This window comes from Ceratotherium simum, chromosome 16 (genome assembly GCF_057802395.1).
Source record: "Ceratotherium simum simum isolate JZ-2026a chromosome 16, ASM5780239v1, whole genome shotgun sequence".
Classification (NCBI taxonomy): domain Eukaryota; kingdom Metazoa; phylum Chordata; class Mammalia; order Perissodactyla; family Rhinocerotidae; genus Ceratotherium; species Ceratotherium simum.
In genome coordinates, this window is record NC_141915.1 from 20,996,337 (window position 1) to 21,052,281 (window position 55,945).

A 55,945-nucleotide genomic window follows, 5' to 3' on the forward strand; every position below is an offset into this window, starting at 1 on the left:
ACTTGACAGAAGAGTTGACAGTTCAGCTGTTGTTTCATTTATTAGTAATAGTTTGTTGCCTGTACAAGTTAATTTGAATTGAGGGCCCGTCTATGCTTCCAAAGTTCACTATGTGCATTTCTTTTAAGCACTCACTGCCTCTTCATTAGACTCTAAGGCAATCTGACTGACCTTAGTACTGCCTAATGGTTGTAGTTGGTGCTCAGGTATTTGGTAACATGAACTGAGGGCTTTACAAGCCAGGCTAAGGGTTTGGGTTCCTAAGGCAATAGGAAGTATTTGGAGATTCGTTGCACAGATATGACACAAACCAATTTGTGTTTCAGGTGAGCCAGGGCTTTAAGAATTTGGGAGGGGAGATGTTCTACATAGGGCTAATCACTAGGAGGCTACTGTAATCGTCCAGGTGAAATATCCAACCACTAGAACACTGCCTGTTGTGAAGTAAGTGCCCAAGAAGTAATCACTGACTGGTGTTGCAGTATAAAGGAATGAAAATGAACTAATTAATAAAAGCCGAGAGAGTCGAGTTTCAAAAAGGAAGCAGCAGTCCGATAACACACACACAAAATGAAAAAGCTGGCAATTTCAAGGGAGTTAGGTGATAGAAAACAGGTTTAATGAGTTTAGTAAATGGAAAATGAGTTGAAGTTTATCATGAAGAGCATGTGAAAGATTGGGCACGAGGGAGATAGTCAAAGAATTTTGGGGAGAGTGGATGGGAACGTTGAGCATGATTGTGGACTGAGGAAGAGACAGAAAAGACCAAAGCTACAAGTTACCAGAAAAAGGAAGGGATGAGATCAAGAACACAGATGGATGCAGTTTGTTAATAAAACTCTTGGCAAGAAATAGGGAAACGGGCACTTGACATTTCTGGTGGGAAAATAAATTGGAACCACTGGAGAGAGTAATCTAGTGCTCTCTATTACAATCACAATGCATTTAACCTTTGCCCTAACAATTCCATCTTTAGGAATTTCTCTTACAGATAAACTGAAACGTGTAAAATGACAAATTGTTGCCACTGTTAAATAGCAGATTAGACAAGTCATCAGTAGAGGACTGGTTAAATAAGTTATCATACATCCTTATATCTCTTCAGTAGATTTATGGCTTGTTTCTCCAGAGAAAGTAAGTAGAATACTATGCAGCCATAAAAAGATCAGGAAGGTTTTTTTTGTGAACCAAGGTGGAACAAATGCCAAGATATAACTTAAAAGGTACAGAATAGTTTCTAGTGTGCTTCCATTTTTTTTTAAAGTTGAAAAATTAATATGTGCCCTATTTGCTTGGGTAATAGAATATGTCTAAAAAGGATACAAAGAAACAACTGCTTTCAGGGAAGATAGAGAGAAGGATGGATGAGAAGAAGGCTTTTCACTGCCATTTTTGAAATATCTAAATGTACTGCTTATTATTTTTGTAGTTCTTATATATTTAAAAATCAAATCTAAAAAATAGAAAAGGGAGTTCAAGAAGAGAGATGATTTCTCATTGGGAACCAGGTAGAATGGATAAGTGCCTGGCACAGAACTTGGAACACAGTAAATTTGTATTAAAATAAGTAAAAAAGGAAGTTCATTGTCAAAAATAGTTTCTAAAACACTCAATGTATATTTTCTGTTAATCTAAATAGTATGCTGCTCCTAGAAAAGTGGAAATACATGAGGTTTTGTTAATTATACTAAGAACCATATTAAAGCAGAGACCTTATCATTAATAGTTTCCAGTTGTTGACAGTGAAAATCGTATTCTTCCTCCCTAATCTGACTTCATCTATCTTTCCAGTCTTACCTCTCATGTATGCCTTCTCCCCTCCAACCAAGTGGAGGACTAGGGCACAGCAGAACCTACGTACACACCGTGCACTCTGGTGTTCGCAGGATGTAGTCTACGATCCAACTTCCGCAGCATCTTCTGTTCCTATGTACTACTTCCTACAAGTGTAAAGTTGATTTTTAAGGGATAAAAATTCACTCAACTATGTTCTTAGACAAACATTGTTACTTAAATGTCACATGGGATGAATCACTTTATGAAGCTGGTTTTAGAGAACAGAGTTGATGCCTCCTGGGCTACTCTATTTTACACCTATTGTCTTTCCCATTTCTGGCTACCATCCCATCCACATGGCAAAGCTTTAACCAGGGACCACCTGCAGGCACACCATCTCCTGGAATCATATTTGTGTCCAAGCTACCCCATCCTTTTTCAGAACCCAAATAGCTTCTACCTACTTTTCCAGCATGCTACCACCAGCAGCCATTCTTTCATTCACCTATTGAATATGTGCCAGCACTTGTCCCAAGCACTGGGGATGAGAAGTCAAGTAAGACTCAGATCCTGTTGCAAGGATCCTCCCAGGCTTCATGGGTCAAAACTGCAGTCACTTGACTTCTTCCTTCTCGTGTCCCTAAATAAGCTTCTATCTCTTTGGTAGATTTATTGCTTCTTACTCCAGAGAAAGGACAAAGTTACACAGGTATCAGAATAAAAGCTTTTTTTATTTTGACACTTAAATTTATGACTCACCTAGTACAGTACCTAGAATGGAACAGCAGTCCAATAAATCTTAGCTCCTTTCTTCTTCACTAACCCCACTAAGATTTTCTTCTGAGCAGATTCTAAATTATCCCTATTTCTCTTCTTATTTTGGGAGCTGGTTCTTCTGTGAGGCCTTTTAGAAGGACCGTGGTTGCCCTGTGGGTAATTAGGCTTATGGAGCCTTATTTATTAAATACTTATTGAGTACCCACTATGGCCTTTGCCTTAGCTGGACATCAGGATGCAAAGATGAATGAGCCAGACATTGTTCTTGTCCTTGTGAATCTTAAATTCCAGAGAGGGAGACATTCATGTTTTAATAAACCACGTTGTGGTTAATCCCAAATTAAGTGTCTAATCCCAAATTAGTGTTCCAGGGACATAGGGCAGTGTGGACAGAGCACTGAGGTAGAAGAGCTCAGAGTTCACAGGCGTGGATTTGATGGCAACGTGGCTGCTTTTGCAGCTTCACAACTCAGACAGTTACTTAACCATAATGAGTTTGTTTCCTTTCAACAAGGCACCTAGCAGAGTAACCTGCTCTTGGCTAGCATCCCTCTTTCCTTCCCTACAACCATAGTTTTGTCAGTTTCAATCCTCCGCTCCCATCTCTGAAGACAAATCACATGCTCGATTGTATAAGCTTGCTCCTTCTTCCACAAGCTATTTTAACAACACGGAAGTCTCCTGAGATCATATTAACATAGTCTAACTCTCCTACAAAACTACAAGTTTTCTAACATTGCCTTTATGTAAGATTAACAAAGACAAGGTACATAGGTCAATTTTTTTTTTTAATTTTTTATTTATTTATTTTCCCCCCGAAGCCCCAGTAGACAGTTGTACGTCATAGCTGCACATCCTTCTAGTTGCTGTATGTGGGACGCGGCCTCAGCATGGCCGGAGAAGCGGTGCATCGGTGCACGCCCGGGATCCAAACCCGCGCTGCCAGCAGCGGAGCGCGTGCACTTAACCGCTAAGCCATGGGATTGGCCCAATTTTGTTTTAATTAATATTAAATTTCATGAGATAAAAGCTTTTGTGAAAGAGATTAGTTTTATTTTACTGAATATGGTTTTTGTCTTTTAAAAAGAAAAGTTATTAGTCCTAGTTCAAAAGTATTTATCAGATGTATACCCATATATCAGGAAATGTAGAGTGGTAAGTAGATCTCAGACTTTTGGATTTCCCAGACAAGTAATATACATTTTTAAAATTTTTGACTTTTTATTTTGTCAGATAAGAAGACTTACAAACAAAACAAGCAAACCTGACATCTACTGTCATTTTCATTTTATAAAAGGACAAACAGTACAAAAACAGAAAGAAGGATAATTTTAGGAGTATCTTTTAAATAAATTTAGATTTACAAAACAATCACTATGGAGACTGACTTTTAGTTACTTTGGAGCAGCTACTCCCAAATCTGCCTTTATAACTGAATCATTTAATTAAAAAAAAAAAGCCTCAGCTCCAGGGATACCAATCAAATCAGAATCTTCGCTATTTTTAAAAGCTCTCCAGGAAATTCAAATGTGCAGCCAGGGTTGAGAACAATTGCTATAGAAGATACAAAACTCAGGGAATTGATGATCTAGTGGGTTTAAAGCAGGTGTCACAAACTCGAATACCCACAGGGGCAGCAGTTAAATGAGTTATGCAGCTGAGTATTATACTAACTTAGGAAGACTGAGAATAAAGAGAAGATATCAGTCTTCCCAAGAGAAAAAACACACAACACAGAAATGAACAGGCATTAGAATGGCATCAGACTTTTCAACACGAGAAGCTAGAAGACAACAGAGCAATGCATTCAAATCCTGAGGGGAAATGATCTCCAACCCAGAATTCTTAACCAGTCACAATCAAGTGTAAGGTAGAATAAAGGGATTTTCAGACCTCTATTTTTCAAAAAATTTACCTCTTGGGCACCCTTTCCCAGGAAACGGAGCAGTCCACTAAAATAAAGGAATAATCTAAGAAAGAGGAAGACATGGGATATCGGAAACATGAAATGCAACACTGGATGTGAGCTGAGCAAATTATACCTTCTGGCACTGATTGATTTATATACGTGTGGATAGTTTTGAATCAGTTCAGGAGATAGCTAAATGACTGTGCTGCTGTCAATAACAGTTGTCACAATAGTTTACTGTTATCAATAACTGAATAAATCTCACTTCTTGATCTTCACTAAATCCTTCATATTTAACAGAGGACCTAGATGCTTACTCTGCTTCCCTCTACAGAGAAACTCCTCATAAGAGCTGTATTTACTTTCTGTCTCTACTTACTCTTCTATTTTTATGTTTTGATATTAAAATCTATTACATAGCTTCAGAATTTATGCTTCTGAGAAGATGGAGTAGCATGTTTTCTCTATTCCTCCTGCTAAGTACAACTAAAAACCCTGGAAGATATATATAAAACAAAATATAAGAAGATTCTGAAAGATGGCCAACTGGCTGGCAACCTGGAAATGCCAAGCGGCACAGACAAAAAAAGCCCTAACAAAAGCCTGCTCTCAAAAGCACCAGGAACAGGGCAGCCTAGTAAGACAGAAACTTTTAGCCAACCACCACTCTGCTCCAGCCCAACACCACTGTATGGGGTTGAATGGTGGCCCACAGAGAGATATGTCCACAATCTGGAACCTGTGATAGTGACCTTATTTGGAAAAAGAGTCTTTGCAGACATAAATAAGCTAAGGATCTTGAGATGAAATCATCCTGGATTATCTGGGTGGGTCCTAAATCCAAGACAGTGTCCTTACAAGAGACAGAAGGAGGCGGCCATGTAAAGACAGAGGCAGGGATTGGAGTTAGGCAGCAACAAGTCAAGGAACGCCTGGAGCTACCAGAAGCTGGCACAGGCAAGGAAAGATTATTTCCTAGACCCTTGGGAGGGAGCACAGCCTGGCCAACACCTTGATTTCAGACTTCTGGCCTCCAAAACTGTAAGAGAATAAATTTCTGTTGTTCTAAGCCACGAAGATTATGGCAGCCTTAAGAAACTAACATAACTAACAGAAAAAACTGTGTCCTTACCCCACCCATGTTAGCAAAGACCAAGTGGGGAGCCTAGACTTCCACACTCATGAGACTGTAGTGAGGCATCCCAACACCTCTGCCAGAATGGTCTCAGAGAAGTCCAAGTAGGCAGACAGGACTTTTACCCCACCCAGCAGGGACGAGGCCTCCTACCCCCACGGGGACAAGAGGAGCCTGGACTTCCACTCCCACCAGCAGTAATAAATGTCAGTGGAGATCATATAGGGACCAGACTCCCATACCCATAAGGCAGTAACAAGGAGTCTCCTCTTGGCTGTCAATGGAGGCCAAGGAGAAGCTACACTTCCATCTCCTCCTGGCAGTAATGAGGCAGTGCCCTTCCCCTGAATCTTCTGCTGGAGTGGTGTCAAAAAGCTATCTGACAGGGAAGGTTTCAATAGATCCAGAGTCTCATAACATAACACAATGTCCATGTTTCAATAGAAAATCAATCATCATACCAAGAACCAGGAAGATCTTAAACTGAATGAAGAAAGACAATAGATGCCAACACCAGGCTGACCAAAAGATCAGAATTATCTGACAAAGATTTTTAAACAGCTGTATTAGAGTCCTCCAGAAAAACAGAACCAATACAAGATTATGGAGGCTGAGAAGTCCCACGATCTCCTGTCGGCAAGCTGGGAACCCACGAAAGCTGGTGATGTAGTTCAATGGCCTGAAGGCAAATGGTGTAGATTCCAGTCCAGATCTGAAGGCCCTAGAGCCAGAAGCGCAAAGGACAGGAGAAGATCCATGTCCCAGCTCAGTCAGTCAGGCAGAGAGTGACTTCGACCTATTTCCACCTTTTTGTTCTATTCAGGCCCTCAACAGATTGGATGATGCCCACCCGCATTGGGGAGGGCCACCTGCTCTACTGAGTCCATCAGTTCAATGCACATCTCTTCCATAAACACCCTCACAGACATACTCAGAAATAATGTTTAACCAGCTATCTGGACATCCTTTGGCCCAGTCAAGTTGACACATAAGACTAATCATTATAGCAACCATGCTAAACTTGTTTCAGTGAGCAACTATGAACACACTTGAAACAAATGAGAAAATGAATAGCCTTAGCAAAGAATACAGAAAGTTTTAGCAAAGAAATAGACGATATAAAAAATAGCCAAATGGACATTTTAGAACTGGAAAATACAATAACCAAAATAACAAAATAAAAAGCTCAGCAGATGGTTCCAACAGTAGAAGCGAGGTGACAGAGGAAAGAAGCAGTGAACCAGAAGACAGAACAATAGAAACAACCCAATTGAGCAAGAGAGAGAAAAGAGACTTTAAAAATAAACAGAACCTCAAGAAACACTGGGACCAAACAAAAGACATAGAATTTGTGTCACTGGAGTCCCAGAAGGAGAAGAAAAAAAGGGAGGAATGAAAAAAGGACTTGAAATAATGGCTGAAAACTTCCCAAATTTGGCAAGAGATATAAAGCTACAGATTCAAGAAGCTGAGGAAAGCAAACAGGGTAACCCTAAGGAAATCCATGCAAAGACACGTCATAACTAAACTTCTAAACACTAAAGACAAAAAATATATATATTCCAAGCAACCAAAGAAAAATGACAGTTTACCTACAAGGGAAAACAATTAAAATGATGGCAGATTTCTCATCAGAAGCCATGGGAAGTGGCATAGTATTTTTCAAATACTGAAAGAAAATAATTGTCAACTCTAAATCCTATACTCAGTGAAAATGTCCTTCAGGAATGAAGAGGAAATCAAGATATTCTCAGACAAAAGAAAACTAAGAGAAGAGAATGTTTCACCAGCAGACTTATCCTAAAAAAATGGCTAAAGGAAGTTCTCTAAACAGAAAGGAAATGATAAAAGAAGGAACCTTGGAACATGATGAAGGAAGAAAGAACATGGTAAGCAGAAATAGAGGTAAATACAATAGGCTTTCCTACTTCTGAATCTTCTAAAATATTTTATGGTTGAAGCAAAAGTTGTCTGATGTGGCTCTAAGTCTATGTAGAGAAAATATTTAAGAAAAAAATTATCTTGTAAATGGGGGAAGGATAAAAAGAGGTAAGAATTCTATATTTCACTTGAACTGGTAAAATGATGAGATCAAAAAACTGATAAAATAGATACAAAATGATAAATAGATATATAATGGAGAAGTTATATATATACACACACTATATATGTAATATATAATACACATATAATAATGTATATATAGTATATATGTATATTTTGTATATATTCGTATTATATATATATAATACTTAGAACAAGTACTAAAGAAGCTATACACAGAGACTCTCAAAAACACTATAAATTAAAATGGAATTCTAAAATATGTTCAAGTAGGCCGGCCCCGTGGCTTAGCGGTTAAGTGCGTGCGCTTCGCTGCTGGCGGCCCAGGTTTGAATCCCGGGTGCGCACTGATACACCGCTTCTCCAGCCATGCTGAGGCCGTGTCCCACATACAGCAACTAGAAGGCTGTGCAACTATGACATACAACAATCTACTGGGGCCTTTGGGGGAAAAAAATAAATAAATAAATAAAATTTTTTTTAAAATAAACAAAATAAAATATGTTCAAGTAACCCACAAGAATGCAGAAAACAGCAGAGAAATAAAAACCAGAGAGAACAGACAGAAAAGAAAAATGGCAAACTTAAGCTCTAACATATCAATAACAGTAAATATAAACGGTCTAAATAGGACAAATAAAACACAGAGACTGACAGAATAAATTTAAAAAACAAAACCATGACCCAACTATATGCTGTCTATAAGAAACTCACTCCAGGGCCGGCCCCGTGGCTTAGTGGTTAAGTCCGCGTGCTCCGCTGCTGGCAGCCCAGGTTTGGATCCCGGGCGCGCACTGACGCACCGCTTGTCCGGCCATGCTGAGGCCGCGTCCCACATACAGCAACTAGAAGGATATGCAACTATGACATACAACTATCTACTGGGGCTTTGAGGGAAAAATAAATAAATAAATAAATAAAATTATTAAAAAAAAAAAAAGAAACTCACTCCAAATATAATGACATAGACAAGTTGAAAATAAAAGGATGGAAAAATACATATCATGTAAACATTAATCAGAGGAAAGCAGGAGACACTATGTTAATATCAGATAAAGTAGATTTTGGAGGAAAGAAAATTACCAGACACAGAGAGGGACTTTGTGATAAAATGGTCAATCTACCAAGAAGATATAGCAATCCTAAGTGCATACTCATTAAAAAAAAAAAAGAATTGCAAAAGATGTGAGTCAAAAATTGATAGAACTAAAAGGAGAAACAGAAAAATCCACAATTATTATTGGAGACTTCAACACCCTCCTCTCAAGAACTGATAGAGCAACTAGACAGAAAATCAGCAACGACATAGTAGAACTCTACAACACCAACCAACCAACAGGATCGAGTGTACATTTGTAAAACAATTTACCCATTAACAGCAAAATACACAGTCTTTTCAAGTGCCCATAGAACATATACCAAGACTGACCATATTCTGGGACATAAAACAAAGCTGAATAAATTTAAAAGAACTGAAATAATACAGAGTGTATTCTCCAACCACAATATAATCAAACTAGAAATCAATAACAGAAAGATAACAGGAAAATCTCCAAACACTCAGAAACTAAACAACACATTTCTAGAAAATCCTTGGGTCAAAGAGAAAGAAATCTCAAGGGAGAAAAAACATTGAGCTCAGTAATTTGGCAGGATACAAGACAAACATACAAAGATCAATTCTATATATTAGGAATGAGCATGTGGAAACCAAAATTAAAAATACAATACCATTTATAATCCCTAAAAAAAAAAAGAGAGAAAGAAATACTTAGGTGTCAATGTACCAAAACATGTGCAGAACTTCCATGCTGGAAACTACAAAATGTTGATGAAAGAAATCAAAGATCTAAATAGGAGAGACATAGTGTGTTCACGGATCTGAAGACCAAATATAGTAAAGATGTCAACTCTTCCCAAATTGATGTACAGGTTTAACACAATTCCTATCAAAATCCTGGCAAGATTTTTTGTAGATAGAGACAAGATTATTCTAAAATCTATCTAGAAAAGCAAAGGAACTGGAATAGTGAAAACAGTTTTGAAAAAGACGAATAAAAGAGAAATCAGGGCCCGGCCCGGTGGCATAGCAGTTAAGTGTGCACGCTCCGCTTCAGCGGCCCGGGGTTCACAGGTTCGGATCCCAGGTGCGCACTGACGCAACACTTGTGCACACTGACGCACCGCTTGTCAAGCCATGCTGTGGTGGCGTCCCATATAAAGTAGGGGAAGATGGGCATGGATGTTAGCCCAGGGCCAATCTTCCTCAGCAAAAAAGAGGAGGATTGGCAATGGATGTTAGCTCAGGGCTGATCTTCCTCACAAGAAAAAAAAAAAGAGAGAGAGAAATCAGTCTACCTGATTTTAAAAGATGATATAGCTACAGTAATCATACTGTGCAGTACTAGGAGAAGGACAGACCCATAGGTCAATGGAACAGAGGAGAAAACCCAGAAATGGACTCACACAAATATGTCCAACTGATTTTTGACAAAGATGCAAAAGCAATTCAATGAGAGAAAAATAGCAACAAACAATGCTGGAGCCATTGGACAGCTCTGTGGACAAACACGTTCCCAAACCAACCCCAACCTAAGTCTGCACGCTATACAAAAACTAAATCAAAACGCATCACAGACTTCCATGTAAAATGTTAAACTGTAAAACTTTTAGGGAAAAACACAGGAGAAAATCTTTGGGATTTAGAACAAAGAATTCTTCTTAGACTTGACACTAAAAGCTTGATGCATAAAAGAAAAATTAATAAACTGGATTTCATCAAAATTAGAAACTTTTGCTCTGGGAAAGACCCTGGTAAGAGAATGAATAGACAAGCTCCAGACAAGATATCTGCAAACCACAAACCCAACAAGGTACTAATATCTAGACTATATAAAGAACTATTAAAACTTAACAGTAAACAAACAAACCAATTAGAAAATGGGTAAGAGACATTTCACTGAAGAGGATTTGCTGATGGCAAATAAGCACGTAAAAAGACATTCAGCATTATTAGCCATTAGGGAAATGCAAATTAGAACCACAATGAGATACCACCACACATTGATATTATCAGAAAGGCTACAATAAAAAATAGTGACAACCAATACAGGGGAGGATTCAGTGAACGCACTGCTGGTGGGAATGTAGAAATGGTGCAGCCCCTTTGGAAATCAGTTTGGCAATTTCAAAAACATAAAGCATGCAACTTCTCTGCACCCTCAGACCTTCACTGCAGTCTCACATACCACCACCACCACCACGATATGGGGGATGCCCTAACACACCATTCTTACCTTCATCGTGACTACAGATTCTTGCCCTTCGACTTCAAATTCCAGTTCTGAGTTTATCTAATTTCTACCCATCTTTTCAGATCTACTTTGCTCCCTGAGATCTTTGGGCAGAATCAGTCAGTCCTTCCTCAGTGCTACTCCTGCAGTACCTACCACTTATCCTAAGTGGGACTTTCCCCTTAGTGTCCACTCCCCCCAGGAGCATCATGGTTAAGAGCTGGGGTTCCGGAGGGAAACAGGTCTGAGCCAGAGTCCCAACTAGGTTAGTTACTGGTCAGGACCTTAGACAAATTAGCTCACATCTCTTGAGCTTAAGTTTTCTCATCAGTAAAGTAGAAATAATAGTAACAGTATCATCAGTATATGTGGATTAAATGAGATAATGAATGTACTTTGAAAACTTAGCATTGTGCCTGGCACAGAGTAGGGGCTTGATAAATATCAATTCTTATTATCATTATCACTATTGTCGGGGGAGAGGAAGAATCTCCCTCTGCCCTTTTCCTTAAGGTTCTTATGGCTGGCCAAATAATTAACAACACAGGTTAGCAGGAGAAAATAATACCAAGTTTAATAACATGTATACATGGGAGAAACTCAGAAATCAGCAATTCGCCCCTCTGTCTAAGCTGCTTGCTTAAGTATTGCAGCTAAAGGCGAGGAGCGTGTTGGGGGTGGGTAGTGGCCTGGGACTTCAGAGGGGAGGAAGACAATTCTTTTCAGGGTCATCTATAGATAATGTGGTCAGGGAGAGACAGAGTTTTTGATAAAAGAGGCTTGGTGCCTTTCCTATTGTAACCTCTATCCTACATTATCTTTACAGCCATCATGATAACAACTCTTTCTTGAAACAGATCTTTTGTTTCAAATTCTTTAGGCAGTTTGGGAGGGGAAACTCAAATATTCTTCCTGAGTTCTCTGAGTCCTTATTGTCTTCAGCTTGAAATAATCCGCATACCAGAGTGGTGCCTCCTGGGGTAGCTTGCCCTGAGCACCATCACTATCATCACCCAAACTACCTTGTCCCTCCAAGCACGCAAACAGATTTGGAATACTAGGTTCCTTTATCTATTTAAATAGAATGGGTTGGCTTTTAACAAAATCTTCAGTTCACAGTTCAAGAAAAATAGATATTTAAATTAGTTTCAGAGTTCAAAATATTACGATCCACTTCTGTCTAAAGTTAAGTTAGGTTTAAGCCACTTCTGTGAAAAGCAGATTCTATAGATATAAATTTAAGATGCCATTTCTCCTATGGAGGACAAGAAATAAAGATGTTCAGTAAACATTTGCTGAATGAACGGAATGAGATGATGTTCTGGAGATAATAACTCGTCTACATGTATTCAATCAAACATTTTTTGTGCACATGTCAGGCACTATGCTTGGTATCAGATACACAAAATATAGGAGAGTATAAGTAACTTTTCACAAGTTACAATGATATCTGAATTAAAATGACTAGAGCCACAAGTTACTCTTTTCTCTCCCTACTTAAAAGTAAACACTAAAATTAGATTCATCAAATCTCATGGAAGAAAAAAATACACACATTTAACTTTTAGTTTTTTATTTTGTTTCAGACAGCTGGACGAGGCATCTATATTCTAGCACATCTTCTTAACAATCACTAAACAAGTGAAAGACGACTTACTTATATATAAAAAGGCAAGGGAAAAAGGTGATGATTGTCTAATAGGGAATTTGAATCCCCAAATAAATTATCTTACAAAAATATCAAACTTGCTTGTCCACTTTTCTACTGTTAAAAATGAAAAAAAAAATTCACATTAAAAAAAAATCTGTAGGCTAGTATAGCAAGATAATCATTTTTACATACTAAGTAAGTCCTTCAAATAAATATTTTACACAAATTTAAGTTTTCCAAAAAAATAGGTCAAGTATTTACCCTCTATTTGTTTTGGTCCACTACAAGACCATTTGTAAAACTGACATTAAACTGGACTGCAGCTCACACCCTATGAATAGTAACATGCTTATCACTGAGGCTGGATGTGCACATTTGCATATTACATACAGTGAATGGCTAACACTGCTGTGCACACTACTTCCAGAAGTAGTTTTACCCTGTAAAAACCCTCTAGCCTATTGAGAATCAAATTGCAAGGAAAGAACAAAAGAAAATACTCTGCCTATTGTAGACGTTTGCTCAGTAATTTTTAAAAATGCAAAAATTATCATGCTTTTGAGGCTTAAAGATTACTGAACATGACATAAAATTCAATACTGCTTAGAAACACCTGAACATGGAGAGCACAGTCAACATTCATGTGGAGGGCACACAAGTGAACGCATATTACAGAACTCGGGCTTCCATCTGGTCTATTCCTGGTGTTTTATTCTAAAGTCTTACATGGCCTTGGATCCTTAAAAGATGGAGATTCAACAAAATAATGTTACATTAAGTTTTTCTGATCTAATAACCAACTTTAAAAAGAAGTACAGTGGAAGGGTATAGGGCTTTCTGTATCTCCTCACAGTTTAAAAGCCAATTTGATGTTTATTACGATGCGATTATTTCCATTAACACTATGCTAGAAATAAAATTGACTGCATTACGGTTTTGTCCACTATATTCAAGACTCTTACTGCTGAAATACTCCAAAATAAACCCAGTAAACAATTTCCATTTCCCATGGCTTAACTGAGAAATGAATCTAACAATTTTTTTAATCAATTACAACTAAACCAGGCTGAGGACAGCTCCATTAAAACCCTGCAAATCAAAGCCAATCATCCAGAAATCTAGAAAACCAATACTTTCCACCCAGGATAGAAAAATGAGCATCCAAAGTAAAGAGAACCACAAGACTGATCAAGTAACCAATCAAAAACCACTTCTCTGTTATTTGAGCTAATAGTTACTCGAAGCTTGAAGTTTCCGCCTTCATTATTATTGGTGGATCCTAGAGTCACAGCTTCAATGTCAAATGTGACAGTGGACCCAGAAGTAACTGCGGGCAACTGATTAGTCATTTCTTTTCCATTTACAAAAACTGCACCTAAAATGTTAAGGTAAAGAGTCATTCACATGTAAGCAATAACTAAGAATTGAAACAGATTCTAGATTATTGGTAATGCAGCTAATTTCCTAATTCAGATAAAGAAAACATTTTGGAATGCCAACTGGTCAAAGATAATGCATTTATATACATTAATCAAACTCCATCTCCAAGGCAGGAGAAACAATTAAAGCTTTAACATTTTAGAGTTCTGGTCCAGGGTGTTACTCTTTTAGAATAGACACTATGAGTTCCCCATATGGAAGGCATCTAAAGAAACTTGACTCCACTACAAACTTACATCCTGCGGAACAGCAAGATTGTTGCACATGGAATAAACAAGAATCTGGTCCTACCTACTGCTTGACCCACACCACAAAATATTAACACGTCTTGGTAGTGTCTTTTAAAAGTGTTGTTATTGTGGAGAAAGGGACCAAACAACACTAGAGATACATAACAAATTAAGTAAACTCTCTTCCCAGTTCCCTAACCTCTACTGAATTTATGTTCCCTTATCTATGTTGAATTTAGATGATCTATGCACACAGAATCCAGAGGTAGACTGCCTGGTGCAAATTCCAGCTCAATCGCCTCCAAGCTATGTGAGTTTAAGCCAGTTACTTAACCCGTCTGTGGCTGTTTTCATCTTCTATAAAATGGATGTAATACGACTCCCCACTTCAAAAAGTTGTTAAAAGGATTAAATGATTTACTTTTTGTAAAGGGTATAGAACAATGCCTGGTACATAGTACCCATATAGACATGTCATTAAGTCCTAAATCTCCTCATCTCTTGCTATAAACGTGGGATATTGGAACAGACTCATATCTTACTACAGTAATTCATATATTTCACAGAGAACGACAGTTATTTGTCTCTTACCATTTGTACTAATGCACACTGCTTGATCCCGCTGCAGAGAGTCATATCCATTCTGTTTTTCTGCACACACTCCTATACTGTCTCTTCTGTCTGGTTGTCCCACAGTTTCAACTCTGTAAATGAGTTAGAAAGGTCATTTAATCTTTTTTTTCCACATGATATCTAACAGTTACTAAGCTTAAAAAGAGTAATTGCATCAAAATGACTCTTAATAAGGGGCCAGCCTGGTGGCGCAAGCAGTTAAGTGCGTGCACTCTGCTGCAGCGGCCCGGGGTTCGCCGGTTCGGATCCTGGGCGTGCACCGATGCACCGCTTGGCAAGCCATGCTGTGGTGGCGTCCCATATAAAGTGGAGGAAGATGAGCACAAATGTTACCCCAGGGCCAGTCTTCCTTAGCAAAAAAAAAAGAGGATTGGCAGATGTTAGCACAGGGCTGATCTTCCTCACACACACAAAAAAATTACTCTTACTAATAGCTAACAATGATTGAGCAGTTCTTAAATTCCAGGCACTGTTCTAAAAGTTTCATATCTATCTATCGATCATCTCATTCAATTCATGTAACAACCCATGAAGTAAGTGCTATTATTATTATACCCATATTATACATGAGAAAATTGAGGCACAAAAGAAAAAGAAGAATAAAACAAGGCTAAGTAACCTGACCCTGATCACCTGGATGAGTGGTGGAACTAGGATACAAACTCAGGCATTCTAACTGTAGAGTCTATGTTAACTATTGATAGCAATGACAGCACATTTCTATTTTATGTTCTGGCTCTAGACACACAGAAAACTTGTCATGTTTGTCTATAATAAACATGACTTTTACTGCCATCACCTAAACCTTCAATATGAGATTCTATGCAATGATTTGATTACTGTTTATCAAGTATTTAAAGCCTTTAAAAATAGACATTACAGTCTTAAAAAAAGGTTAATATAGTTATGCACATTTTTGCTCAGAGAACTTCTTATGTGGAAAGTTTAAGCATTTCCTTTTGTGTTTTAGTCTCAAATAATACATCATCATGTACTCTAGAAATAGGAAACTCAGATACAAAGGTCAATCTACATCCCTATTACCAGACTCATCTTTTCCTCCATTCCAGAAGGCCAGACTTCGCAAAGACAGAAAAAGAAAAATTAGCAAAGAACAGAAGGTAGCTTTACCAAGGTAAGATGTGCTTATTTATACTCAATGTGGCCTCAAAATGCCTTTCATTGTAAAGCGGCCAGCATGTAGGATCATAATAAATACGTGGGTGGGTTTCTGAAGTCATTTCACTTCTAAACCAGCATTCTACAGAAGTATGGGGAGGAGAGTGACATGAGCAGTGTGCAAGAATAGTAAGCCCCAGTCCTCGTTCTACCGCAGAAACATGGCTTTAACAATGACATACAGAGTTGATAAAAATACTTTTATGAGATTTCCAGAATCCAGTTATGAAGCTGCAATACCCCAAAGGAACACAAAGCTGAAAACAGCTGCACTGAAATGGGTAAGAAGAGCAATCTCACTTTCCCCACATCAGCCCCCGGCCCAAGCTACTACAGCTCAGTGCCAAGCAAAGACCACCTCAGCTCCTGACCTCTCATTCCGGAGGGAGAGAGACAGGAGTGGAGCACGCATCCAGCATTCCAACTCTTTGGAGGGATGCCCGACGGATTGGTTTCTGTCGCACCTCATTTGGCGCACTGATGGAACTGGCATAGTATGGATGCCTGAATGCTGCTGAGACCAAAGAAAAGTGAGGGGTGGCATCCTGCAGCCAGCACAACTTGGTGTAATTGGGAGAAGGCACATAACTCGAGGCTTCTCTCCCTCCGAGGGAGGGAGAAGAGAACATACTTCTGGTACGCCAGCTTTTCACAGGGCTGCTCAAGGGAATGGTATCTGTCTCACCTGATGTGGTGTGCTGATGGAGAGCCGGCATACTCTGGATGCCTGGTGGCCACTGAGTGCGAGAGCACAAGGCAGCTTGCTGCTGTAGCACCAGAGAACTTGCAGTGCCACAAACAGGCACTAGAGGGAGCAAGAGATTATGAGCTCCTGAAAAACCAGCAAGGCTCTCTAATTGAGAAACTGCACACAAGCTCAGGAAGTCACATCCCCCTCAAAAAGGTTTCAGAGGCCACCAAATATCTAGCCAGGCTCATTTGTGAGGGTCTTCTCTTGTACGAAGCCAGGGCATAAAGACTGGGAGAAGTAACTGTTTTTTCACATACACAGATCCCAACACAAAATTATGAGATATAGGAAGAAACAGGGAAACACGGCCCAAACAAAAAAATAAAACAGATCTCCAGAAAATTATCTGAGTGAAAAGGAGTTATATGAATAATCTGACAGACAATTCAAAACAACCATCATAAAGATGGTCTACAAGCTCAAGAAAATGAAGCATGAACAAAATGAGAATACCAACAAAGAGACAGAAAATATAAAAAATAACTAAACAGAAATTTTGGAGCTGAAGAATACAACAACTGAACTGAAAAGTTCAATATCACACTTAATCAAGTAGAAGAAAGAAACATCAAACTCGAAGGCAGGTCACTTGAAATTATACAGTCAGAGAAACAAAAGAAAAAAGAATGAAAAAGAGTGAAGAAAGTCTATGAGACTTATGGGAAAAGAGAGAAAGAAAGGGACAAAATATTTATTTAAAGAAATAATGGCTGAAAATTTCCCCATCTGGGGAAGGAAATGAACAACCAGATTCAAGAAGCCCAAAAGACTCTGCCTATGATGAACCCAAGAAATCACACTGACACACATAATCAAACTGTCAAAAGTCAAAGACTGAGAATTCTGAAAGAGGAAAAAGAAAAGTGACTCATCATGTACAAGGGAACTCACATAAGGCTATCAGTGAACTTCTAACCAGAAACCATGCACGTCAGCAAGGAGGGGGAAGTTATATTCAAAGTGCTTAAAGAAAAAAACCTGCTAACCAAGAATATAATATCACACAAAACTGTCCTTAAAAAATGAGGAAAAAATAAAGACATTCTCACAAAATAAAAGCTAAGGGAGCTCATCATCACTAGACCTGCCTTACAAGAAATGCTAGAAAGAGTCCTTCAAGCTGAAACAAAAAGACACTAAACAGCAACATGAAAGTATGCAAAAGTATAAAGCTCACTGGCCAAGGTAAATATATGGACAAATACAGAATACCGTAACAGTGGTGAGTAAACCACTTTTAACTCTGGTGTAGAAGTTAAAAGATAAAAGTATAAAAAATAAATACAGGCCGGACCCGTGGCTTAGCGGTTAAGTGCGCGCGCTCTGATGCTGGCGGCCCGGGTTCCGATCCCGGGAGCGCCCCGAGGCACCACTTCTCCGTCCAACGCGAGGCCGAGTCCCACGTACAGCAACTAGAAGGATGTGAACCTATGACGTACAACTATCTACTGGGGCTTTGGGGCTTTCCCCCCAAAATACTTTGGGGGGAAAAAACTGAATAAATAAAATCTTTAAAAAAAAAAATAAATAAATAAATAAATACAGAGGCCGGCCTAGTGGTGTAGTGGTTAAGTTCGGCATGCTCTGCTTCAGTGGCCCGGATTCGTGGGTTCGGATCCCAGCCGTAGACATACACTACTCTTCAAGCCACGCTGTGGCGGCGACCCACACGCAAAATAGAGGAAGACTGGCACAGATGTGAGCTCAGGGCCAATCTTCCTCAAGTAAAAAGAAGAGGATTGGCAATGGATGTTAGCTCAGGGCCAATCTTCCTCACCAAAAAAATAAAATTAAATAAATAAATACAACTATTAAAATATGTTAATGGTACACAATATAGAAAGTGTAATTTGTGACATCAATAACAAAGTGTGGAGGAGGAGGAAGTAAAAGTGTAGAGTATATGTATGCAGCTGAAGTTCAGTTCAGCTTAAAATAGATTGTTATAACTATAAGATGTTTTATGTAGGCCCTATGGTAACCACAAAGAAAATACTTATAGAATATACACTAAAAAAAAGGAGAAAGGAATCAAAGTATGTCACTACAAAAAAATCAATGAAACGCAAAGCAAGCAAGCAAGAGAGGAAAAGAGGAACAAAAAAGCTCCAAAACAGAAAACAATGAACAAAATGACAATAGGAAATGCTTCTCTATCAATAATGACTTTAAATGTAAATGGATTAAACTCCCCAATTAAAAGACAGAGTAGTTGATAAATATAAAAGATGCAACTACGTACTGTCTACAACAGATTTACTTTAGATTTAAGGGCACATACAGGCTGAAAGTGAAAGGATAGAGAAGATATTCCATACAAACGATAACCAAAACCATACTGAGACAAAACAGATTTTTAAGTCAAAAACTGACAAAAGAGGCAAAGAAGGACACTATATAATGATAAAAGGGTCAATTTACCAGGAAGATATAACAATTATAAATATATACGCACCCAACATCAGAGCACTCTAATATATGAAGCAGATATTGACAGAACTAAAGTGAAAATTAGACAGTTACACAATAACAGTAGGAGATTTCAATGCCCCACTTTCAATAATAGAATATCCATACAAAAGATTAATAACAAACAGAGGAGGATTTGAACAATACTATAAATCAAATGGAGATAACAGACATATACAGAACATTCCACCTAACAGAAGCAGAATATACATTCTTCTCAAGCACACACGGAACATTCTCCAGGATACATCATGTTAGGTCACAAAGCAAGTCATAACAAATGTAAGAAGACTGAAATCACACCACGTATATTATCTGACCATAATGGAATGAAACTAGATATTAATGGCAGAAGGAAAACTAGGAAGTACATAAATATGTGGAAATTAAACAATCAACTCTTGAACAACCAATGGGTCAAAGACAAAATCAAAAGGAAAACTAGAAAATATCCTGAGACAAATGAAAACAAAAACACAACACACCAAAACATGAGACGCAGCAGAAACACTGAAGAGGGGATTTTATAGAGATAAACATGTACATTAAAAAAGATCTCAAAAAAACAACTTAACTTTACACCTCAAGGAATGAAAAAGAACAAACTAAGCCCAAAGTTAGCAGAAGGAAAGAAAGAATTAAGATTAGGGCAGAAATAAACAAAATAAAGCATAAAAAAACAATATAGGAAAAAATCAACAAAACTAAGAGTTGGTTTTTCGAAATAACAAAATTGACAGACTTTTAGCAAGATTAACTAGCGAAAAAGAAAGAAAAAGAAAGAGAAGCTACAAGTCAGAAATGAAAGAAGAGACATTACAACTGACGCTAGAAATTAAAAGGATTATAAGAGACTCCTATGAACAATATACACCCAGAAATTGGATAATCTAGAAGAAATGGATAAATTCCTACAAACATATAACCTACAAGACTGAATCATGAAGAAACAGAAAATCTGAAAAAACTTATAATTAGATAGTAGATTCAATCAATAATCAAAAACATCCCAAGAAACAATAGCCCAGGACCAAGTGGCTTCACTGGTGAATTCTACCAAATGTTTAAAGAAGAATTAATGAAAATCCTTTTCAAACTCTTCCAAAAAATTGAAGAGGAAGGATACTTCCAAACTCATTTTATGAGGCTAACACTACCCTGAAACCAAACTCAGAAAAAGACACTACAGGAAAAGAAAAACTACAGGCCAATAACTCTGATGAATCTAGATTCAAAAATCCTAAACAAAGTACTAGCACTGTTGGTGGGAATCTAACATGCTGTAGCTGCTATGGAAAACAGTATGGAGGTTCCTCACAAAATTAAAAACAGAACTACCACGTGATCTGGCAATCTTACTTCTGGGTATATATCCTAAAGATTTCAATGCACTGAGAAGAATGCAATATTACTTCTACAATATTCCTGCCAAAGACATATAACCTGAATCTAATTGTCAGGAAACATCAGACAAACCCAATTTGAGGAATATTCTATAAAATAACGGCTTGTACTCTTCAAAAATATTAATATCATAAAAGTTAAAAGAAAGACAGAGAAACTTTTCCAGATTAAAAGAGACTAAAGAGACATGACAACTGAATATAATACATGATCCAAGATTTTTTTTCTATAAACGACGGTAATTGGAACAACTAAATCTGGTAAGGTCAGTAGGTCAGAAAACAGTATTTTATCAATGTTAATTTTCTGATTTTGATAATCTGTTTTTATGAAAGACTCACTAAAAATGATTTGGAAAAAAAGTAGAGAGAAAATGAAGCAAATATAGTATTGGGGAACCCGGGTAAAGGGTATTTGGGAATTTTTTTTTACTATTCTTGCAATTTTTCTGTAAGCCTGAAATTATGTTTAAAAAGATTTTAAAAAACTACAAAATACTATATAGATAGATATATATGTAGTGAGGGATCTGGGGAACACAAGGTACCTGAATTTTATCCGTAATATTCCTAATATTTTCTCTAAAAAATAAAACCATGCTAATATTACTAATTTTGGATAGAAAACAGCAGATATTTTTCAGAATATTCTGTAATAAAGCATTTGGGGGGCCAGCCCCGTGGCACAGCGGTTAAGTGCGCGCGCTCCGCTGCTGGCGACCCGTGTTCGCATCCCGGGCGCGCACCGAGACACCACTTGTCAGGCCACGCTGTGGCAGCGTCTCACATAAAGTGGAGGAAGATGCACACAGATGTTAGCTCAGGGCCAGTCTTTCTCGGCAAAAAGAGGAGGATTGGCATGGATGTTAGCTCAGGGCTGATCTTCCTCAAAACAAAAACAAAAACAAAAAAAAACAAAAACAAGAATTTGGCTTGCCTTGAAGCTGGGAGGTAACCTCTAAACCACTGGAATTTCCCAAGTGATAGGAGTGTCTCTGTTATTTGTGGTGGGCCCCTCAGACCACAACTGCCCCTAGATAGCTTCTGCTAACAAGATGACTCAGGCTGGGAGCAGGTCATCCCAGAGAGACCAATCGTATGATTAGAGGGTTGAGGCTTTGAGCTACATGATATCAGCCAACTTCCTGGGAGGGCAGGGGAGGTGGATATTGGGTCAAGTGGAGAATGCTTTAATCAACCATGCCTCCATAATAAAACCCCAACAAAAACTCTGGACACCAAAGCTTGAGTGAGCATCCTGGTTTGCGGTACTCTTTGAGTACTGTCATGTTAGAGGGCCACACATCCCTAAGAACAACGGAAGCTTCATGTTCAGAACCCTCCCAGATCTCACCCCATGAGCCTCTCCCTTTGGTGGGTTCTGATTTGTATCCTTTGGCTATAATAAAACTGTAATCATTAAGTGCAGTGCTTTCCTAAGTTCTGTAAGTCATTATAGCAAATTATAGAACCTGAGGGTGGTTGTGGGAACCCTAGAATTTGTAGTCATCTATGTAGTTAGAAGTGAGGGTGGGCCCTGGGGACCCTGAACTTGTAGCTGGTATCTGAAGTGAGGGCAATCTTTAGGAGGACTGTGCTCTTAACCTTGAGTTTGGCCAACTCATTGCAAATATACATTTTTTCAGTAAACTTCTTAAATGAATAATTAATTCAAATGAAATTTCTTGAAATTAACTAAAAGTAGTAAAACACAAAAAGGCTATCAAAGCAGCGAGAAAAAAGTCCTGGGAAGGAGCCGGCCCCATGGCTTAGCGGTTAAGTGCGCACGCTCCGCTGCTGGTGGCCCGGGTTCAGATCCTAGGCGCACACCGATGCACCGATTCTCCGGCCACGCTGAGGCCACGTCCCACATACAGCAACTAGAAGGATGTGCAACTATGACATACAACTATCTAGTGGGGCTTTGGGGAGAAAAAGGGGAAAAAAGGAGGAAGACTGGCAATAGATGTTAGCTCAGGGTCAGTCTTCCTCAGCAAAAAGAGGAGGATTCGCATGGATGTTAGCTCAGGGCTAATCTTCCTCACCAAAAAAAAAAAAAAAAATCCTAGGAAGAAAAAAATAAATAAAACTCCTTATTTGAATAAATCACAAAATAGTTCCTAAAAGCATCCTGCACCCAAACAGCATTTGATAAGGAAGAGAAGCATAGCATAAAAAGCTTACAAAAGTTGCTCTGAACATAGAATGAACCAGGAATGTAAACAGCTAACATGCCTGAAGCAAACAATTATTTTCATAGTTCACTAAGAAACAGAAGGGAAGTTTAAAATCTTTGAATTTTTTAAATTGCAAGACAAGTAGTCAGGACATTATATCCTAAAAAACTACACATAGTCGTTCTCTCACATAGACAAGTCGTATAAGAAACCCTGCTATAAATCATACAAATACAAGAACTACATAGTAAAAGAAAAATGCTATACAAAATAATTCATGGTAGGGTACAGTAACCTCCTCTAAAGCACTTAAAACTGAGATACAATTAATAAAAAATCAATTTACACACAAGTTAGTAGGAATGTATCTATTTCATAGAGTAAAGCAGAAACTTCTGGTTGATAATTTTTCTCAAAGGTAAAATGCTCTAAGAAAGAACATGGTCCAAAAAAGGAGCAATTTCTCTCTTTTTTTTTGTGAGGAAGATCAGCCCTGAGCTAACATCCACGCAAATCCTCCTCTTTTTGGTGAGGAAGACCAGCCCTAAGCTAACATCTATTGCCAATCCTCCTCCTTTTTTTCCCTTTTTCTCCCTAAAGCCCCAGTAGATAGCTGTATGTCATAGTTGCACATCTTTCTAGTTGCTGTATGTGGGATGCGGCGTCAGTATGGCCTGAGAAGCAGTGCATCGGTGCGCGCCTGGGATCCGAACCCGGGCCGCCAGTAGCGGAGCGTGCGCACTCAACCGCTAAGCCACGGGGCTGACCCAAAAGGAGCAATTTCGACGGCAACAAGAAAGCTAATCTATTCCCATTACTCTGCACTTGGGCTAACTTCCACTGGATTTAAATGGCATATTCTCATTATTATACAATCTCAAACTTCCTTCTTCCCCCAATGAACATCTGGAGCAAAGATCCAAAAATTCAGTTGTTTGGCTAATAAATATATGAAAAATATCCAGGTTTATCATAAATATAAGAAATAAAATGAGAATTTCCTTAGCAGCTATAGATTAAGTAAAAACAGCAATACTTAAAACTGACAAGGAGGCAGTGACATCAGTACCCTCACACACAGCTGGGAAGATTGCAAGTGCTTCCAGGAACACAGCTAATCAGTTTGTGTGTCACTACCAGGAAATTAGCCCAAGGAATAGCCAATAAGCCATATGTCAACAAAGAGGGTCATGGCACAGCTTGACCTGTCAGGAATAAGGAAGAGAAAGAAAGGACGCCTTATCAAGTCATGGCAAAGAAGGATTTTTGATATAGAAATATATTCCTTACTACACAAATCCTAAAATAGCTTTTGTCCTCTCTCAAAACAAAACTGATAACTTAAATCATCCTATATCTAATAGAAACTGAAAATCTTCCAACAAAGAAAATTCTAGGATGGCAAATTCATCGGTGAATTCTACCAAACATTTAAAGGAAGAAATGACAGAATTCTACACAAACAGTTCTGGAAAATAAAAGAAGAAACACTTCCCACCTCACTTTATGAGGCTAGCCATTACCCTGATACAAAACCAAAGACATCATAAGAAAAAACAAATATCGCTCTTGTGAAGAGACATAAAAATCCTCAACAAAATACTAAAAACCAAATTTAGCAATATATATAAAGCATAATACATGACCAAGTGGGGTTTCTCTTGGGAATGCAAAGCTTGTCCAATGTTCAAAAATCTACCATTGTAGGGGCCGGCCCGCTGGCATAGTCGTTAAGTTCGCACGCTCTGCTTCGGCGGCCCAGGGTTCTCGGGTTTGGATCCTGGGTGTGGACCCATGCACCGCTTATCAAGCCGTGCTGTGGCAGGCGTCCCACATATAAAATAGAGGGAGCTGTTAGCTCAGGGCCAATCTTCCTCAGGAAAAAGAGGAGGATTGGCAATGGATGTTAGCTCAGAGTTAATCTTCCTCACACACACACAAAATAATTATCATTGTAATTCACCAATTGAACAGAAGAAAAACCATATGATTATCTTTTTTTTTTTTTATAATTTTTATTTATTAATTTTTCCCGCAAAGCCCCAGTAGATAGTTGCATGTCACAGCTGCACATCCCTCTAGTTGCTGTATGTGGGATGTGGCCTCAGCATGGCCAGAGAAGCGCTGCATCGGTGCGTGCCCGGGATCTAAACCTGGGCTGCCAGCAGCAGAGCGCTCACACTTAACCGCTAAGCCACGGGGCCGGCCCCCATATGATTATCTTAATAGATGTATAAAAATAACTGGACAAAATTAAACATCTCTTTACAGATAAAATTCTCAGCAAACTACGACCAGAAGGGAAATTCCTTAACCTGATAGAGGGTATCTACAAACAACCTACAGCTAGCATCATCCTTAATGTGAAAGATTGCATGCTTTCCTGCTAAGATCTGGAATAAGACAAGGACGTCTGCTTTCAACACTGCTATTCAGAATCATACTTCCTAGCCAGTGTAATGAGACAAGAAAAAGAAAAATTATGAAACACTGATGAAAGACATTTTTTAAAAAACTTAACGAAGAAATATACCTCATTCATAGATTGGAACACTCAAAATATTAAAATATCAATTACTCCCAAACTGATCTATAGACTCAAGGCAATCTCAATCAAAATCCAGCAGAATTTTTTATTTTAGAAAGGGACAAGCTGAATCTAAAAGCTATATGGAAAGACAAAGAAATTAGAAATAGTTTAAATAGGTCCAGAAATAGATCCACACATACATGGTCAATTGATTTTTTTGTGTGTGTGTGAGGAAGACCGGCCCTGAGCTAACATCTATTGCCAATCCTCCTCCTTTTTCTCCCCAAAGCCCCAGTGGATAGTTGTACGTCATAGTTGCACATCCTTCTAGTTGCTGTATGTGGGACGTCGCCTCAGCATGGCCGGAGAAGCAGTGCGTCGGCACACGCCCGGGATCCGAACCCGGGCCGCCAGTAGTGGAGCGCGTGCACTTAACCGCTACGCCACGGGGCAGGCCCCGATTTTTTTTTTTTTGTGAGGAAGATCAGCCCTGAGCCAACATCCATGCTAATCCTCCTCTTTTTGCTGAGGAAGACCAGCTCTGAGCTAACATCTATTGCCAATCCTTCTCCTTTTTTTTCCCCAAAGCCCCAGTAGATAGTTGTATGTCATAGTTGCACATCCTTCTAGTTGCTGTATGTGGGATGCAGCCTCAGCATGGCCGGAGAAGCGGTGCATCAGTGCGCCCAATTGATTTTTGATAAAGATGAAAAGGCAATTCAATGGAGAGAGGATAGCCTTTCCAACAAATAGTGCTGGATCTACTGGACATCCAGATTCAAAACAAAACACAATTCAACCCATATTTCACACATTTTACTAAAAGTAACTCAAAATGGCTCATAGATCTAAATAAAAAATTTTAAAACTTAAAGCTTTTAGAAGAAAATATAGGAGAAAATCTGGTCACCTTGCATTAGGCAAAGATTTCTTAGATACAACACCAAAAGCACTACATAAAATTGATAAATTCATCAAAATTAACAACTTTTGCTCCACAAAAGACATTGCTAAGAGAATGAAAAGACAAGCCAGACTGAGAAAAAAATATTTTCAAAACACATACATAACAAAGGACTTATATTCATCAAATTTCAATAATTAAAAAAACCCAACAACCCAATTTAAAAATAGGCAACAGATTTGAAAAGACATTTCACCAACGAAGATATATGAACGGCCAACGAGCACATGAAAAGATGCTCAATATCATTAGTCATCAGAGAAAAGAAAATTAAAACCACAATGAGGCATGACTACTGTAGATTAGAATAGCTAAAGTTAAAAGCAAAAACAAAAAAAAACCTGACAATACCAAACGCTGGCAAGGACGCAGAACAACTGAAAAGCTCATATGCTGCTGGTGGGAATGTAAAATGGTACAGCCACTCTAGAAAACCGTTTGACAGTTCCTTATAAAGACAGACAAACACTTACAGAATGACCCAGCAAGCGCACTCCTAGACATTCATTTACCCAAGAGAAATGAAAGCTTATGTTCACACAAAAACCTGTAGATCAATGTTTATAGAGGCTCCATTATTCCCAAAAGCTGTAAAATAAACTGTGATATATCCACATGATGAAATACTATTAAGCAATAAAGAAAGGACTAAATAAATGATATATATCTCTCTCTCGACATAAATGAATCTCAAATACATTATGCTAAAGAAAACAAGCCACACTCCAAGAGCTAAAACTATATAATTCCATTTCTATGACATTCTGAAGAAGGCAAACTATACAAACAGAAAACAGATCAACAGTTGCCAGAGAGAGGAGAGGTTAATACAAAGAGGCAGTATGAGGGAATGTTTTGGGTGATGGGACTGTTCTGTACATGATTGTGGCAGTGGTTACATGATTGAATACATTTGTCAAAACTCATAAAACTGTACAACAAAACGATTCATTTTTACTTATGTAAAATTTTAACAAGTGAAAAAATTGCCTCCCCACACACAAAAAGTTAATCGATTGAGACTGTTTTATGAGACTTTCAAGAAAGAGATAATCTACCATATAATTTTTTTTTAGAAAATAGAAAACAGGAAAAGATCATCCAAATACTTTATGAGGCCATCATAATCTTGACACACAAATCATAAAAAGACAGTCTGAAAAAGGAAAATTATAGGGCAATTTCATTCATGAATATAGATTAAATAAAAAACAATAAAAATATTAGCAAATTCAAACCAGCAATGTATATATAACATAAAGCAATACCATCAAGTAGGGTTTATCCCAGGAATGCCAAGATGACTTAACATTAGAACATCTATTCATGTAAATCACTGCATCAAGAGATTAAAGTGGAAAAAAAAAAAACCCACGGAGAGACAGAAAAGATATTTCACAAAATTCTATAGCCATTAATGATTTTTAAAATCATGATAAATTAAAAGTAGAAAACAGAAACTTTTATTTCAGAAATGTGTCTTGAACAGTATTTTAACATAGGTGTTAATGTTCCACTGTTCTGGTTTTCTTTCTCGGGGCCTCTAATTATACCTTTGTTGGATCTCTTTTGCCTATCATCTGTCTATCGTTTTCTCTTGAATCCCTTTTCTTCCTATTTTTGTTTCCATTTGTTCATTTTTTCTTACTGTTCATGCTTCCTGTGGTACCAATCTTCTTTGTGCTCCTTGTAATGTGGTCTTGATTTCTGAAATAGTGCCTTTTTCTTCTATCTCTTTACTAAGTTCTGGCAACTGCTATTTCATATCCTCCTGTTGTCAGTGCACCACCTCTTACTACCTGGCCAACTCTTCCCTTAGTTCTTCTATTTATTCTTTGTAATCTTCCTTCATAACTGTGATTAAGCTTTTTTTAAAAATTAATATTGGAATGCTGAATACAGTTGTCTCTTCATTTCTGGTAACATTTTTGCTGGTGTGTTTTCATCATCTGTAGGAAAGATTCACTGCTCTTCTTCATTTTGCTCTCTTATCTTACCTTTGTGTAGATACTATGAACACTTACTTTGCGTTATTCGTATGAATAGCTCAGGTTTTCTTATAAGAGGAGAAAGGATGTAAGGGGGTGGGTGGGAAACCAGGGTAACCTTCAGATTTACAGCTCTGTGGCCTGTCCCCCATTGCTATAGGAAAGCATTGCCTTATAATATGGTTCCTCTGTGAAGCCATGTCTCCTCTGACACTCAAAACATAACCTGGTTCAAAAGAGCTTCTACTGCCAGACCTGAGCTTCTCTGGTTTCTTCAAAGGCCGCTTCAGAGACCACTGACCACTGTCACCAAGGGACACAGTTCTTGCTTCCTAAGATGATGCACTCTGGATTCCCCTGGGATCTTCCACCCCTTTCTCTTTGCTTCCCGTAAGGTCCCCCACCTCTACTCTCCTTATTACTCCAAAAAGTTTCTAGAAGTGGAAAAATTCAGAACTAAGGTGCTACTGTGTATCTACTGGTCCCAGAACTTCCCATTCGCTCTTCTGAACCCACTCTAATCAAACCTTCCCTCCACAACTCCACTGAAACTCTTCATGTCAGGGTCACCAATGGATCTCCACATTGCAAACCCAAAGGTCAATTCTCAGTCCTTTTCTTACCTGATGGATCAGCAGCATTTGACAGACCTGATCACTACCTCCTCTTTGAAACACTTCCTTCACTTGGCTTCAATGGCACCACATTCTCCCACTTTTCTTGTCTACCTCACTTGCTCCTCCTCAGAATCCTTTGCTGGTTCTTTCTTTTCTCCCCAACTGCTAAATGTTAGAATTCTCCAATGTCCTGCATCCACACTCATTCCCTGGCTGACTTCATCCAGTCTCACAGTTTTAAATACTTATCTATATGCTAAAAACTCTCAAATTAATATCTCCAGCCTGGCCCTCTCCACTGAACTCCAGATTTGTATATCCAACGGTCTACTCCACATCTTCACTTGTATGTCTAATAAGGAACACAAATTCAATTTGTGAAAGAACAAACTGACATTCACCCAGAAATATGGTCCTCCTACAGCTTTATATACCTCAGTAAATGGCAATTCTATCCTAACAGTTACTTAGTCCAAAAACGCTGGGGTCCTACTTGACTCCTTTCTTTCTTACATCCCAAAACCAACCCTGTCCGTTCTTCCTTCAAAATATATCCAGATTCTGACTACTTATCATTACCTCCACTGCTCCATCCCAGTCCAAGCCACCATTAGCTCTCACCAGGACTATTGCTACAGACTCCTAACTGGTCTCTGTGCCTGTACCTATACCACTTTACAGACTATTTTCCACGCAGCCAAAACGACCATGTCATTCATTTGCTCAATATCCTCCAGTGGCCTCCCATCTCAAAGTTAAACCAAAGTCCTATAGGGCGAGACTGTCAGGATTCAAATCTCAGCATCACTACTAATCTGTACAACCTCACGCAGGTTGCCTAATCTTTTTACATCTCGGTTTCCACATCTATAAAATGTGGCTACCTCATGAGGATGTAATGAGGATTTATATACATTAACTCACTTAAGTACTTGGAACTAACACCTAGTAGAGCTCAACCAGTGTTAACTGGCTATGACCCCCAAGACTATGAAACATAAACCTGACTTGGTTTTACCTGGTGAAGCCTTTTACTGGGGGGGGGGGAAGATCTCTGTATGCGGTATCAAATATCCTCCTTGTAAATGGGCACATGTGACCTCCAAAAGGGGCGAGATCCTCTCTGACTGTACTCCCTGTCTCTATTAACCTCATGCAGACTCATTACTTGCTGTTCTTTGTATTTTTTCTTCTCCATCTCTTTTGTTCTTGCTTTGTTTGCCCACCCAGACTGTCCTTTCCAGCTCTACCTGAGATAAAGCCTTCATCAACCCCTCATTTAGAAGTAACCTTTCCTTCTTCTATATTCCATAGCAGCCTGGACTTTTCTTATACTAATTTATAAACTGCCTACTCTACATGGAGCAAAAGGTTCTGCTTTTTTCTTTTTCTTAAAACTTTGCATTCCTTATGATACCAAGTACTGTAAATACCATCTGAGTGGCATAAGAGAACGAAATGATCAGCCTCATTCAAAAAGATAGAGCGAATCAGAACTGTCCTTACATTTTAGAAAAGTAGTTCAAGACAGAGAGAATATGGACAGGAAAAAAGTCTAAGAAATATTCATTAGATTATCTGGGAGGAATAGCTATTATATGTGAACACTCCAAAGCAGAAATGCCTTCATGATGTCATGTAATCCTCCCTCTACAAATAAACTAAAAGCTAGGGTGGAGAATCCTACAGGAGATCTACCTAGGGAACCAGCTGGCTTATCTCACCCAAGTCTATAATAAAGGGTCTGTGGGGAAAACTCTTCTGTCTGACATTCCCCACGTCTGTAATAAGAGCCTAGCTTCAGCCTGAAAGGATGAAATACCACATCTCTAGAGGGGATCACTTTGGAAAAATATAAAACCCCAGTAAGGCTGTATTCTCTCTGGGACAGTGCATTATATCTCAAACATAAAGAGGAACTGAAAAGATTTCAAAGACCCTAGTTAAAAACAAATTAACTTCTCAATCCTAGTAGAGACTATGCCTCACTGGGATTTTCCAGGAAAGATTAAATTAGACTGGAGTTGGTTTTTTTTGTTTTAAATATGGAGCTAACAATTAGTATTGAAGATACACCTGGTAATGACAGAGACCAGCCTTGTACAGAAAAAGAAGGATCTCCTCAAGCTTAAATTCATTCAGAAAAGGTACTGCTAATTGCTTATAAAGTCACGCATAAACCGAATTCACACATCCCAAGCGACCCCTTTCTAACAGCTATCAACCATGGAATTTCTCAGATACAGCCCCCAAACTCTTTGAAACTTCTCTTGTCAAGAAGTGGGGTCGATGTCCCTTCCCTGGGATCTGGACTCTGTCACTTGCTAAACAACGGAATATGGCAGAAGTGACACTATGTCAGTTCCTAAGCCCAGGCCTTAAGAAACTGGCAGCTTCCACTTCTTATCTCTTGGGATGCTTGTTCTTAGAACCCAGCCACCATGCTGTGAGGAAGCCCACGCAGCCCGTGGAGAGGCACCAAGAGCCAGAACTAATGTGCCAGTCATGTGAGTGAGCCCTCTTGAAAGCAGATCCACCATCCCCAGTCAAACTAACACCACATAAGCAGAGACGAGACGTCCTGACAAGCTCTACCAAAATTGCAGTTTCCTGAGCAAAATGAATGACTACTGTTGTTTTAAGCCTTTAAGTTTTGGGGTGGTTTGTTACATTGCAATATATAACCAGAACTTTAATTTTTTATGTTCTTTGAAGGAAAAAGTTAATAATAAAAAATAGCTGGCTTACTGCCCCTTGATTTATCACTTTTGTTGCTTGTAAGAGGCAGGGTAGCACAGTGTTAAAAGCACAGACTTTGGGGCTAGACAGCCAGGATTTGAATATCAACAAGTCACTTAGTCTCCCTGTGCTTTTGTTTCTTCATCTACAAAAGGCAGACAATAAGCTCCTAGGCTATTAGGATTAAGGAAGGCTGTTAGAAAGGAAGCTGTTCTAAAGAAAGGAGGTGCTAGAGAAGAGAAAGTTAAAATATGGTTAAAACATTAGTAAGATCAGGAAATCTTAGAGGCAAGGAAAGGGAAAGCAGGAATGTCAGACAGGAAGTCAGGGAGAGGCCTGGAAGGAGGGGACCGCCAGCAGACCTGGGCACCAAAAGAGACTGGGCTCTAGAGACAACTGAGAGCCAGCCAGTGACAGGTTTGTTTGGCTTCAGCAGTAATAAGCATTCCAGAAACTTCAGCAGGGACAGATGGGACTGAGCAACAGGGCAGTGCCTACAGGAGTACAGTCTCCCTTCTAACTACGAGGCCCTCAAATACCCTCAAAAAACTGAATAGGGTTTACCTTTACTCAAGTAGGCCCATCTGCCCCTCCCTCATGCATGGGGATACCCATCCCCCCCACATCTTCTGACTTAACTGCTAATGCTTGAAATTCCTTTAAACAAGGAGAGAAAACATTTTCATTTCATATTCAAAGGAAAAACGACAAAAATGCAAAGGTTTGGCCAAGATAATATTGATTTTAACTAAGTTTCAGTTAATCACCCTGCCAAGTGGGGCCCATTTAGGCATCTGTGGAGGAGGAGGGAGGAACTAATGGTTTATTGAGGCCTACTAAGTGTCAGACCACAGTCCACAGATAGCAAGTGCATTTAAATCAATTTGTGTAATTTCCAATGCCTTAATCAATAAATATTTATTGAATGACTTAAGAAACAAACCTAAGTATGCCATCTATCAGACCTTCCCTGCATCATAGAGGCAGAACTTAAAAGCAGAAGAGCATCAGGTCACCATCACCACCCAGGGGATAAAGGTCATAGAAGAGAGAAAAGGAAGAGCTAAGGATATAGTAGCAGAGAAACTGCAGATTTCAACACTAACTGGAATCACGTTTACTCTCCCACGAAAATGACAAACGAGAAACAATACAGATCAGTGGTTAAGATCACAGACTCTGGAGCCAGACTGCCTTGATTTAAATCCTAGCTTAGACATTTACTACTTATACGACGCCAGGTAAGTGACTTAACTTCTCTGTGTCTCAGCCCCATCATCCCTAAAATGAGTAACTACACCTATTTCATTGGGTTATTGTGAGAATCAAATGAGTTAATACAAGTATAGTGCTTAGAACAGTACCTGGCACACAGTAAGTACTATTTATTTTTTATTTATTTATTTTTTTCCCCCAAAGCCCCAGTAGATAATTGTATGTCATAGTTGCACAGCCTTCTAGTTGCTGTATGTGGGACGTGGCCTCAGCATGGCCGGAGAAGCGGTGCGTCGGTGCGCGCCCAGGATCCGAACCCGGGCCGCCAGCAGCGGAGTGCGCGCACTTAACCGCTAAGCCACAGGGCCGGCCCAGTAAGTACTATTTAAATATTAACTGCAATTAGTATTACTATGACTATTATTCTTATTATGGTCTGAGATATCTGGCCTGAATCTATGAACTCAGAAAGCCCTATCATTACACAGAAGTACCCTGTTCTCAGGAGATTCACTAATGAAAGTATTTCTGAAAACAAGGGACGTAAACAGAGAAGGGGTATGTTAATATAGGAAATTCATGATACTGGGGGAATAAATAAGTAGACTTTGGGTATTAGACTCCTTATTTCTCTCTCTGTTGGTATTTTTCTGATTATTGAGTCATTCTTTCTTTGTAACGTAAGGGGTGAGAGGAGGTGTCAAAAATGAGCCAAAGCTTAAACTAGTGCATTCTGATAACTGCTGATAGTTCAAATGTCTTCGTGGTGGAGAACATGGCAACATTAGCTTAGATAAAACTTTCAGATACCTTCCATGCCCTATATGACAAGGGACTGAGAACAAAAGGGACTTGGAACAAGCACGCACGATAAAATCTCATGATCTCAAGACATGAAACTTAGAGAAGAATTTGCTACATCGAGTTGAGTCTGGTGAACATCAGGCAAGCTTTCCTTTTCTAAATCAAAACTGGGCTTTGGTTTCTAAGAAGAGCTATTTAGAAATATGACCATAGGGCCGGCCCCGTGGCTTGGCTGTTAAGTGCGCGCACCGTGCTGCCGGCGGCCCGGGTTCGGATCCCGGGTGCACACCGACGCACCGCTCCTCTGGCCATGCTGGGGCCGCGTCCCACATACGGCAACTAGAAGGATGTGCAGCTATGACAGACAACTATCTGCTGGGGCTTTGGGGGAAAAATAAATAAATAAAAAATCTTTAAAAAAAAAAAAAAGAAATATGACCATAGAGAACGCTTCTCAGATAACACAAGAAAATTTTTCTAATAGAAGAAGAAATGGATAAGGAAAGAGAAAATTAATTGGTGGTAGAAGAGCTTGCTTTCAGTTTTACTTGACAGAGAATTACATATATAGCATGTTTACACTGATAGGTCATCCCTCACAGAGATCTGCTCTTATTGATTCACAAAGGAAAAATATTATTGGCCTTATAATTTTTAAGATTGCCCTTTGAGAGGTTTTCTACTTACTTCTACTCACCAAGAAGACAAGAGACCTAAACATAATGAGTATGTACTATGTATGAGGCGTAAGTGAAGCATTTTATATACATTATCTCAGTTAATCTTCATAATAACTCTATGACTACATATAAGAAAACTGAAGCAAAGAGAAATAAGGAAATCTCCCCAAAGTTACACTGCCTATAAATGATCAAATAAACTCAGACTGTTCTGAATCCAAAGTTCATGTATGCTCTATGCACTTCACTAGACTGCCTAAGGCATGACAGACAGATATTTTAATATCTACTTGCCTGAATGTTAACGTCTGCCCACAGAAATAAGTTGGAGCGCTGGAGTAGAGAACACCTGAGGATTCAGAATCATTCCGGAGTGCTATATTTCTTCGACTGCTCAAACTGTACCCCTCAAAGCCAGCTGTCCACTCTTTTAAAAAACAAAGATATTGAAAATTATTAGAATCTTTTGGGGCATATCTTCAATACGGACACATAAAATAAAACTCAGAAGCAGAAGAGGCTATTCTTAGGGGTCATAGGCAAGTTCAATAAAAGAAAAGATTTACTAACAGGGTAACACGGTTAATACTGTAAACCACAAAAAAGATTTTAGTCTACTCTTGCACAGTTGGCATGGACGATCACATAACTGTTATCTCCTATCTAATAAAATCACAGTTGAAGCATAATTGTTTGAGCTTATTCCAACCTGATTAAGAACTAACGAGTCTAAATTTTTTTAAATAGTAATACAGGAGAGATCAATTTCAAATCATAAGACTTTTAAGAAAAAGCCTCTACCCAGATATTTATTGAAGGCTTGGAAAATCAGCGTCCTAAGGCAGTATTTAAAATCTTTGGTTTTGGGGGATGTTAATAATCCTGTACGGCACTATTTTTAAACTCTGGAGATAAGAACTGATGAAAATTTCTCAAAATTCACAAGAAGTAATTTGAGTAGGAAGTAAGACATGTTGCATGTTGTTCTCATCAATTCAGGGTTTATTCTTAGAAAAAAAGGTTGTTACTGCACTGCCTTTAGCACAGAATACAAGTGTTCTTATACATTGTTAAGCTTCAGGACTGAGAACGCAACAGCATACCATGAGGCACCAATGTGGAATGACCTATCTGGGGGACGCTCCAAGGACTCCACTCCTGTCGGCCATCTCCTCGGGCGCAGACTCTGAACTGATAATCAACATTGGGGTCTATGTGCAATACTATGAATTCAGTTTCAGAGCCTACATACACGTCCTCAAAATGATTTGAAGTACATTTACGGAACTGGAGCCTGTAATCTTGGGCTGTGAAGTCGTCATCCACCTAAGGAGAAAGGCTTTATGTTAGGTAAACATCAGAGAATAAATTCTCTCAGCATCACTGCTTAAGAACTTTGCATGGGGGCACTATGGGCCAAGCATGCAAGCCCACGTGCTGAACACAGGCTATTCTCACAAAGGCCACAGGAACTATGCCATCGTTTTTTCTCTTCTCTTCCTTAATTAAACCATGTGTTTTGTACTTCCCAGTTCGATATGAAAAAAATCTGCTTTTGAAGACATGGCATGTTTTCTACACAATAATGCCAGAGATAAAACATTCAAAATTCAAGTTATAAGAATTCCACAACTACATCATTCATGTGACCAAGAGAGAATTAATATTCAGAATATATAAAGGACTCCTAAAAATTAATAGAAGACAAGCCACTCAATAGAAAAACAGACAAAAGACAAGAATAAGCATTCTACAGAATAAGAAATATAAACAGCCAAAAATATGGAACCAAATCTGTAATATGGAAAATGCAATCTAAAACCACAATGAGATGCCATACTGGCAAAAACATAAAGTCTGACAATGCCAAGTATTGGTCAGGATGCAGACTAACAGGAACTCATACAGTGCCGGTGGAAGGATACACTGATACGATCTCTTTGGAAAGAATTTGGTATTACCTAGTCGAGTATTACAAATTCTCTAAGAACTCATAATTTTATGGCTACGTATATACTTTAGAAAAAAATCTTACATGTGTACACAAGGAAAAACGAATAATAATGCTTATAGCAAAAAAAACGGAAACAACTGTAGGTCCACAGAAAGGCAAAAGAATAAAAATGGAATAAGAGTCCTTGTTTTGAACCAACAAAAGCATCCCTACTTCTTTCTTTTATACCAAGGCTTCATTTAAACAAATTCCATTTAGGGGCCGGCCCCGTGGCGTAGCAGTTAAGTGTTCGCGCTCCGCTGCTGGTGGCCCGGGTTTGGACCCGGAAGTGCACTGATGCACCACTTGTCAAGCCACGCTGTGGCGGCATCCCACATAAAGTGGAGGAAGATGGACACGGATGTTAGCCCAGGACCAGTCTTCCTCAGCAAAAAGAGGAGGATTGGCATGGATGTTAGTTCAGGGCTGAGCTTCCTCACACACACAAAAAAAAAATTCCATTTAAGAACACAGTTTCCAGAAGCTGAGCACCCACTCCTGAATGATGTATTTGTCAGCAGCCAAAACATTATGACTCATTTGGACGTAGTTTCTATGTATAATATGGTAACTCATATAATATGATTTAAGACATAATATTCTCAGCAACTCTGAGAGTGTGAGGAATTTTATTTCAGAAGAATTTTATTTCACATTTTTAATGTACAAGGTTGAAGAGAAAATATCCGACACCCAATATTCACTATTGACTTTTGACTTTTCTAATAAACAGAAATGGGAGAGATCCTCAATTCAGTAAGAGTTAAGTTTGGGAAATATGTGATAGAAAATAACGTTGTGGGGGCCGGCCCAGTGGCACAGTGATTACGTGGGCGCGCTCCACTTTGGCAGTCCGGGGTTCAAAGGTCCGGATCCCGGGCGTGCACCGATGCACCGCTTGTCAAGCCATGCTGTGGTGGTGTTCCATATAAAGTAGAGGAAGATGGGCACAGATGTTAGCCCAGGGCCAGTCTTCCTCAGCAAAAAGAGGAGGATTGGCATCAGATGTTGGCTCAGGGCTAATCTTTCTCACCCAAAAATAGAAAAGTATAATCCCACTATAAAAATAAATGTGTGTCAATGGACCAAATTTATTAAAAAAAAAAAAACAAAAAAAAAAACGTTGTGATACAGCAATTTTAAAAAGAAACTTCAAAACCATTTATCTCAAACAGGAGGAGCTACTTCAGTTCAAGTTCCCCTTGACTTTAACTGTAAAGCAAAGGGATATTTGTTTATGAAGAGAAAAAAATATTCAAAGGTAGTTAATAAAAAAGTTTAAAGGCCCCCAAATCTCAAATCCATAATATTGAAGCCATTTCTACAATTCTAAGTTACGTACCTTACACCATCGTACGATGATGCCTCCAGGTTTCTCTATGAGTTCTTCTATCTGTACTGGTGGGCGAGATGCTACCGTTCCATGCTTGAAAATGTGGTCTTTCACTATGTTAAGAACTGAGTCATCCAACTGAGCAGATAAACAAGGCACATCAACCAGTAAAGGCACTTCTGGTAAACTGAGGAAACAAAGCTCATGTGTTTACCAGGCTTTTAACTGAGAGTTAAAAATACAAGGAATATTTTACATCAGTCACATACTATAACGATGCTGAAGCCCCCATTAAATAATGCTAATGGCAGTGGAGGCTTTGCAAGATGTTACACAAAGATTCCCTTCTCAAATAAATTCAAGCAAGAAGACAGAAAATCGGTAGGATCACAATTGTCAAGTTTATAGCAAAAGATCCAGTTTACTGAGATATGACTCAGTTTTGATGATATGTTCATAATTTAAAAAATTTAACAATTCTCTTGCATATTAGAATTGAAGATAATCTGTAGCAATATTATACCAAAGATTACAATCACAACTGTTTTCATACTAGTAATAGTGGTAATGGGCAATGAACTTTGAAAAATATATTTTCTATCTTTCTTAATCAGAATCTTTAATTGGGGGAAAAAAGTAGACAGTTTAAATGCTTAAAACTAAGCCCAAAAGGCTCTTTTACCTGTCCAACTGAATGTGTAAGGCCTTTTTGGTAAAGCTCCACAGGCTTTCGTTCTGTTCTCCTACACCACCAAGAATGGCGATCTCACCTACAATCAGGAATGAGAGAACTATTACAGTGAAAAATGGTCACATTATCAAGTAATCAACACAACTCATGCCTAGGTCGGTCTCTGGTTTTCTAGCAAACAATTCTTAAATGATGTCACAGTCAAATTCCCAAAAAGTAAAAGCAGAAACTATTTTAGAAGTGACTCTTAGGTTAAGCTCAAGAGGAAAAGGGGTACACAATGGCAACACTTTGCCAGAGATGAAAGATTCTGCTCTCTACAAGGAAATCTGCTTTGTCAACCAATTTTACACAAAGCAGAAGGCCCAGGGACTTTTTTCCATCTCTCCTACAGAATCTTTATCAACTCCAAGAGGAGCCAGTACAAATACTACCCTGGCAGGAGCAATAGAGCACAGGGTCTTATAAAGCCAAATGATACAGTTACGTTTTCCTAAAAGAATATCATACATTAGATTAGAAATTACTCAACAGAACAATAAAAAGGAAATGCTATAAAAAGGCATAAAAAAGGACCAACTTCCACCTCCTTCCACAGCCCTGAAGAACACTTCCAGAACTCTTTTCCATCTGCATGTGCCCCAGAGTGACTCAAGTTTTTTGAGACCATATGACAGGACCTTCTCCCTCACCAAAAGGAAAACAGAGACATTGAACACTGCCTCAAAGTCCTCAAAATTCCATAAAAAAGTTTTTATCCCTTGGAGGGGAGGGGAAGCAAGAGTACAAAATTTAAAATATTTCTGAAGTACAAAAAAATTCAAGCATCATATGCTGTAACTAACATGTATGTGCCTCAAAGGATTTCTTTTCTAAAATAACAACATTTCTCAGTCCTCAGGGTGATGGGAGCACACTCCTGACCTGCACTGAACTGCTTCTTAGTTTGTTTCCAAATACAAAGCCTCCAGGGAAAGACACGCTGTGGTCCTGCTAAAAAGAATTTTCTCAAAGGCACTGTTATGGTCAGTGGCAAATAAACACTTCTCACTGAAGATAAGACAAAAATGTTATTAGCATGTAAAGATAACACTAGTACCACATTCTAAGTGGGACTAAAAAGGAGATTAATTTCCATTTGGAGTGACAGACCTGTGAGCCATGCACACTTTTTATCCTATGCCACTCACAGCACTCAATGAAGAATGGATGGTATTCAACCTCCTTCTCTGGCTCCTTTTTCCTCAACCACCCTTTAAATGTTGGCATCCCTCCGAGTTCTACCCTCTGCCACCTTCTCTTCTCATATTGCACAGTATCTCTTGATGACTTGACCTATTCCCATGGATTCACAGTTGACATATACACCATTAATTGCCATATTGACATCTCCAGGTCTGATCTCTCTCCTAAGCATCACACTCACATTTCCAACTACCTTCTGGCATCTTAAACACCTCAAACGCAACATGCCCCAAACCAAATGCCTAACTACCCACTAAAGCCCACCCTTCTCCTTTGTTTCCTATGTCAGTAAACGGCATAATTCACCAGGTCATCCAAAATCAGGCTGGTTTTGGTCATCCTAAACCTTTCCCTTTCTCCTCCAACCTATATCCAGGCAATCACCAATAATCAACACTTATGGATCAGGAAAATCATCAATAATTCTATCTCCAAAAAATCTTAAACCAGCTCAGCCTCACCTTCACCTGTCACTGCCTTCATCATATCCCATCTGGATTACTGCCACAACTTTCTAATCAGTCTCTTTTACCTCCAGTCTTACCACCTCTAATACTGTCTCCAAACTGTAGGCAGTCTCGTTTTTTAAAAATGCAAATCTGATTGTGTAACTCTGCTGCCTAAAATACTTCAACAGATCCCTGATATGCCATTCACTTCACTCGTGATGTTACTTCTGCTTCCAATCATGCTGTTATCTCCTTTTCTTCCTTTGCCTGCTTGATGAATTTCTTCAAGCCTCTGTGGAACTCCTCCCACAGAAAGCTGCCCTACTCTCTTCCAGATACAGTTAAGCACTTCCCCTTCTGAGCTCCCATAGGTCTAGATCTCTCTCAGCACGCGTGCCTCTCTCCATGGGCTGTGAACTCCAAAGAGCAGAACTCTTACCTTTTTATTTAATGTACCTGACAAAGACCTACGTGTAGGAAGGAAGGCAGACACGAGGGTAGGAAGGTAACAAGGCAGGATCTGGGCATGCTTTAACCAAAACAATTGGCTACAGATAAGAATAAACACTACAATGTCAGGAGTAAATACCAAATTTCTTAACCTTCTAAAAAGAATAATGGAGTTAAATTCTAAACAACGAACACACTGAAAAATATTTGAACAGACTCAAAATGACCTTAAAATAGCTGTGTTAAAAGTGAATGAGATGCTATCGTAGAACCATTTGAGAAAAATCATTTACTCCTTCCTGTTTTGTAAATGATTATAATTAACACTTGAATTGCACTTACCTTGGGACCCTTCACTGTGTATATGGCATCCTATATTACAAACTGTCCCAAGGTGGGAACACCCTAAGCACCCCACAGATGGCAAGAAGCCTGCCAGTATCCCAAGAAATTAGTAAAGTATCAATCTGAATGTGCCACACTTTATAGGCCCCCTAGTCTCCCACCTTCTTGGACCAAGTCCTCTGCAGTGTTAACTCCATGCTCTATGAGCTTCTGGCAGTCATCTAGTGGTTTAATGGTCTCCTGTTCAATGGTGTCCACCTCTTGCAAAAGGGTCACCAATCGCTCATCCAGGAGCTTCCCAAGAGTTCCCTTTAAATCATTAAAATGCTGTTTGAGGACATCTCTTGTCTGTGATGCACTCTCTTGGATCTGAAAAGAAATAACATAAAAATTCGGAATCTCTTGAAAAGGCTAGTCCACAGGCATCACCCATAACCTCAAGGCACTACACAACCACCATCTTCCATTTACTGATAAACCAAATGTGATTCAGTCACACAAACTTGCACAATTGCACAGACTTGGGCTTCAGGGGAGACAACCAGCTCAAACCCTGGTTCCATCACTTACAAACTACGTCAATTTGGTCAAGTTAATTAAGCATTTCCTTGTTTGTCAAATGAATATAATAATGCTTACCTCATGAAGGTGCTGTGAGGATTAAATAAAAATACTCTATGTAGTGCACCTGGTAAAATAACTGGCACACTGTTGTTCTCAATAAATAAATGTTAGCAAGTATTACTATCTGCACAAGGTAGTTCTTGGTAATGGTACGTTTCAGTACAAAACCATTTTAAATTAGGAGGGTATTTTTTTTTTTTTTTTAAGATTTTATTTATTTATTTTTTCCCCCCAAAGCCCCAGTAGATAGTTGTGTGTCATAGCTGCACATCCTTCTAGTTGCTGTATGTGGGACGCGGCCTCAGCATGGCCGGAGAAGCAGCGCGTCGGTGGGAGCCCGGGATCCGAACCCGGGTCGCCAGCAGTGGAGCGCGCTCACTTAACCACCAAGCCACGGGGCCGGCCCTAAATTAGGAGGGTATTAAAATCCATTTTACTAAAAAGTAGTAAAAAAATGGTTGATCAGAAAGCCATAATACAGGGCTGGCCCCGTGGCTTGGTGGTTAAGTGTGCGCGCTCCGATGCTGGTGGCCAGGGTTTGGATCCCGGGAGCACACCGAGGCACCACTTCTCCGTCCATCCTGAGGCCGAGTCCCACATACAGCAACTAGAGGGATGTGCAGCTATGACATACAACTATCTACTGGGGCTTTAGGGGGAAAAAATAAATAAATAAAATCTTAAAAAAAAAAAAAAAAAGAAAGCCATAATACAAAAAAAATCACCTCATGGATAAAATGCCCTCATTATGCTAAAAGAAAACTAAGAATTTATTTAAAATCCAAACAGGCTCATAAGAGGCAGAGAATGTTCATGAAAAACACTCCTCTGGGACAATGACTTAATCATTTTTGAGTCATGGTCCTCTTTTCAAATCTCAATGAGAGGTTTATAGACCTTTCCAGAAAAATGCATACTCCATACCCTAACTGATTCAATTTCAGAGGTGACAAATTCCCTCAGATCCCAACCATGACTAGCCTGGAGCAGTAATTCTGAAACGTGGTTTGCAGAAGAATCATGTAGGCTACCTGTCATAATTCAGATTGTAGGGCTCCATCCCAGACCTACAGATCCAGAAGCTTGGGGGAGAGGCTGGAGGAGTGTATAGATGGAGTTCTCACTTTTCACAAGCACACCTGATTCTGCAGCCCACACTTTGAGAAACACTGACCTCAGGTCCACAGAGCCCAGATTAAGAATTGCTGTTCAGGGAGATATGAGAGGAGAATCTCTACATCTCACACATATTTTGAAAAAAAAATGAGTTGTGTATACAGACACCAGTTTTGTTTTTTTTTTCTTAAAGAATAGAGACAACACACAATTCACTGTCTCTCATTTAACAGGGAAATTCTGGGCCGACCCCGTGGCTTAGCAATTAAGTTCACATGCTCCGATACCGGCGGCCTGGGCCCAGATCCTGAGCTCGCACTGACGCACCGCTTCTCCGGCCATGCTGAGGCCGCGTCCCACACACAGCAACTAGAAGGATGTGCAACTATGACATACAACTATCTACTGGGGCTTTGGGGGAAAAAATAAATAAATAAATAAATAAAATTATTAACAGGGAAATTCTTACTACAGCCAAACACTCAGTTGAATTAAAGCAAACATATACTTTACTTTGCAGATATTATCATATTAGTTTCAAATGACATATTATGTTTACTACCCTAACCCTTTTGCTAACTTATCTTAGCAACAGTGTTTGAAGTCCAAGAAAAATCCAGCAAGAAAGAATACAGTTGGCACTCCCTATCTGTGTGTTCCGCATACTCGGACTCAACCAATAGCCAATCGAAAGGCCTAGGATTGTTGCATCTGTTTGGAACATGCACAGACTTTTTCTTTTGTCATTAGTCCCTAAACAATACGGTACAACAACTACTTACCTGGCATGTACATTGTATTAGGTATTGTTCTAGAGATGATTAAAAGTATACGGGAGGATGCGCATAGATCATATGCAAATACTACACCATTTTATATAAGGGACTTGAGCATCTGTGGATTTTGGTATCTGCAGGAGTCCTGGAACCAATCCCCCGTGGATACAGAGGGACAACCGTATATCAAAATATGGATAAAGCACAATATTTCAACAGTTAGTAGAGAAATTTAGAAAGTTTTCTATTTATTCTCTAATACTAAATTTAAAAAGCAGAGTACAAAATTGTTTTCCAGAAATGTTCACAACCAAGGTAAAAACAAAATGTCCATGCCCAAGGACTACAAAGAAATACAGAAGAAAAAAAAAGGAACAGTTTGATTAGCTGGGGTGGGCAGATCATGGAAACAATTTTTTCCCCTTTTGACACTGATGTAAGTTACAATGGTGTGTGTGCAGTAAGTAAAAGAATTCCTCAAATCATCAAGAAAAAGAGAAATCCTAATTTAAGTTCAATTGTTAACTAATCTCCGTAAAGTTACTAAGTTTCATAGAAACAACCCAAATCGAAATTTTAAAAAAGAGGCCATACTCAAAATGTACTTGATTTGGCTCATCACTCAACTGTGGGATCCTTGAGAATCAGGCCCTAACATACATAGCACCTGGCAGATAAACGTTGTTGAATAAAACTGAAGTTATTCGTGTGTATTTTTAAGACCTTTTTAAAAGAACCAGGGAGGGAACGCCCTGTGATTCTGATACATCACCTGGAATATTGTTAGAAATGCAGACTCTCAGGCCCCACCCAGAAGTACTAAACTAGAACCTGCATTTTTAACAAGATCCCCAGGTGATTCATACAGACCTTACAGATGCCAGAATAAATGAAGACAACGTGTCAGAGCACTGTAATACAGCTCACACCCCTACCACCAAGAGGAAATTCTGCAGTTGAGCACTACTATACCACTGAGGTCCTGTCTCCCCCTTTAACGGATACGGCACACACAGGAAGTGCATCGGTTAGGTAAAGTCAATTTCCTGTTTAGAAAGAATTCAAAAGCTCCTTCAGCTGTTGCAGAGCCTGACTACGTTTTGTTTTTGTTTCAGAACCTCAGAAAAAAAAGGAAGTAAATGAAGACAAGGCAGCGAGAGGGCCAGGGAAGGGAGCATCCATTTCCAAATCTACCTCCTGTACTTTCATTATAAATCTGGTCCCTTTTGTTCAGAGAATCCCAACCACTGCTGTTTCAAACTTGAAACTACCTTGGCATCATTTTCTTCTCCCTGAAATAGTTCAACTTAAAGACTCAGTCACCTTTAATTCAATCATGTGACTAATCAAGTTCATTTGCTTGGCTTTATGAACTAATTTAAAAATGCAGTCTTTACTGCTGAGTGAATTTCTTCATATCTGATGTGGTACCATGGTCCAATATGTTTACTGTTAGCTCACTAAATCTTCACAACTCTGAGAGGTGGGTCTGTATTGTTTATGTTGAAGAAAGTAAAGCTCAAAGAAGTCAAATAACTTCCCCAAGGCTTCACGGTGCCAGACACAGTCTGACTCCAAGGACCACAGTCTTTCCACTGCACCAAGCTGTTTAGTACTTACAGATCCCATTTTAAAGAGTTCCCAGGTAAACCTGTAATTATGTATTGACTGAAGACACTTCCTGCTGTTAACGTGTGTTTCTCATCCTTGCATATAGAATCTTGCCAGAGCCAGCCCTGATGGCCTAGCGGTTACAGTTCGGCGCACTCCGCTTCGGTGACCCGGGTTGGGTTCCCAGGTGCAGAACTCGTCTGTCAGTACCCATGCTGGGGCGGTGGCTCACATAGAAGAACTAGAAGGACTTACAACTAGAAAATACAACTGTGGGGACTGGCCTGGTGGCACAAGCTCGGTTAAGTGCGTGTGCTCCCGCTGCGGTGGCCCAGGGTTTGCCGGTTCGGATCCTGGGCGCGCACCGATGCACCACTTGTCAGGCCATGCTGTGGCAGGCGTCCCATAAAAAGTGGAGGAAGATGGGCACGGATGTTAGCCCAGGGCCAGTCTTCCTCAGCAAAAAAAGGAGGATTGGCAGATGTTAGCTCAGGGCCGATCTTCCTCACAAAAAAAGAAAATACAACTGTGTACTGGGGCTTTGGAGAGGAGAAAAATAAAGAGAGAGAGGAAGATTGGCAACAGATGTTAGCTCAGAGCGAATCTTTCAAAAAAAGAAAGAAAAAGAATCCAGTGGTAGACAACCATGCAGTCCCAATGCTACCTAGTCATTTTAAGGCAAAAAAACTGTAATGGTTTGTAACAAAGTAGATTTAACAAGAATACAAATGATACACAACTCAAAGTCTCAAAAATGAAACTGTAATATACATTGTTTATACTGATTGATAATATTCCAAAGCAATTTTCCAGTAAAACCTCTACTGCAACAGACCATTAAAACTTATTTACAGGGGCTGGCCCAGTGGCGCAAGCGGTTAAGTGCTCGCACTCCACTGCGGCGGCCTGGGGTTCGCCGGTTTGGATCCCCGGCACACACCGATGCACTGCTTGTTAAGCCATGCTGTGGCGCTGTCCCACATAAAGTGGAAGACGATGGGCACGAATGTTAGCCCAGGGCCAGTCTTCCTCAGCAAAAAAGAGGATTGGCATCGGATGTTAGCTCAGGGCTGGTCTTCCTCACCAAAAAAAAAAACAAAAATCTTTATTTACAAAGTTTCCACTGCAGTTGAATCAAATCCCAAAGCGACTGTATTTTTAAAGTTTTAACATGAGGATGAATTCAGAAAATGCCAAAAAGTCATCAAGTTTATACACCAATACTAAGCCATGCAAAAGCCTAGTAAATACATACTTCACAGCCGTCCAAGACAACAGTGACTAATACATTTTCCTCGAGAGTTTAGCTACTAAAAAGTCATAAAACCTATGTAGAATCTGATTTAGGACATCTCTGGTCTTAAGTGGCAATATATAGTTGCTATATCAATATAATATAATGTAATGTAATATAGCATGTATGTATATTTCAGGACATTAAGTAACTAGAATCTTTTCTATCTCCTCTAAAACATGTATTTTCATGACTTTATAGAAGAAAAGAATTGTTATCCTCCAAGTTTAATCTGAGAATTTATTTTCCCAATTGTTTTGTTAGTAGGAAACTAAAACTATCTTAAAATTAGAGACTGGCTTTAAACGCAATTAGCTTACAGGAACATAGTGATCAAAAATAAAAGACAAAGAAAAGATATAAAATAGTCAACTGAAATTGAAGAAGCTAACCAAAATGTTTCTTCTCAGTTCATACGAAATGTACTACATTAGCTATTTGCCTTTGCACTGACACCAAGACATTAATCATTTAAAAAGAATAATGATGATGGCAATAATAACAATACAGCAGCAGCTATCATTCACTGAACACCTACTATATGCCAGGTACTTACACCCATGGTCTACTTTAAACTCTACCACAACCCTATGAAGAAAGCATCTGTATGGGGCCGGCCCAGTGGCGCAGTGGTTAAGTGCACACGCTGCGCTTCGGCGGCCCGGGGTTCCCCGGTTCAGATCCCGGGCGTGCACCAATGCACTGCTTGGCAAGCCATGCTGTGGCGGCGTCCCATATAAAGTGGAGGAAGATGGGCACAGATGTTAGCCCAGGGCCAATCTTCCTCGGCAAAAAGAGGAGGATTGGCATCGGATGTTAGCTCAGGGCTGATCTTCCTCACTCACACACACACACACAAAAAACGCATCTGTAAATGAGTAATGTATAGGAGTCAGATGAACTTGCCAATATCACAAAGTTAGTAAAGCGGCAGAGAATTTGAACTGACTCACACAGACTCACAAGCACTGCTACACTTCCTTCTTGTCTCTCTTACACTTAGACTTTTTTTTCTTAATGCTTATTTGAACTTTCAAAAAGAAAATCTTTACTATATGATTTGGTAGTCTGTTACATTAGTGGCCCCCACTGAACCACAAACCATACCTCCTGGTACTTATAACCTTATACAGTCCTCTCCCCTAGAACATAGGCTGGGCCTGTGACTAGCAATGTAGTCAAATGTGCATACGTACAGAATGGAATTGATGCTGTGCCAGTTCCAGGCTTCAGCCTTAAAAAGACTTGGCAACTTCTGCTTTTGCACTTTTACGGGTCCTGAGCTACCATGTAAGAAGTATGGCTCTCTTTCAGGAGAAAGTAAGTAGAAGGGGGAAAAAAGTGGGAGGGGTGGGAGGAACAGAGGAGGGAGGAAGGGAGAGAGACTGGCATCGAGGCCCAGTCATGCCAGCATTCCAACTGAGTCCCGCTACCACAAAGGCTCCAAACAGGTACGTGAACGTTCTAGCTCGAACATTTCAGCCTTAGCTGCCAGCTCACTGCAATTACATGAGTACTGCCAGCAAAATCAGGAGAACTGCCCAACTGAGCCCCAGTCAATCCCCAGAATAGGAAGCAAATAAAATGATTGCTTTTTAAGCCGTTACACTTTGGCATAGTTTATTATGTAGCAACGAATAACCAAATCATATGATAAAACAAATGTTTAATTCTTGACTATCTGCATTAATGAAGAGAATGCATATAATCAAGACCACAATCTAAAAAGAATGTCTGCAAAATTACACCCACAACATTCATAAAGGCACTCATTCAATATTTACGGAGGTCTAGTATGTGCCAGGAACTGGGGCTATAAAGATGAATAAGGCACAGTCCTGACCTCAAAAAACTGTCATTCTGGTAAAGGAGATAGTTACATGTACACGTAACTATAATAAAATGTATTAAGTTCTTATTTAAGTGGGACAGCCACAAACGGCCATCAGAGCTCAAAAAGGGCATTCTGCTGGGAAAGAGAGTAGGGGACATTTAATGAGTAAGTTGCCAGTTGGAGAAGCAGGGGAACGTCACCTTGAACAACAATCATATTTAGTGGTATTATCACTATGGCTAATATTTACTAAGCACTTTGTATGTCCCAGGCATTGTGCTAAGCATTTTAAATACGTCTTTCTTTTTTTTTTTTTTGTGAGGAAGATCAGCCCTGAGCTAACATCTGTGCTAATCCTCCTCTTTTTGCTGAGGAAGACCGGCTCTGAGCTAACATCTATTGCCAATCCTCCTCCTTTTTTTCCCCAGGGCCCCAGTAGATAGTTGCATGTCATAGCTGCACATCCTTCCAGCTGCTGCATGTGGGACGTGGCCTCAGCATGGCCAGAGAAGCGGTGCGTCGGTGCGCGCCCAGGATCCGAACCCGGGCCGCCAGTAGCAGAGCGCGCGCACTTAACCACTAAGCCAAGGGGCCGGCCCACATTTTTCATTTTAAAGATTTTATTTATTTAATTTTTCCCCCCAAAGCCCCAGTAGATAGTTGTATGTCATAGCTGCACATCCTTCTAGTTGCTGTATGTGGGACTCAGCCTCAGGATGGACGGAGAAGTGGTGCCTCGATGCGCACCCGGGATCCGAACCCGGGCCACCAGCATTGCAGCGCGCGCACTTAACCACCAAGCCACAGGACCGGCCCCATTTTTCATTTTAAATCCCACATTGGCCAAGTAAAGCAGGTACTATCCTTATCCTCATTGTACAGATAAGGAAAGGGAGGTTCAGGAAAGCTAAGCTTCTCAAGGTCTCATGGCTAATAGGGGCAAGTGCTAACAAAGTAAAATAACTGCAAATATAAGCAATCCATTGATACCCCTCAATAATCAAAGCCTGTCCTACATTTGTTTGGCTTTTTAGATCACAAATTAGGCATATTATTTACCAGGTTTATAGTAATAAGAATAGTTCTTCTCTATCAAAATTATACATACAATTTACACTGAAAACAAAATCTACACAGAGAAAAACTGGGCACCTCTGTGACGCTCACGCACTTTTTTTTTTTTTTTTTAGAATTATTTCTTTTTTCTTTTAATTTTATTTATTTATTTATTTTTTTCCCCCAAAGCCCCAGTAGATAGTTGTATGTCATGGTTGCACATCCTCCTAGCTGCTGTATGTGGGACACGGCCTCAGCATGGCCGGAGAAGCGGTGCGTCAGTGCGCGCCCAGGATCCGAACCCGGGTCGCCAGCAGCAGAGCGCACGTGCTTAACCGCTAAGCCACAGAGCCGGCCCAGCTCACGCACCTTTTAATTAACATTATTGATTTCAACATTGATTCAGAATGCTTGTTTCAATTCCCATCTATATTTTTCTATATTTCAAGTGAGTTTTGACTGAACAAGCAGCTTTCAGAGTGTCATGTTTAAAGACAATTTGTGAAAAGATTTATTTGAGAAAAGATGACTGAAAAGCCAATGTAAATATGTGGTCTTTCGCACATAAATATATGTGCAGCTTTTTTTTTCTTGGTTGTTGATTATTTAGATTTGCTTCTAGAGCTTTGTTTCCAGTATTTTGGTATACCTAAGTCAATACATGTCACCTGGCCACCAACAAATGCTGCAGAAGTACCTATGCAATAGACTCTGTTCACCTCTACACTAAAAATTAGACTGATATGGGAAAATTTTCATAATAACTGCTTATGATATAATGCTAACCAAAAGAAAAAAATGGATACGAAGTTGCATATACAGTAGTCTCTCAATTTTGCAAAATAATATGTCTAGAAAGATACACCATAATGTTAACAGTGGTTGTCGTAAGTAGTAGAATTACGGGTTATCTTAAATTATTTCATCTGTTCTTGGTTTTCTCCAGCTCTAGATTTAACCTTTTCTTAGGACACTACAATAGGGACATTGTAAGTACTACTGCAGTAACAAATTATTTTCAAACAGATTTTTGGACTGTTTTGAAAATGGGTAACAGAAGGGGAAGTGGGAGATAAAAGAAGCAATAATAGCTTTCTTTTCTTTGCAGAGCTACTAAGACTTCCTGCCCTGGTTTTCTGAAATAACTTTTTTTTTTCCCCCGCTGAGTTCTATATCTGTCCCAGTTTTTAACTAGTATGCTATGTGTTTTCAAATCCTGTGGAAATAATGATCTATGGAGAACCTGTTATTGTACATTAGTTTTAATCTTGAGGATAAACCACAGCAATTTATGACGACACACCTATGGTTTAGATTAAACTACAGAAATCAGTAGAGAGCTGATGAAGTGGTAATGGTATACTCTAAGGCAGTGTGCCTCACTTTTTAATGTGCACACATATCACACCTGGCGATCTTGTTAAAGTACAGATTATGATTCAGTAGGTCTGGGTGAGGCCTGATTCCTGCATTCTTCACAAGCTCTCAGGTCATGACTGCTGTGGTCATAGACCACACTTGTAGTAGCAAGGCTCAGAGGGACACCCCTGGCCAGAGTCCTCACCAAACAGTATCTTAATTAGGTACCAGGATCTGGCCCTTTCCTCTGAAGAGCAGGGTCTTGCTTTTGTCAATGCCCCGAGAGACACAGAATCACGTTAACTAAGCATGTGAAAGCCAACACACTCATTTTATAGAGTGAACTATAACTGTACAGACTAGAATACTGGTATTTCTCACTGTAGGCACCTCCAGTACGTCAAACTAATCCCCCTTTGAGAACGTACAAAGACAGAGTTTCTGGACCTGCGAAGCTTAAGGACTAGACTCCGGACAGTGGCAATGTCATCAAGGTAGTGTCACTCCGTGAGGTAGTGCCAGCTGACATCGCTACGTGACATCTTGATCTGCTATCTCCACTTATCTCCACTTATGACAAGTAGGAAAGCCAACCATAGAAATAAACAAGGGATGAAAAACACAATGGAAGTGAAATCTAAAAACGAATACACAAGAATTTGGGTTTTTCCTATTTGTTTCATTTTTAGGGGTAATAGTCTAACGATCAGCCACCAAAGGAAAAAATAAATCCCTGAGGGCAGCGTTATGTTTCCCTCACCGCAGTATTTCTAGGACCCAGAGTATCTCTGACCCACGGGAGGCAGGCACCCAATAAATATTTATTGAGTGAATGAACAAACGAGTATTTAAGGAGAGTGGGAGTTAATTTCTTTGGTATTTACATCTTAGTACAAAGGATTCCAGGGAGCTATAGAGAACTATTCTTAACGATTTCAACACCAGTTAGGCCAGGCTAGTAAACATTAGACTTTAACTTATTCAAACAGTAAGAGTTACAGACTACCCTTGCATTCCTACACAGAACTTCCTTTTCTCTGAAGACCAGGGGTAGGGCCTAAACTTAACCACAAGAGGAGAACCTGCCACATGCTGGCAGTTGTTTTTGACAGAATAACTTAAAAGATTTTTACTTTTCTTCCTGCTAGACTTTCATAGACATGATTTCTTTAATACGAAACAAATTTCATGAGAGATTTTTAAAGGGTAAGAAACAAAAGCAAAGATAAAAAGTATGCCAGGACTTCTTGAAAAGGTTAAACAAAGAGTTACCATACGACCCAGCAATTCCTAAGTGTATACTAAAAGAACTGAAAATGTGTCCACACAAAAACTTGTAGTTGTATATGCATTTTCATAGCAACATTATTCATAATAGCCGAAAAGTAAAAATAACCCAAACGTCTATCAATCAATGAATGGATAAATGTGGTACATCCATACAATGAATATTTTTCAGCCATAAAAAGGACTGAAGTACTGATACATGCTAGCATATGGATGAACCTCGAAAACACTATACTAAGTCAAAGAAGCCAGTCACGAGGGGCCACGTATTGTATGATTCCATTTCTATGAAATGTCCCATAACAGGCAAATCCAAACAGAGAAACAAAGTAGTTTGGTGGTTGCCAAAGGCTGGCGGAGGGACAGTTAACGGGTATGGGATTTCTTTTTGGGGTGATGAAAATGTTCTGGAATTAGACAGTGGTGATGGTTGCACAACTTTGTGCATATACTAAAAACTGCTGAATTGTATATTTTAAGGCATGAATTTTATGGTATGTAAATTATATCAATAAAAAAACCATATGCCAAAAGGAAATAAAATCAGCAGGTAAAAAATATATAGAAAGGGGAGCATCCCTTCCTCTCTGCTCTTCTCCTCCATCCCCCATGCAAAACCTTTGACTAAAAAGCCATCTATTTTATGTAGTTATTCTGAAAATGACTGAGTCCTAAAAATATCCTAACCACCAAACAAAAGCAGCTGCTTATTTTGATAACATGTTTGTAACACAGACCTTCCTTAAAATCCAAGTTAACAGAGGCTTTATTCTACAAATCCAAACGTGTACAATCCACTAGCTTCGAGGAGAGATGCCATTGTAACCGGCACCGGCGCAAAACACATTCTTGTTCACAAAAGAGAACTCCACTATTACTCAGTCTAGTCAGAAGGCAATATCATCAGGAACCTAAACTGTGATGGATGTTCTCTTAGTGTTTTCTGTCTCAACCCCAAGACAATGGGCCTCGAAAACAAAACAAAAACCCATACTCAACTACACTAAATTATAGGAAAGTATGTATTTAAATTAGTGGATATAGGGGCCGGCCCGGTGGTGCAAGCGGTTAAGTGCACGCGCTCCGCTGCGGCAGCACGGAGTTCGCTGGTTCAGATCCCAGGCAAGCAGCGACGCACCGCTTGTCAAGCCATGCTGTGGTGGTGTCCCATATAAAGTGCAGGAAGATGGGCACGGATGTTAGCCCAGGGCCAGTCTTCCTCAGCAAAGAAAGAGGAGGATTGGCAGATGTTAGCAGTTAGCACAGGGCTGATCTCTTTACAAAAAAATAAAATAAATTACTGGATATAAAATTTAAAAGAATATAGTCTGGGAAACAGAATACTAAATCATTCAAAACGGGATCATAATACATTTTTTAATGCATTCAATATCACACAAGAAATTAATAAGCACTACTCCCGAGTGCTGAGCTCATTCATTTAGTCTCAACTCTGCTGCGTCTTAATTGCTGATGCAGTTAAACAATAGTCCTGCTCATATATAAGATACCTTAACTGGCTGGAACATTAGTCATACATGAAATACTTTAATTTCTTTTAAAACAATGTCCTAGATTTAGAACCTCTATTTCAAAATAGCAGAAGGAATAATGCAGACATTTTCAAACGGAAATCAAGAGAAATGCATTGGAAGGCCTTGAAAAGCATTCACCAAATCAGGATAACCTTAACTAGATTTCGCTCCTTTTTGCTACTAAACTACAAATGATACCTGGCCTACACCAGCTCTACTAGGATTTTAAAATACATAAAACCTGAAGCATGGTGAGTACTCTTAATGATGAGAATATCCAAAGGCACTGTTATCACAGCACTATTCTACCAGCTGTACATTTTCAGATTCTATGCAGCTTGGGAGTTACGAGGATGATGATATAGATTAATATCAAGTGTGATGTAGAGAACCGCCCCCCACTCCCTCAAAGGTTGAATGGATTCCCAATCACACAAACGATTCCACTCAGATGGAATCCCACTCACTCAAAAAGCATTTATTAAGCACCTGTGTTAACAGTAGCTTGAGGATTTTCTGTCCTATTACACATTGACAGTGGGTTATATCTTTTTCTGTATATGTTCCAGAGTGAAGAGAAACCACGTGGCTTTCCTATATCTTCGATAGCCATTGTCCCCATGGAATAGATAACTGCTGTCACTTAAAAGTATATTTAGCGTCTCCTTTCAGCACTTCTCTCTTTAAATCTTTTTCCATTTCCCTACACCTTTGTATTCCATCGCTCAACTATTTCATTCTCCTTCTTTTGCCCTTCCAACACAGCTTCACCTCCAATTCTACACCATCCAGAATGGGGTTATGCTAAATGTTTTTTTTACTGTATTCAAGATCATATGAGATATTAAGTACTATTTTCAGGCATTAATCCCATTCATTTAATGTTAACTCTACTGCTTCTCTCTTTATTCCTCCCCTTCCAATACCCATCTTGCCTCCACCTTCAGGTCTCCCCAAGTCACTGCCCCACATTTTCCTCAGCTTTCCAAAGTCAATCTCCATCACCACAGTACGTCTTCCCAAAGAATCTCCACCTCCCCCAACTCTCGTCAGTTACCACTCCCCTCTGTGACGCCCTGAGATTGTGCTCCGGTCCCTCACTCTCCCCCACCTCGGACCCCACCCCCAGCCCCATTACCGTCCCACAGTTTAGGGAACGCCCCTCACACTCTCCCCCGACCCCCCAAACTTGTCCCTTCTCCTTAACCCCTCCCCCCAGCACCCACCTCCCCATTCCCAGACCCAGCTACGTCTCCCTGCACCTCAGAGCCTCTTCCCTTCTCCCTTCGGAGTTTTCGGACACTCCCACCCCTCGGAGCCCTCCTTGCCTCGCCCACCCGCCGGGCACCCGGCGCCCTCCCCGGGGCCCACAGCGCCCCTCCGGGCGCGGCCCTCCGACCTGCCTCCGCGCCTCCCGCAGCCCCTGCAGCCTCTGGCCCAGCTCCCGCCGGTAGCTCTGCGCCGCCTCCACGTTCTCGCGGGCCTCCTGCAGCAGCAGCTCGGGCTCCAGCTCCATCGCCCCCTCGTCCGGCCGCGCGGCCGGCGGCTGCGGGCGCGGCTCCCGACTGTCCCGGGCGCCGCCGAGCGGCCCGGCGCGGACACGCGCAGGCGGAAGCGCCGCCCCGCCCCGCCCCATGGCGGCCTTGATTGACAGCAGCGCGAGACGGGCGTCCGGATGCCAGCGCCCCCCGCCCGGCAGGCCCGCAGCCTCGGCCCTGTTCCCGCGCAGCGTCTGGCCCGAAGGGCTTGCTCGGGAGTCGCGTGGAGTCAGGGAAAGATTAATAACTACACCTCGCGAAGTGCTTCCCACATCTTAGCTCATTCTAGCCCCACTACCAGTCCTCCTTGCTTCTCCATTTCACAGAGGAGGAAACTGAGGGACAGAGAGGGGAATCAACTTGCTCAAGCCGTCGGAATTTCAACCCAGATGTCTCCTAAGTCGTCACTGTCCTCCCTCCCTAGTAAAGGAGCAAGCCTGCAGAGGCAGGTATTTTAGGAGGTTACTATGAACCAGGCACCACGCTCCGAGTGATCAGGACAAGGGCCCTACCTCCCCGAAGCTCGAGGTCTAATGAGGGAGTCAAGACGGAGGCCTACGCAATGCCCAGCGGTAGGTGCAGCAATCCTGGCAGAAGTTCAAGACGGGTGTTAGCAAACTTTTTCTGTAAGGGCCAGACAGTAAAAATTTGGAGCTTGGCGGGCCATAAGGTCTCTGTAGCAACATAGTAAATGGGCATGACCGTGTGCAAATAAAACTTTATGGACACATATTTGAATTTCACATCGTTTTTGCGTGTCAGCAAATATTCTTTGCATCTTTTTTCAACTATTTAAAAAGGTAAAAGTCATTCTTCTTCCCTGGGCCATACAAAAACAGGTGGTGGGTCAGATTTGGCCCTGGGCCATAGTTTGCTGACCTCTGGCCAAGGATGTTAGAGCTGAAAGTTGCCTCAGCCAGGAAACAGAGCCAAACTGATTTGCTCAAGGTTACACAACGAATCTGGCCTAGAGGCTAGATCTCAC

General features: G+C 39.9%; 1 protein-coding gene across 1 annotated transcript; it reads right to left on the minus strand.

The window, feature by feature from the left end:
* Nucleotides 1-12,510: 12,510 nt before the first annotated feature.
* CRLF3 (cytokine receptor like factor 3) lies at nucleotides 12,511-54,979 on the minus strand. The gene is made up of 8 exons (XM_004441905.3): nucleotides 54,822-54,979; nucleotides 41,092-41,299; nucleotides 38,433-38,520; nucleotides 37,760-37,937; nucleotides 35,528-35,750; nucleotides 34,719-34,851; nucleotides 14,867-14,979; nucleotides 12,511-13,980 (listed from the first exon to the last, which is right to left on the minus strand). Exons 1-8 carry the CDS (start codon nucleotides 54,936-54,938, stop codon nucleotides 13,724-13,726), a joined length of 1,317 nt encoding a protein of 438 aa, XP_004441962.1. The 5' UTR covers nucleotides 54,939-54,979; the 3' UTR covers nucleotides 12,511-13,723.
* Between the last annotated feature and the right edge of the window lie 966 nt (nucleotides 54,980-55,945).

Coding starts and splice junctions, on each gene's coding strand:
- CRLF3 (XM_004441905.3), bottom strand. CDS start 54,938: ATGGAGCTGGAGCCCGAGCTGCTGCTGCAGGAGGCCCGCGAGAACGTG. Junction 38,521..41,091: donor AGAGGACTTGGTCCAAGAAG/GTGGGAGACTAG, acceptor TCCTGATTGTAG/GTGAGATCGCCATTCTTGGT. Junction 34,852..35,527: donor TTCCACATTGGTGCCTCATG/GTATGCTGTTGC, acceptor GTTTTTTAAAAG/AGTGGACAGCTGGCTTTGAG.